Consider the following 72,089-nt stretch of genomic DNA (forward strand, 5'->3'; position numbering starts at 1 on the left):
TATTATATTCATAAATTAAATTCTTAAATACTAGTTTATTCGTTATTGTCATATTAACATTATTTTCATCCAGCTGAAATAATATTTTAATACGTCTTATAATATTTTCATGTGATAACATTATAAAAAGTACTTCTGTTCTTAGCTAAATATCTGCGTTAAACAGCCGAACAAAATTGGTGGTCATAGTTTACATAATTTTCTGTGCCACGTGCCTGAGTCTGCTTTTATTTGACTACCTTTGCCAAATCACTTTGGTTTCTTATAAGAATGTGATTGCTTATTACTATACATTAACAAACAAATAAATTAATATTTTAACTATTTTTATTTTAATTTTAATTTTTAATTTAAAATATTATAATATTATTATAAAGAATTGTTTAATTGTTTAATATTATTATAAAGAATTATAAAGAATTGGTTTATTATAAGAATGTGATTGCTTATTACTATAAAGAATTCTCCTGGACCAACTCTTTGAACCCGGCTCCTTCAACCAAGCATCAATAGTTCTGAAAGGCTTTGGACCACAATCTTTAACCAAAGACTTCACCATTATGTTACACTGTTTCGACACCACTCTCGGTTGGATATACTGCTTACACATGGGCCACTTTTGGAGCCACTCCTCCAACATAAGCATTCGATCTAGTCTGCTCTTTGCTGAGCCATTTTCTTTGAACCAAGTGTACTTCTTGCCGACAATTGGTATCTTCACCAAAAAGTTTCTATCAATGAAGTTGTTGAAACCTAAGATTTTGTTCCTTTGGCTTCCCCTCGTACTAGTACCTTTCCTCTCATCTTCATTTTTAACAGCATTAATCACCACAAAAACACTAGGCCAGATTCTGACATGCATTTTTTATGATTGACAGATCCTCCCATAAAGCAACCTTGTCATTTAAGTTGCAGGTTGTATAAAAATTGATCACAACACAATTGATCTTAAACAAAGTATGTTGATCGAATACTACTAAGAACCCCTTTCCTACTAAATGACTATCGTAGCAGAAAACATCTTTATGCCACATAATTAAAATACTCCCCACACCACATGCACCTTTATTATGAATCCACCCAACATTATTGTCCCCTCATAGAGAGAAACATCTGGCTTCCGAAAGAACAGAAGCTTTAATTTCTTGTAAGCATAACAAATATGAACCTTCCTTGATAATACTTTGTCTAATATAATTAGCTTTGATACCCCCAACCCTCTAATATTGAGATTGACAACCCTCTAATAGTTATTTAAAATTATATGTAAGCAAAAAAAAATGTGTTTGTTTCCATAGTTAATGATGAAGTTGTTTATTTGAATTTTCGTATTCATTTGGTATATGTCATTTTTCATTTTCAATCTCTTTAGCTAAGATGTTACATTTTCATGTATTTAACATTTAATCTATTTCATGCAGGAAAGTGATAGCCACATTCAACAAGCTAAACTATTAAAATAGGACGTGAGAAAGACCATTGTCTCACCTATTGGTCATAAAAAATTCTCTTTTAAATTGAACTTCATTGATTCAGTCCAACGTTTGGGTGTCTCTTACCATTTTGAGCACGAAATTGACAACGTTCTATGTCAAATTTATGACATTTCAACAAAGAATAATAATATCATAGCTCATAAGTGATTCAAGTGATCAACCTCCCTTTCCTGGGAATCTACCTACATTACTCCACCTATCTTTCTTGTGGTAACTTACTTTTAACACATAACTTTAAACATGTCTTCTCATTCTTCTAGTCCAAATGAAAGTAAAATCTCTTTTAAAACAATTAGCCAGAGACTTTCAATCACTATCATACAGAGAATTGCGACATGAGGCCCAACTAAAAGAAAGGGATGCTCATTTTGCTAAATTAGAAGAAGAGTTTAAACTTGTTAAAGAAAAGAATGAATACACCAAAAAAAAATAAAAAATCTTCACATACATCTAGCTCTAGGTTGAGTGATTCATATGGTGAGGAAAGCCTTAAAATGAATGAATATTATCAACCTCAACCTAGGAGAGTTAGAAGGGAAGAAAAAGAAAATAGTGAGGGATTATATCCATGTGAGGGAAAGTTAATGATGATCTGAAGAACCCTCAACAACCAATCTAGTGTGAACCAAGAGACACAAAGAGAGAACATTTTCCATACAAGATGTAAAGTTTTAGAAAATGTTTGTTCTCTCATTATGGATAGTGGCTCTTGCTGCAATTGTTGTACCACTAGGGTGGTTGAGAAGCTAAATCTACAATTAATACCTCATTCTAAACCTTACAAAATTCAATGGAAAAATGAAGATGGGGAATTAACTATAGATAAGCAAGTGAAAGTTAAATTTTCTGTGGGAAACTATAAAGACAAAGTTTTATGTGATGTAGTTCCCATGGAAGCTTGTCATATTTTGTTGGGTAGACCATGGCAAATTGATAAGAAAACTGTTCACAATGGTCTTACCAATGAGATCACGTTCACTCGTAAGGAAAATAAGTTTGTACTCTATCCCTTATCACCTTCACAAGTGATACAGGATCGAGTACAAATGAAAAAAAAAGATGAAAAAGAAGAAGTAGAAAACCAAGAAAAAGCCCTTAAGGAAAAAGAGGCGTGGGAGAAAAGTGTTCCTTCCCACAAGGTCATTCAAAAAGAAGAAAAATTTGAAAATAAATTTGAAAAGATACTTCTTTTTAAACAACCTTCAGGCCTCCTACTTTGTAAAGGAACACATAGAAAACTTCTTAAAGAGTCTCATGAAGGAGAACTCATGGGCCATTTTGGAGTTGATAAAACTCTAGAGCTTTTAAAAGGAAAACTCTTTTGGCCCCACGTGAGGAAAGATGTCCAAAGACATTGTAGTAGATGCATTTCTTGTTTAAAAGCTAAATCTAAGGCAATGTCTCATGGTCTCTATACTCCTTTACCTTTTGCAAGTGCTCCATGGGAAGACATAAGCATAAATTTTATATTAGGACTTCCTAGGACAACTGTTGTGTGTGTTTGAAATCATGTAAAGACAGAGGTTGTTCAGTCTTGAGATATTTGATATTTCAAAGAGGGTGAGTGAATCTTGTGGGTTGCAAGGTTACCTCTTTGTGTGTGTGTTGTAATCTGGTTTTGATTACTAGTGGAACTCAGAGGTTCTTCTAAGAACTGGATGTAGGTCTTATGTGAGTGAACCAGTATAAACCTATTGTGCAAATCAATTTTTCTCTCAAACTCTCTATAACTGTTTGATAATTTCATTTTTGCTACTGGTATAAACAACCGATTAAAACGCAATTTTAACCGATTAAAATTCTGATAATTGATTATGTTGGATTGTTTGATTGCTTTCCTTAATTGCTTATGTAGATTGTTTGATAAAGATTCATTCTAAATCAAGTCTTTGTGAAAATCTTTCATAAAACAATTCACCCCTCTCTTGTTTAGGCCATCAATTCTTACAATTGACATCAAGAGCTAGGTTCTTGAAAAATACTCAAGTTCCTATTTTTCTGAAAAAATGTTTCATATGGCTAACAAGTTTTCTTTTGGGGAAGGTGCCTCTTTGAATAAACCACCTCTGTTTTGTGGTCAAAATTGTCGAATTTGGTGCATAAGAATGAAGTTCTTTATTGAATCATTAGATAAGGATATTTGGAATGTTATTTCAAACAATGCCTACATGCATATGCCTGAAAATAACTCTGCATCATCTAAAAAAGAACACCTTGACTGTATAGCAAAGAAATCTGGGATACGCATGAGAAATATCACAAGAATCCAAGAAGTTCTTTGATGGACAAAGAAGAATCTTCTGCTAATTCATTCTCTTTAGAAACCAAGATGGAAATCTGTCTAATGGCCAAAGAAGAATCTGGATCAAACCAAGCAAGTACATCTTCTTCCAACAAATGTGAAAATTATTTTCAATTTCTTGATGCTTTCCAAGAAACCCATGAAGAAGCTAAAAGATTAATCCTTTTAAATAACCGATTGAAAAAGTGAAAACAACAGGTTGAAAGAAAAAATCACTATTCTGGAAAATGATTTGCATAATTCAAATACTGATTTTAAAAATCTTGAACTGATTTATCAAAACTCATATTGCAAATGTGATTCAAGTTTTTGTAAAAACTGTGAGTCCCTTCAAAAGAAATTTTTACATCTTGTGAAAATTGTTGATACAATTTTGAAAGGGAAATCAAATCTTGAAGATGTGTTAGCATCTCAAAAATGTGTTTTGGGGAAATCGGGTTTAGGCTTTAACCCTCAAAGCAAACAAAGTGGATGTTCAAAACCTTCTTCAACCTTCACCAAATATCAATCGGTTAAAAAGTCAAAACAACCAGTTGTTTGTTGTTTCTACTGCAAGAAAAAAGGGCCACTTTGTTAGGTTCTGTAAAATCAGGAAGTTTTTTGTTCCTGAAGGTATGCTGAAATGGGTTCCTAAGGATTCTAAGGTTCCTTGTGATATGAGTTGGATTGAACATAGACACTTTTAAACTCTTGAACACAACATTATATGAGAATGAAAACAACAATTCAAGGATCAAAGAGTGCTTAAACAATGAAAACGAAATTACATCAACAAAACAACAAGCTGAAAACAGAAATGGAATCAAGGAAGCTTAAGGAGTCATCAATGGAGACATAGCCTTCCAAAATGATGATCTAAACTCAATAAGAGTGTTATCTCCTTGTAAACATCCATGGAACAAGATTATTAAACACAATTGAATCAAAAACAAAAGGTACCGAACAGAAATTAGAGAACAACACAAGGAACACAAGAACAATCGGTGGAAAGGAGAAGAACACTAAAGAGATGCTAAACTACCGATTGAAAATGCAAAAGAAGATGAAAGGAATGAAACTTATGGAATGAAGCTCGGCTGGAATGGAGGAATTGGAATTGTTCACGCCACTTGGAGATGTTGTTCCAAGATAAGTGAAGGAAGTCGTCACTTGAAGCTTTCCATTAGCTCACAAGATGAGACCAAGCAAGGAGATTCAAATCTCACACAAATCTTTCTCCAAATGAGTAGAGTTTCTCTATATCAAATTTTCTATTCTGAATTTTACAAAGGCAAGCACCTTATTTATAGCCTAAGAGGTGCTGAAATGAGAAGCTAAATCAAATTCAAATTCCCCCCTAAATGACACTAAAATGGCGCCAACTAGAGCATGAGGAAGGTGTGACTTCCTTTCTAGTTTTGGCACCTCCTATATGACACCTACACCCTCCCACTAAGTCACATGGACAATGTGACTCTCTCTAATACATTCACACCTATTTATTTAATATCCACACCACCTACAACTATACAATAGAAATAAGAAGAGTCATTATTTGACACTCTTGTCCCAAAGCTCTTGCCACGCTCCTAGTGATTCTTTGGGCTTGGGCCCCTTCTTAGGCTTGGGCGTCATGGGCTTGGGCGTCATGGGCTTGGGCGTCCTCTACTTGGTTTCCATCACCTTGGAAACATATTAACACTCATGGACCCAAATTCGTAAGGGGACCAGATCTAGCCATCTGATTTTAAATTTTCCAGGGTTGCTTGGAGAGAAAACAACACCTATGGTATCTAGATAGTGGTTGTTCCAAGCATATGACTGGAGATGCATCCAAGTTCATCAGCATTTCTCTCAAACAAGATGGGCATGTAACTTATGGTGACAACGACAAGGGAAAGATCCTTGGTAAAGGTACCATAGGCAATGAAAATAGCTTGCTTATTCATGATGTGCTTTATGTTGAAGGTTTGAAGCACAACATGCTCAATATCAGTCAACTCTGTGACAGAGGATATTAAGTCACCTTTAGAACGAATTTGTGTGAGATTCAATTGCCAAATTCAAAAGATGTTTTGCTTATTGGTAAGAGGTCTAACAACATCTATTTGCTTGAATAAACTCCACATCAATAGGTTGTCTTCTAACAAAACATGAGGAATTATGGCTTTGGCATAGAAGAATTGCACACATTCATATGAATCATTTAAATAAACTTGTTCATGGCTTACCCAAACTCAAGTTCGAGAAGGAACATGTGTCTAAGGCTTGTCAAAAGGGGAAACAAACTAGAAAATCTTTTAATTTGAAAATTTGTTTCAACTTCAAAACCCCTTGAGCTTTTGCACATGGATCTTTTTGGTCCTTCTAGGACTATGAGTTTTGGAGGAAATCTGTATGCTCTTGTGGTTGTAGATGACTTTTCCAGGTTTACTTGGACTCTTTTCCTACACTCAAAGAAGGAAGCATATCTAGAATTCAAAAAACTAGCAAAAAGGGTGTAGAACACATGTTGCAACAACATTGGAGCTATCAGAAATGGTCATGGAGGAGAATTTCTGAATGAGAAGTTCATCAACTTTTGCAACAAGCTAGGAATCTTTCACAACTTTTCTGCACCAAGAACACCCCAACAAAATGGAGTGATGGAGAGGAAGAATAGATCTCTAGAAGAGCTTGCAAGGACTATTCTGAATGATTCTTCCCTGCCTAAGTGCTTCTGGGTTGACGCTGTGAGTATTGCTTGCTATGTGATGAACCGTGTGCTAATCAGGTCTATCTTGAGGAAAATCCCGTATGAACTAATGAATGGAAGGAAGCCAAACATAGGCCATCTGAAGGTCTTTGGATGTAAGTGCTACATTCTAAACAATGGGAAAGAAAGTCTAGGTAAATTTGATGCTAAATCAGACAAAGGTATCTTTCTTGGTTACTCTTTATCTAGCCAAGCTTATGACTGTTGAAGAATCTATACATGTTGTCTTTGATGAAACTAACAAGTCTGAATAAGGTTTAGCAAAGATCAACATAGAAGAAGATGAACAGAACATCTTCTTGAAGAATCTTGACAACAACACAGAAATTCAACCGGTTGATTCTACGAAACAACCGATTGAAAATCTGCAGCAGGATGATCTGCCAAAGGAATGGAGGATCCCAAGAGACCTATCTGTTCATAACATCATTGGCCAAATCAACAAAGATTTATCCATGAGAAGGAGTATGGAAAACTTTTGCAACCATACAACTTTTGTTTCCAAGATTGAACCAAAATCAATCTGTGATGCACTCAAGGATGAGCACTAGACAACAACAATGCATGAGGAACTCAACCAGTTTGTGAGAAATGATGTGTGGACCCTTGTCCCTAAAATAGCCCAGATGAATGTAATAGGTACAAAATGGGTTTTCAGGAACAAGTCGAATGACTCAGGCATCATCTCAAGGAATAAAGCCAGGCTCGTTGCCAAAGGGTACAACCAAGCTGAAGGAATTGACTATGATGAAACCTTCGCACCGGTAGCAACGTTAGAAGCTGTAAGACTTTTATTAGCTTTTGCTTGCATGAGTGGTTTCAAATTATTTCAGATGGACGTGAAAAGTGTTTTTCTCAATGGAGTTGTAAATGAAGATATTTATGTTTCACAACCACCTGAGTTTGAAGATCACAAGCATCATAATTATGTATACAAGCTAAAGAAAGCCCTGTATGGCCTCAAGTAAGCACCACAACAATGGTATGAAAGGTTAAGTCACTTTCTTTTATCCCATAAATATGAAAGAAGGAAGGTTGATAATACTTTATTCATTAAAAAGGCTGATTCTGATGTTATCTTAGTGCAAATATATGTGGATGATATTATATTTGGCTCTTCTAATGCAAAACTTTGTGAGGATTTTATCAAAGCAATGCAGGGAGAGTTTGAAATGTCAATGATGGGGGAACTTTCCTTGGACTACAAGTCAAGCAATCCAAAGAAGGTATCTTTGTATGTCAATCCAAGTACTGCAACGACATTCTTAAAAAGTTTGAGATGGAAGCCTGTAAAATTGCAACAACGCCTATGTCAACAAATTGCTACTTAGATGGTGATGAAGCTAGACCAGAAGTTGATCAAACCAAATACAAAGGATTAATAGGTTCTCTGCTATATCTTACAGTAAGCAGACCAGATATAATGTTTGTTGCCTGCCACTGTGCACGATTCCAATCTTGTCCTAAGGAATCACATCTCAAAGCTGCCAAGAGGATCCTGAAGTATCTGAAAGGCACAACATCCATGGGTTTATGGTATCCTTCGCATTATCCTATTCATTTAGTATGACACTCTGACTTTGATTTTGTAGGTTGCAAATTAGACAGGAAGTACGAGTGGAACATGCCACCTACTTGGATCTAGCCTCATATCATAACACAGTAAAAAGCAAGCATGTGTAGCTTTATAAACAGTTGAAGCTAAATATATAGCTGCAGGAAGCTGTTGTGCACAAGTCTTGTGGATCAAGCAACAACTTGAAGATAGTGCCATTAATTTGACAAAAAAATCAGGTTCAACACTCAAGGACAAAGCATATTAAAATTAGGCATCACTTTATCCGTGACCATATCAACAATGGTGATTGTGAAATCCAGTTTGTCTCAACAGAAAGTCAGCTTACAGACATCTTCACCAAGCCTCTATCCAAGGACAGGTTTTATTCTCGAAGGAAGGAATTAGTTATAATTCGTATGCATGCCTTGTCTTAAAGTTTGTTTTTAAATCTTCATTTTGTCTATTTGATGAGAAAAATAGGAGGAGAAGTTGGTTCTCTGTAATGTTCTTATTAACTGCTTTCATTATTGCTTTGAACATTGCTGCTATGAACTACTTTAACTGGTTTAAATTTGAATTTTGTTAATCTGCTAACTCTAATATACAAAATTGTAACCGGTTATTCCTGCAAAATAACTGATTGTTTATCTGTTTTGCACCTATGTATGTTTGTTGGTTTCTCATCTGATTTGGCTGATGTTCCTGTTTGGAAATCACCAAGAGATAACTGGTTTCTGGTGCTTATTTGATTTGGAATAGATTACCCTGTGTTTCTGTGTTTGCTCATGAATGTAGGTTGTACAGATTCTAAACAAAGAACATTCCTAAAAGCATCCCAAGGATTTGTCTCCATCAAATAGGGGGAGATTGTTGAACATGGGAGCTTTGATGTTTCAAATCCATATGAAGCCTGAAACTGTGCTACTTTTTGGTTTGGGTTTAGATTAGATTGTTTAGAATCTTTGTCAAGATCAGTTCTTAATCTTACAAAAAGCTTGATCAAACCGTTTAAAAAAAAAAAACAAAGTGTTTTTTCCAAGCAAAGGGAAAACAACTGATTGAATCATCGAGATAATCGGTTGTTTGTCACTTAGCTGGCTTGAGATTTTTGAAACTGCTTTTTGAATTAGTTATGCAACTGCCTAACTCATTCAACTGGTTAAATCGTGGTTTCAACCGGTTAAATGTGTGTTTTCATAACAAATTTTTGAAAACTTGTTTTAACTAATTCTGCTGATTAAAACTGCCTTAAACGGCTACATTTTAAGTGCTATAAATATAGCCTTTATTTCAAAGAAAAGTATACAATCAAATACAACAAGTATTGATACAAATTTGATATCAAAGAAAGAGATTTGGTTTTTGAAAGAAGTTTTTCAAAGTGCAAGATTGATGTTCAAGCTTTATTGTGGTAACAAGATCTAATCATAGGGTTTCCTGTATTGTACGAATTCAGGTGTTTTCTATCCTTGTGTAGATTCTTGTAGTAGTACTTCTTTTATCTGTTGTGTGTGTTTGAAATCCTATAAAGACAAAGGTTGTTCTGTCTTGAGGTGTTTGATATTTCAAGGAGGGTGAGTGAATCTTGTCGGTTGCAAGGTTACCTCTTTGTGTGTGTGTTCTAATTTGGTTTTAATTACTAGTGGAACTCAGAGGTTCTTCTGAGAACTGGATGTAGCTCTTGTGTGAGTGAACCAGTATAAACCTATTGTGTAAATCTCTCTTTCTTTCAAACTCTCTATAACTGTTTGATAATTTCACTTTTGTTGCTAGTATAAACAACCGATTAAAATGCAGTTTTAACCGGTTAAAATTATTATAACTGTTTTTGTTGGATTGTTTGATTTCTTTCCTTAAGTGCTTATCTAGATTGTTTATTAGAGATTCATTCTAAATCAAGTCTTTGCGAAAATCTTTCATAAAACAATTCACTCGCCTCTTGTTTAGCCATCAATTCTTACAGATGACGCTAACAATATCTCTAGGCTCTTCTTTAGAGAAGTGGTAAGACTTCATGGTTTACCTCAAAGCTTAGTTTTGGATAGAGATCCAAAATTTGTAGGCCATTTTTTGAGGACTCTTTTGAAAAAACTTGGAACTAAGTTGAAATTTTCAAATTCTTGTCATCCTCAAACGAATGGTCCAAGTGAAATTGTAAATATATCTCTTTCTACTATGCTTAGGGAAATCATGAGAGTCAACCACAAATCTAGGGATGAGTACCTTCCCCATATTGAATTTGCATATAATAGGGTAGTTCATAAAACTACTAATATTTCTCCATTTGAAGTTGTGTACGAATTCAATTCTCTTACTCCTTTGGATTTGTTACCTATATCTAATCCACGAGAATTTGTGCACAAGGAAGGAGTAACAAAGGCTGAATTTGTTAAGAAAATGCATAAGAGGATTAAAGAACAAATACATCAACAAACAGAGAAATACTTGAAACATAGCTATAAGGGGAGGAGAGAGATAATTCTTGAGGAAGGAGATTGGGTTTGGCTTCACCTTAGGAAGGATAGATTCCTTACTAAGAGGAAATCCAAACTTAGTCCCCGAGAAGATGGTCCTTTCCAAGTCCTCAAAAGAATCAATAATAATGCATATCAAATAGACCTGCCTGAAGAATATGGAGTACATACTACTTTCAATGTTATGGATTTAACCCCTTTTGTAGGTAGTGAAGATGAAGAGGCAGAAACATTGATTTTGAGGACAAATCAAATTCAAGAGGGAGGGGATGATGGAAGAGGCCCAAACAGAAGCCCAAGTGCAAGCCCAACAAATAGAAGATCAGGGCCAACTACTAGAGTTATGACAAAGAAGATTCAAGAGGACTGGGATACAACTATTGATGGCAGATAAACCTCCCAATATATGTTCAAAGATGCCCTAAACCTAGTCGTAGAGTAGAATTTATTTTCTTGTCAAAATAGAATAGGAATTTTACTTGTATTTTTTTTAATTGTAATTAGGGTTGGATTAGGCATCTAAAGACCAACCTAGGTTAAATTACGGTTTCAAGAAAACTCCTAATTAATCTAGGCCGGCCCATTAGATCTAAAATGAGCACATGTTACACACCATGTCACACCTTCCACGTGAGCTCATTTTAGGCGCCAAATTCAAACCCATTTCATTTAAAATTTCCCACCATTTTTCCTTGTTCAAATTCCGCTCTCTAATCCTATATAAGGACATGCTTGGTTCATGTATTTTGAAGATTAATGAATGAGTGAAATTGCTGCCAAAATATTGAGCCAATTCTCACTCTTGTCTTGCCTCTTTACGATAAACACTTTAGTCTTCAGCTCTCCACCTAGCTCAAGTGATTAGGCCTCACCTATCACTCTCCATACTTAGCATGCACCTCCAAGAAAACCACAAGCTCCATGTGAGCCTCCTTACACGCCTCCTCCATTGAAGCTTCCGCAAATCCTCTCCAAAATTCAATCAAAGAATTCAGTCATAAAGGCACAATCCATCAACAATCACAAAAGTTACTTAAAAAACTCAGTTAAAATAATCTCATCTCAAGAAATGAGGAACTCATTGCAAACTTTTCCTCTTCTTAATTAATCCATTATACCTCATTTCTCATGTTATCTATAAAAAAAAAGCTGCTTTAGACCAAACTTTATTCATCACAATAAAAAAGATGACATCATGTCATGAGTAAGCAAAATTGATATCATGAACCAATTGTTTTCAAAAACAAAAGTGAAAGACAAAACAGATAATATGGTGGACACTTGACTCTGGACTTTGTTATTTCTGATCTTTTCACAATAATGCTTTGATTCAGGCTCTTATATTGTTCTTTCGTAATAATGGCCAGTCAAAAATAAAACTTAATAAAACAAAAACAAACATCTGAGTGCAAACATAAACAAAATCTAAACAAACAACAAAAAGAAAAATTAAATAAAAAAAAAAAGCAGTAGCAACAATTTTCAGTCAAATAAAAGATAAATAGCTTTCATTTTCCCAGCAATAATATAATCTTACCAACTTCACAATCAACTTTTGGACTTGTCCAATATCATAAACTTGAGTGTAGTAGAATCCAAATCCTCTCCGGTTCATCTTTTCTAGAAGCCAATTTCTGAATCTTTAGTAAAATAAATCAGGGCAAAATCGTCTGAACCTATCATGAACAATCTACAAATCTTATGAGGTTGTATTTATGTGCTGTATAAGTTTATTTGTTTTTTCCTAATACTTTGTTTGGATTAGAGGGTGTGGAGGAGTGGAAAGTTGAGGGTGAAAAAGAGTGGAAGTGTGAAAAAAGTTGAGGTTGAAAACTGTGTTAGAAAAGCCTTCACTTAAGGGTGAGAACAATTGAAGTGTTCCCATATTCTCTTTTAATTTTTATTGATAAAAATATAAATAAAAAACTAATAATATATATTAGCTGTCTGAGAAAAAGAAAGTAAATTAAAAAAAGCCCATTGTTTTGTTGTCATTGGTTTTCTTTTGTTTTATGCACTTTTGATTGGTGGCATGTAAGTATGACGTGTCAGGTAGACATGAATTGTTCCTTTTCGACTCCTGCAATCAGAAATTATACTCTTCTGAAAAGTGAAAAAGTGACAAACATCAACTTCAACCAACGTAGCATCAACATCAACCAACTTGTGGAATTAAAAGTAAAAAGACATGACACGTGCCTCATTATAATTCGTGGCAACTCACACCAACACATAGAGCACAGACCTTTCTACTCGTGTTCCCTGCTTGGGAGCAATACTCTATAATAAAAATAAAAAAATTCCCAGTTTCCTTCTCAAGTAAAATTCTTGTCTATTTTAAGTCTCTCATTTGGTTTTTTTTTTTTTTCTCTAGACACACTTTTTATACTGTTGCTTTGATTTCAGAGTGGTATTCTGGGGTATTTTTTTTAGGAGATTCAATTTTTTTTCATGAAAATAATGGCCGTGATGATTTCTGTTCTATTGGCAAGTCCAACATCAACCAACATTATCACAATTTGGGGAACAGGTTATTCATTTCGTAATGTTCTCAGAATTTGATTATTGTGAATCTTCTTCTTCTGTCAGGGTCATAGGTGTGGTGTTTTTAATTGTGTTTAGTGTTATTACTCTTTTTTTATCCAAGTACTGGATTTCATGAATAATATGTGTTGGGATTGAGTGAGTTTTAAAATTAGATTAATAAGTAAAAAAATAATACATTCTCGGTTAATGTTTGTGTATTATCATTATTAATTGTTAACAAGAGAGTTACTTTTTTCAGCTTTTAGAATGGGTTCTTAATAGATTATTTTGATATAACCTAATTGTTATTTTTTTCATTTTCGTATCTGCCGTTCCGTTGAAGGATCTAAAAGTGGGTAGTAGTTAGTTTTGAATAGGTTGTAGATTTTCATATGCTTTCTCTATTTGTTTGGTGTAAGTTTTATCAGGTTTGGTGTTGATTTACATATATTCGTGTTCTCACCTATAATATATATATATATATATATATATATTTTGATCCTGCCTGTTGACCAGAACGTTGGAAACTGTCTCGTCAAAGGATCGACGTGTGCACCGCTTCAAACCTCCGTCCCTCTTCGAGATCCACCTCAAGAACCTGCAAAAGAACAGAGCGGCGCCGCTGCGGCCGATCGCGCTCCAACGCCCAAGTCAGTGACCGAACCACCAAATACTAAGAGCGAGAACGCTCAAGAAATCTCAAGGAACCGTGCCAATTCTCTCTCACAGTAAGCTCTATAACTCGCAAGCGTAAAGAGTGTAATCTGAACGTGCGTACCTCAGAAAGTTCGTTGAGAACTCTTATATACCTGGTCACTTTCTCTCTCCTGGCAGTTACAGACCTGGACACGTGGCTTGCATCCAGTCGTACACGTGCCATCATCTGGAGCCTCCTTGACTTGGGCGCTGCTTCTGACTCTCTTTTTGGCTAAGTTACTTATGCATGGTACTGCCCAGTGCATAGCTAACTTGGGAGCGATCTCTACTGGAATTGGCGAGTTAGGGTGCTCTCGTACACCTTCCCTGTGGTCTCGTCGGCCGCCTTCATAATCTGCACCACCTTCTTCTTCGACGATGTGCTTGCTCTGGCGATCTCCAATCACTTGGTCGCCTGAGTTTACATCTGGCGACTTCATCTTCAACTGGACGATCGCCTGGTATGCTAGAGATCGGAGCACGCCAACTTAATAACTGGCGATTACACGAATCCCCCGATTTCCTTCCCTTCTGCAACTCTGGCGCCTTGTCAACACGCCTACTCTGTGGCTTGGTGCCACGTCATCACTTCCGACTACCAGGGCGGTACACAAGCCCCCCAGTCTTAAGCGAAGACTTGTCCAGCGAAAAGACTGAAAGAGTCACGTCAACACCGATCTACGTGGCACTGACGCAGAATTCCAAGCGGTTGTACTTTCTGCTTCTCTGACGCTCCACCAAACCCCTCACCCATCGCTCGACACGTGGCTTCATCAACGGTTACCTTCAGTTACCGTTTGCGCTTCCCAAACCCATTTCGAAAAAACCCTTAAACCCATTTTCACTCTATTGTTCCATCACTTTTCTTCGTATTCTCAAACGCTCTAACTTTCTTCTGCAAAAAAGCTCTCAGCGTTCTTCAACATCCCGAACCACCACCATTCTTCATCGCCTTCCTGATCATAAAAAGGTACTTCCTTTCCCTCTTCTGCTAGTTTTTCCTGCATTTTAACCGATTCGCATCATCCTGTAACTGTCTGGTGCATACGTTGTGGGTTGTTTTTTCCATTTCTCCTTTCTCGTAACTTAGGGCTTCGTCAATCGTTGCAACGAACCTACGTTCGTTCGTTTTTCACCCTTTTCCCATGATCTAGTCAGCCTCTGCGAACCCGGATCATTTTTCCTTTTCTTCTTCCTTTGCAGCTTCGACAATGACTCGCTCAAAGATCACCCCGAATCCTCCTCCTTCATCACGAAACCCCTCCTCTCAAGGACTCAACCCACCCCGAGCACGCGGTGCTTCGTCTTCCCAGGCTGAGAGGCCTGCACCTTCCCGCCCCAACCCGGCCCAAGCTACTCCACCTGTCACCGGAGGAGCCTTCAGTTCCCCACCAGACTTCAAAAACTTGTATCCCTGGGCCAACTCGACCCTCTTGAGGGAAACGTCTTCTGTGAACACTGCTGGGGCAGTTTTGCGGTTGACTAAGGGGGATGAGCCTCACCAAACATTCCACAAGGAGCACGACGAGAAAATGACAGTGCTGCCTTGCCCCCCCGAGCTGCCAGTTTGTGCCGACGACAAGGCGAGCAATGACGGGCCCTTCTGCTTCGTCTACACAACTCTATTCAAGAAGGAGAAACTAAAGTTTCCTTTTACTCGTTTCGAGAGGGAGCTCCTCACCGAGCTCAACATCGCCGCCGCCCAGCTCCATCCCAACAGCTGGGCGTTTGTGCGAGCGTTCCAAGTGATGTGCGACCATCTGGGGTTGCCAGCATCTGTAGATGTTTTCTTATTCCTCTTCGAAGCCAAGCACCCAGGAGATCGCCTGTGGGTAAGCTTGAATGGGATTGCTGGGAGGTCGATCCTCTCCATCTTCCAGCAATCCTATAAAGACTGGAAGGGGAAGTTCGTCCAAGTGCGCCCCAACGACAAGGACGCTTCCCTACTCGACGGTTTCCCCTTGTACTGGGTGAACAAGGGGAACAAAGAGTCCAAGAGCTGCTTCAGGAGACCCAGAAGTCCTGATAGCATGGGCGCCTTGGACAAGGATCTCTGTTTCTTTTGGAAGAGTGTGGCAGACGCCAACATCACCTTCCTCACCACCATGCTCATCAACTTCGAGTTCTTCGAGGACCAACTCGAAATTCGTATAGGTCAGAACGCCTAAGTTCTTGCTTTAATACTGCTTCTGTTAATTGTTTCTGGGCGTCTTGTGCGTTGTGCACAAGACTTTGGTTTTATTTTTCATTTTTGCTCTATGCAGATAATATGTTGGGCCAGGGTAAGCTCGCTGAATTGAGGGTGCTCGCCCGAACCCACGGGTTGGCAACGGGCTCTCAAACAGTGCCAAACTCTGTGGTGGAGATCGCCGCTGCTCAAGGCAGATCGCCACCTAAGGGTGCAGCCCCCTCCGATGTCCAACCCGCCGCCCAAGGCAAAAAACTTGTCCTCAAAAGACCCAAGAGGAAAGCTCCCCAAGTAGTCCACGAGGAGGAGGAAGAAGACGACGAGGTCACCGAAGATGGCCTTGTTACGAAGAGGAAGAGGGTGGCACCTTCTTCACCACCTGCCCCACCTCCTCTTCCAACATCAACACCTCCATCCACGCCGGCTCCACCTCCAACACCGCCACCTCCGCCAGCTCCTGCCTCACCAGTCCAAGCAATCCCACTGGCAACTGCGCCACCTGCGGATGAGGCTCCCGAGCCAAATTTCATGGAGGACCCCCCGAGTGCCTCCACGCCATATGTATCAGCTGGAGGGGGTCCTCCTTCAAATGCCTCAGCCGCAGATGTTGCTCCAATCGGGGATGAGGTTGCCCATACCTCTCTGATTCTGATCACCGAATCCCCGACGTCGCCACCACGAGCATAAGCGCCTACTGAAGAACCAACTAAAGAAGGTGGCAACGAAAACCAACAACAGGCCCACCCGGTGCCTCTACAAGCAGCAAACCTCCCTCTTGAGGTCACGAGGATGTGGGAGCCTTTATCTGCCAAGCTGAAGACGATAGCAGAAGACATCCCCGCCATCATAACTAGAGCTGTAGAGAGCTCCACCAGGAAGATCCAGGATGACCTCTTCAACCTTAGAACTGAGAATAGCACCATGAGGGTTGAGGTGGAGAAGTTGTCCTTCAATCTGACACTCACGGAGATTGAACACTCCCGAGTAGAAGACGCAATGAGCACCGAGCTCAGGATGGCGCGCATGGAGGCCACTGAACTCCGCCATAACGTGCAGCAACTGGCTCAAGAAAAGATCGAACTAGAGAGCAAGATTGTGCCTTATCGCGTCAGGGTGGCTGACCTGGAGGCTCTCATAAAAACCGACGCCGCCAAGGTGAAGAAACTGGAGCAAAGGTCAGCCGACCGGGAGATCTTCCTTGGCAAGGTGGAGAAGGCGAGGGATGACGCCATGGCTGAGCTCGACGAAGCCAACAAGAAAAAAGGGGAGCTTGTTGCTGAACTGGGCAAGGTGCAAGCGGAATCCAAGAAGGTTGCTGAAGACCTTCTCCAGGCTCAAGAAACCAACGAACAACTCAAGAAGCAAGTCGAAGAGCTGGAGCAGCAGAATAAGGGGCTGAAGGAACAAACTGAAGAACTCAAGAAGCAGATTGAAGAACTCAATCTCAGTTCTGCCCAAATTCTGGCTGCTGGATTCGAAGCTGCACGGGAACAGTTCGCCTGCTTGTTCCCCGATCTGGACCTCAGCATGGTGTCTCTTAACAATGAGGTGGTGGATGGAAAAGTGGTTCCTGCTGAAGACTAATCAATTTACTCCATCCACTGCCTTTATACTTTCCTTTGGTGTATAACTTGTAATAAACTTTATATCTTCCCGTACATATGTTCTGAACTGATATTTACTTCTAATGACAAAGCCTGTGTATTTCCTCTTATGACTTCTTCAACTGCTTTAACTTTCCTTGCATAATTTGCTTCAAGAAATTAACTTAGCGATTTTGTAAGCGCGGGCATATACTTAACTGCTTAGAACCACTTTGACTTCAAATAATAATCACCTTAAAACTTGTAATCTCAAGGCAATTAACCTTAGCGCAAAATCATTCCTCAAGCAACAAACTTTAACTCAACTACTGGCTTAAACACTGCTTCACCCGATCTGCTTCATCAAAATGGGTCTTTTAACTTTCTCGCCACTGTTTGAACTTTTCCTGGTCGCCAAAGACTCTTGGCGATCAGCTTCTTTCTGGTTTCACCTTGGCCATTGTTCTTTTATCTGGGGGTAGAGGCGCCTTTCGGGTCCTCCTCTGTCTTCCTGAACTTCAGAACAAATGGCCGGGTGGCTAGGCGCTCTCTTCGAACCTACCTTAGCCACCTTCCAAACTTCGTCCACCCTTAACACCATACCTGAACTCGTTCGAGACGAGAAGGATTTTATCTTGCCTGAACTCGCTCGTAGGCGAGAAGGTCTTTTAACTCGCCTGAACTCGCTCATAGGCGAGAAGGTCTTTTAACTCGCCTGAACTCGCTCATAGGCGAGAAGGTCTTTTACTTGCCTCTACATTGCCCCAGGGGTTACATCTTCTCGCCCCCAGAAACACTGAGGACTTTTCGCCGGTGCCTCTACATTGCTCCAGGGGTTACATCTTCTCTCCCCCAGAAACACTGAGGACTTTTCACTGGTGCCTCTACATTGCCCCAGGGGTTACATCTTCTCGCCCCCAGAAACACTGAGGACTTTTCACTCTTCCTTGCCTGCACTCGCTCGACGACGAGGAGGTCTTTAACTCGCCTCAGGACGCGCGAGGGCGTTGAGGTCTTTTAACTGGTGCCTCCGATCGCCGAAAGACGATGAGGACTTTAACTTTAACTCGTGCCTCCAATCGCCGAAAGACGATGAGGACTTAGAACTTTTAACTCGTGCCTCCGATCGCCGAAAGACGATGAGGACTTAGAACTTTTAACTCGTGCCTCCGATCGCCGAAAAACGATGAGGACTTAAAACTTTTTAGAAAGCATGCAATATATCTTTAACTTGCCTTGAGTCACATATAAGTGACAAGGTCTTTCTTTAAAACTTTCTGAAAACAACAGGCACGCAATCTAAAACAACTTGTACTTTGAAAACTTCTCTTTATTGGGTGGCCTCATTAAAAACCCTCCTTAGGGAAAAAAGAGTGCCCCCTTCAAACTGTTTTAACAGTGACATTGTAATGTAACTTTGTGTTTATCTTTACTTACAAAGTTCTAAACTGTAATACAACTTCAGGTGCGTGGCGTTCCAGGTGCGAGGAATCGCCCCTCCTTCCAATGTCTCTAAGCGGTAGGCGCCGTTCCCGAGCGCCTCGGTTATTCTGAACGGTCCAGTCCACTTGGGCGACAGTTTATTCTCCATCTCGTACTGGTGGGCTTTCCTCATCACCAGGTCGCCTTCTCTAAACTGTCTCGGCATCACCTTCGAGTTATATCTTCGTTCAATCCTTCTCTTCACCGCTTCAGCCTTCAATCTCGCCTCTTCCCTGACCTCATCCAGTAGATCCAGGTTCAGCCTTCTCTCTTCATTCGAGTCTTCCTCTACATAGTTCTGGAATCTCGGCGAGCTCTCCTGGATCTCTACTGGAATCATTGCATCACACCCATAGACCAAGCTGAACGGGGTCTCATGGGTTCCTGACTGCTCGGTGGTGTGGTATGCCCAGACTATACGGGGTATCTCCTCAGCCCAGCTTCCTTTGGCTTTCTCTAGCCTTCTCTTCAAACCTCTCAACAACACTCGATTAGCTGACTCCACCTGGCCATTTGTCTGAGGGTGCTCGACGGATGCAAACACTTGTTGAATTCCCACCCTTGCGCAAAGCTTCTTCAACAAGTGGCTTGCGAACTGAGTCCCATTGTCCGACACCAGGCGCTTGGGCACTCCAAACCGGCACACAATGTTCTTCCACACGAAACCTTCGATCTTGTGTGCGGTGATCTGGGCCACTGGTTCTGCTTCGATCCACTTGGTGAAATACTCAATCGCCACCACCAAGTACTTCATCTGCCTGATCGCGAGCGGGAACGGTCCCAGGATGTCGATTCCCCAAGTATGAAACGGCCAAGGGCTGTAGATCGACTTCAACTCCTCGGGAGGCGCCTTGTGCCAATCGGCGTGCTGTTGGCATTGTTTGCAACATTGGGCATACTTCTTGCAGTCTTCTCTCATCGATGGCCAGTAGTAACCTGCACGGAGAGTCCTCGCGGCCAGAGCTCGACCCCTGACGTGGCTTCCGCTTATACCTTCGTGGAGCTCTGCCATGATTCTCGTGCACTTCTCGCCATGTACGCATTCCAGGAGTGGGTGAGTGAACCCAAACCTGTACAGATCGCCATCAATCAACGTGTACTTGCTAGAATTTTTCTTTACCTTCCTAGCCTCTGTCGGATCCAGTGGGAGAAGGCCATCTGCTAGGCACCGCTTGTACTGTGTTATCCAGGTGTCTGGCTCATGGATAGCGCAGACCTGCGTCATGTTTACCTTCTCTCCTCGACATGCTCTAATTCTCGGCGATCTCAAAGTTTCTTGCGTCAGGGACTTATGACTTCTCGCTGCTTTCTCCGACGACTTGCTTATCTGAAGAACCAGGTGATCTGCCACAAATGCTCTCGGCGTCTTCAGAGTTTTTTGGATTACTGTCCTCTGCCTACCCCCCTTGCCCGAACTGGCGAGCTTAGCTAGCAAGTCAGCTCGGGCATTCTGCTCTCTGGGCACATGCACTACTTCAAAGGAGGCAAAGGAACTCTTCAATTCCTGCACATACTCCAGGTAAGCCGCCATTTGTGGATCTTTAGCCTGGAACTCACCTGTTACTTGCCCTGTGACTAGCAACGAGTCACTCTTAGCCATTAGCACCCTGGCTCCCATCTCTTTGGCCAGCAAAATCCCGGCAATCAGCGCCTCATATTCTTCTTGATTGTTACTGGCTTTGAAGGAAAATCTCAAAGATTGTTCGATCAGCACGCCGTTGGGTCCTTCCAAAATGACTCCAGCACCGCTACCCTGCTGGTTCGACGATCCATCCACCGAGAGTACCCAACGGAAGTCATCCCCTTCTACTCGCGTCGCCTCAGACGAGAGCTCGACCACGAAATCTGCAAAGATTTGCCCCTTGATCGAGCCTCGGGGCTCATATTTAATGTCAAACTCTGATAGCTCCACTGCCCACTTCACCATCCTTCCCGCAACGTCGGGCTTCTTCAAAACTTTCTGGATGGGCAGGTCAGTCATCACAAGTATGGTGAAGCTATGGAAATAGTGGCGCAACCTCCTCGCCGAAAATACCACGGCCAGCGCAGCCTTTTCCAGGGCTTGATATCTCGTTTCGGGGCCCTGCAGCACCTTACTAACAAAATAAATAGGCTTCTGAGCCTGATCTTGATCCTGGGCGAGCACCGCACTCACCGCCTTCTCAGTTACAGCAAAATACAACCTGAGAGGGGTTCCCACTAGCGGTTTACACAGAACTGGCGGGCTCGCCAGATACTCCTTCAGCTTGACGAAGGCTTCCTCACACTCCTTCGTCCAAGCAAACTTGTTATTGCGCCTCAAGCACTGAAAGTAGGGATGTCCCTTCTCTCCGCTAGCTGACACGAAGCGAGATAGGGCTGCCATCCGACCTGTTAGCTGCTGGACTTCTTTCACCGTAGCTGGGCTCCTCATCGCCAAGATGGCGGCACACTTATTTGGGTTGGCTTCTATTCCTCTTTCAGTCAAGAGAAATCCCAGGAATTTTCCAGCCTCCACGCCAAAGATGCATTTCTCTGGATTAAGCTTTAACCTGAACTTGGCGATCGTCGTGAACAATTCTTCCAAGTCTGCAACGTGCTTGCTCTTCTCCGGCGAGGTCACGACCATGTCGTCGACGTACGCTTGCACGCTCCTTCCCAGCATCGGTGCAAGTACTCGATCCATCAGCCTCTAGTACGTGGCCCCCGCATTCTTCAGCCCAAACGGCATCACCTTGTAGCAATAGAACGATCTCTCCGTCATGAAGGTTGTCTTCTCTTCATCCATGGGATGCATCTTGATCTGATTATACCCCGAGAAGGAATCCAGGAAACTCAGCAACTTACACCCTGCAGCACTATCTACCAGGGCGTCTATGCTTGGTAAAGGATACGAATCCTTTGGGCAAGCCTTGTTCAGGTCAGTGAAATCGACGCACATGCGCCATTTCCCGTTACTCTTCTTCACCAGCACGACATTTGCCAGCCATTCAGGGTACTGGACTTCCCTGATGTGGCCTGCAGCGAGGAGTTTCTGTGTTTCGTCCCTGATCGCCTGCCTCCTCTCCTCGTTGAACTTTCTTCTTCTTTGTCGCACTGGTCTTACCAAGTTATCCATCGCCAGATGATGGCACAAGAAGTCGGGATCGATCCCGGGCATGTCCGAAGCGGACCACGCAAACGCATCCAGATGTCGTTCAATCACCTTGGCAATCTGGTCCTGGAGCTCAATCTCCAGGGATCTTCCCAGCTTGAAGATCTTTCCCCCGATTTCTCTCTCGAGCCACTGCTCGACGGGTTTTGGTCTGGTTTCTCTGGCGATCACCGCCCTGGCGATTCCCAGTTCTCTCGCTTCCTCAGGGCGATTCCTTGCCTCTTCCTCCTCCAGACCGGCATTCCCCTCCCCTAGCTCAGCATCCACCATCTCCACGTCCCTTCCTGCGGTCTCTTCTGTTACCGTCGATCTGGGCTTCACACCAGGAGGCGGGGTGGTCGTTACGTAGCTCACCGATCTCTTGTTTTTCAGGCTATTCGCATAGCACTTTTTTGCTTCCTTATGATCGGATTTGATGGTGACAACCACCCCCTCCATGGACGGCAACTTCACCTTCATGTGCCGGGTCGACGGTATGGCGCCTATCCTGTTGAGCGTGGGCCTTCCCAACAGGATGTTGTATGCTGAAGGAGCGTTTACAACGAGGTATTTGATTTTCTTCGTTCTTGAACCCGCCACATCTGTAAACGTTGTCCTCAATTCTATGTACCCCCTGACCTCCACCTGGTCACCAGCGAACCCATACAAACACCCTCCATAGGGCCTCAGCTGGTCAAGGGGCAGCTCCAACTGCGTGAAAGTCGGCCAGAACATCACGTCTGCCGAGCTTCCTTGGTCCACCAGCACCCTGTGGACCTTTCTTCCTGCTGTTATCAGCGAAATGACTATGGGATCGTTGTCATGAGGCACAACATCCCGGAGATCTTGCTTGGTGAATGTAATATCCACTTCCGGCGAGTGGTCTTCAAACATATCCACCGTCATCACAGACCTCGCGTACCTCTTCCTCTGTGATGCGGTGCATCCACCTCCTGAGAAACCCCCTGCAATGGTGTGGATTTCTCCGTGCGTAGGCATCTCGTGCTGCTGAGCTTCAGCACCTGCTGGTTGGGAGCTCGACGCACCTCCCGTCCTTCTGTACAGCAAATAATCATTTAGGAACCCGCTCTTTACCAGATCGTCGAGCTGGTATCCTAATGTTAAGCACGAGTCCACTGTATGGCCAAAGCCCTGGTGAAACTCACACCAGGTGTCTGGCTTTGGTCCCAGCACCTTGTCGCCCACCTTTTCTGGCGCCTTCAACCTAGCGGATATATTGGGAATGGCGATCAGATCCGCCAATCCCATGACAAACTTGTGCTTAGGCGGGCGATTGTATTCCCAGCGTGCTGGTTGCTGACGTCCTTGGCCCCTGCCCTTGTTCTTCCTTGGATCATAAGGATGGCGAGTCCTCTGATCCCTTTTGGCCGCCGCTGTCTCCAGCACCCTCTGGGGCTGGACCCTGGTCTGGGCACGTGGCCTAGTGGGGGCCACGCTTCCTCTCTTCTCGGCGACTTCGCTCTCGTCGGCGATGTGGGCCACTGCAAGTCGCCTGACCTCAGCAAACGTGGCGGGGTGTGCCCTGATCAACCCCTCGCAGAATGGTCCCGGCAGCACGCCTTTCTTAAATGCATAGACTAGCATTTCTTCATCCTTGGCCGGCGATCTGACCATCTGCGCCCCAAAACGATTCAGGTAGTCCCTGAGGGACTCTCCCTGATACTGCCTTATATCAAACAGGTCGTAAGACACCCTGGGCGGTGCCTTATTCACGATGTACTGCTCGACGAAAATCTTCGAGAACTGTTGAAAACTGGTTATGTGACCGTTAGGCAGGCTCACAAACCATTCCAGCGCCGTTCCCTGGAGCGTGCTCACAAACATCTTGCAATACACTGCGTCTGATCCCCCTGACAGCATCATCTGCGTATGGAACGTGGTGAGATGAGCTTCAGGATCCTCCACGCCGGTAAAAACAGCCTTCACAGGTACCACGCTCGTAGGGATAGGCGTGTCAGTAATCGCCTGATCGAAGGGCATGGGAAAAACACGAGGTGGCGACGACGGCGCGACCTCTTCAGCCACAGAACGCCCCTGCTGCTCCTGAAGAGCTTGACGCAGCTCCTCAGTCACCTTGCTAAGCTCGTCATTCCTGGCCCGAGAGGCGGCCAGGTCCTCGTGCATTCTCGCCTGTTCTATGCGCGAGGCTTCCACAGTTGCCTGCAACGAGCGCATAATCTCTACCATCTGCGCCATGGTCATGGCAGTGGCACCTTCAGCAGCGACGGGCGCAACTGGACTTGAACGGTTGCTTCTCATTTTTCTCATGAAACTTAGCAAATCACAGAATGCAGCGAACAACACTTACTTCAGCTACGATCGATTCAGCGATCAATCGAAAAAAAACTGTGCGAAACTCCGCAAGAAAACTCAAGAACACCGCAAACCTTCAAACAAACCTGCAACTCCACCAGAAACCACCGCTTTCCCCACGGATAACCAAACGAGCGAAAGAACTCAAACTCCACCGAACAAATCACGCGTAAACAGCAGAAAACCTCACTTCACCGATCAAAAATCCAAACGAACGGTATAAAAAGTGAATCACCGAACAAATCTCAAGCGAACAGCGAACGATGGTTGCACCAGCACACAACCACGCAGAAAACTACGAAAACCTCCAAGAACTCACGCTGTGGATGGGAGCAAGTTTTACACGGCCCCACGGTGGGCGCCTGATGATCCTGCCTGTTGACCAGAACGCTGGAAACTGCCTCGTCAAAGGATCGACGTGTGCACCGCTTCAAACCTCCGTCCCTCTTCGAGATCCACCTCAAGAACCTGCAAAAGAACAAAGCGGCGCCGCTGCGGCCGATCGCGCTCCAACGCCCAAGTCAGTGACCGAACCACCAAATACTAAGAGCGAGAACGCTCAAGAAATCTCAAAGAACCGTGCCAATTCTCTCTCACAGTAAGCTCTATAACTCGCAAGCGTAAAGAGTGTAATCTGAACGTGCGTACCTCAGAAAGTTCGTTGAGAACTCTTATATACCTGGTCACTTTCTCTCTCCTGGCAATTACAGACCTGGACACGTGGCTTGCATCCAGTCGTACACGTGCCATCATCTGGAGCCTCCTTGACTTGGGCGCTGCTTCTGACTCTCTTTTTGGCTAAGTTACTTATGCATGGTACTACCCAGTGCATAGCTAACTTGGGAGCGCGATCTCTACTAGAATTGGCGAGTTAGGGTGCTCTCGTACACCTTCCCTGTGGTCTCGCCGGCCGCCTTCATAATCTGCACCACCTTCATCTTCGGCGATGTGCTTGCTATGGCGATCTCCAATCACTTGGTCGCCTGAGTTTACATCTGGCGACTTCATCTTCAACTGGACGATCGCCTGGTATGCTGGAGATCGGAGCACGCCAACTTAATAACTGACGATTACACGAATCCCCCGATTTCCTTCCCTTCTGCAACTCTGGTGCCTTGTCAACACGCCTACTCTGTGGCTTGGTGCCACGTCATCACTTCCGACTACCAGGGCGGTACATATATATATATATATATATATATATATATATTGTTCAATACTTACAAAAAAAATAATTTAATTTATGTTGCAGCGGCCATTGAACATTTTAACTTCACTCTCCTGAATGGAAAACTCATTCACATTATGTTTTCTCATCGTGATCACAGTATTAGAAAAAGTGGATATACAAATGTGTTCATTAAGAATCTAGAGAAGTCGGTAGATAACAAGGCACTGATACTTTTTCTAAAGGGTATGGATTTGTCCAGTTTGAGATGAGTCTGCTCAGAATGCTATAAAAAAAATTAAATGACATGTTAATAAATCATAAGAAGGTCTATGTTGGGCTTTTTGTTTGAAGTTAGGAAAGGACTTCAACTAATGGATCATCGAAGTTCACTAATGTGTATGTGAAAAACTTTTATGAAACTTACACTGAGAAAGACCTTAAACAACTCTTTAATACCTATGATACTATAATTAGTGTTGTGGTCATGAAAGATGCAGATGGAATGTCCAAAGTTTTTGGTTTTGTGAATATTTGAAAGACCAGATTCAGCTGCAGTTGAAAGGTTAAATGGAACAATAATCAACAATGACAAGGTTTTATATGTGGGGAGAGCTCAAAGGAAGTTAGAAAGAGAGGCATAGTAAAGCTAAAAGTAAATTTGATCAACTTCAAAGTGCTAACTTGTATCTGAAAACTTTGATAGTAGCTTTAATGATGAAAAATTGAAAGAGAATTTTTGTGTGTTTGGAACAACATCTGGTAAGGTACACTTTGGTTCATTCTATATTGGTTTATTTTTTATAGAATGTCTAAAATTACTTCATCATTGTATTTATTTCATATTGTGCAGGTAATGGTTGATGCTCTTGAACATAGCAAGGGTTGTGGTTTTGTTGCTTTCTCTAATCTGGAAGAAGCTAGTAAAGCGGTAAGTCTTTATTTGTATTAGATTGACATAATAAATATTATATATTGTTTACTCTTTCTTCTATCTATTTATTTACAGATGAATGAATGGGAAGATAATTGGATAAAAGTCTCTCTATGTTGCAGTAGCTCAACGAAAAGAAGAAAGGAAGGCTAATCTACAAGTGATTTGGTGATTTTGTGTGTTGTTTTAAGAAAAAATTATACTTTAACAACTTAAAGAAGTTGTATAAAAAGCTGATGTGATAGTTTTAACAATAACAAAAATGTAATAAAGGATAAATTTATAAATAAATGATGTGAAAAATATTAAAATAATAGTATTAAGAGTTGTAGGATGGGTGTAGAAAAAGAGTGGGTTGTGAATTTATCATGTTCTTGTTTTAAATTGTGTATTAATTTTGTTGTAACTTTTTATAAATTTTTTATTGTATTCAGGCTCAGTTTTCTCATATGATTGTACTTGTTGAAATGAATGGGTATCATCCAATAGAATCATTTCATCCTCATATGTATTTTGGTTCAGGAACATCTAGTTTTGTTTCACCAATCGACTATGGTTTCTAACCCCATCTCTTGCCACCAGGCATGTGAGGTGTTGCTTCAAATTTCATCATGCCATATCATCTTCAAGAACAAAGGATGAATCTTATCGGAAAGGTTGGAAATAACCAGGTGCTTATGCATAGTAAAGTTGTGTTCTTCATCCATACACAAATATACCTCCTTTTAAATTTGAAATTTTTGAATCTAGATCTCTTCCAACCATGGAATTAGATACATGTCAAATGGTCAAAATGACATAATTGTTATAGTGTTCCACATCGTCTTTGTTCCTTTGAAAACATGTATCTTTGAGTATTCATCCCCTGATAGTGCACACATTAAAGAGTGTCTTGCTTTTGAGTTTAGAAAATGTCTTTGTTTCTGGTTGTTTGTCCACAACCCCTTTGGAATAGGCTCATTATCTCCATATACTTGCATGTAATTTCAATTCTCAACTAAATTCATCATATTTATATGATGATTTGAAGAACGCATTCATACATTGCTTGCAGTAATTAAAAAACTTACCCTTGAACAAGAGATGTTTGCTTATGAATTATCCTCCATTTTCCATAGCTGTTAGGATCGTTTTCTCTTGTCTTGCAAAGAACTAATCTTAAGAGAATAGATTTGATACCAACTGAAAAAAAAGTTATCTCTAGAAATGTAGGGCTTAAAAAAGCTAAAAGGTTGTCTCTTTAGATTTTCTCAATTCGTCCTATTAGATGCTTGAAGGGGGTTGTCTAATTATTTTCCAAAAGAGTTCACAAAAATCTTCGTAAAATGTTTTATTGATAACAAAGAGAAACAATGTACAAGTAAAAAAGAGACAATGAACACTTTTTTATTACCGATTTACATTTAACCTGGGCTATTTACAGTTCTCCAATACAACCTGCAAATAATTCCACTAAACAAATAATTGTTTATAAGTATTCTTCATTCCACTTATGGGTTACCCGAGTATATAAAGTCTCTCCAAGTTATTAGCTAAACTCTCATTGAGTTTAAATACAAGCATACAAATCCCTCCAAGCTAAGTACACAAAGTCTCTCCAAGCTATACAACGATAAATTGTTTTTTACAAAATTTCACACTCAAATAAGTAGATATTACAAACACTCTTTGTCTATCGAACAACTTCACACATGTGAAGGATATACAATATAAGCACTCTTGTTACAAGTCGTCTAGAAGACGATATCTCTGAAATACTAAAAGTTGTAAAAGAATGAAAGAATGTAAGCATATACACGTGGGATCATTTTTCATTAATTCATTGTCAAGTTTTCATGTGCATGACAAGCTTCTATTTATAGGCATTGTACCGCCCGGGTAGTCGGAAGTGATGACGTGGCAGCAGGCGTATTAAGCAGGGCTCATGGCTGGCAGAAGGGAGGGAAGTCGGGGGGGCTCGTGTAGTCGCCAGTCCTTAAGATTGGCGTGCTCCGATCTCTAGCAAACCCAAACCGGCGGTCACCGGGTTTGAGACCAAGTGATTAGAGATCGCCGAAAGAAGGACATCGCCGAAGGATCAGTGAAGCTTGTTCCAGGTTTTCGAAGCAGAGGATGAAGCCATCAGATAGTCATTTCCTAGCTAGCCAGAGGTTGAGGTCGGGGAACAGTTTATCTGAACATGCACGGTGAAGCAAGTGAAGTAGATCATGAAGGCGGCCGGCGAGACCACAAGGTAGGTGTGTATGAAGGCACCCGTGCTCGCCACACAGAAGAGATCACGCTCCAAGGCAGCTATGCGCTGAGTTTTTTCATGCATAAGTAACTTAGCCAAAAGCCTGAAGAGTAAGAAGTGGCGCCCAAGTCAAGGATGCTCCAGATGGTGACACGTGTACAGCTGGATGCGAGCCACGTGTCCAGATGTGTAACTGTCAGGAGAGAGAAAGTGCACAGGTATATAAGAGATTCTAACGAACTTCTAAGGTACGCGCGTTTTAGATTACTTCTTTTACGCTTGCGAGAACTAGAGTACGCTGAGAGAGAATCTTGCACGGTTCCAGAGAGTTCTTGAGTTTTCTCTTAGTATTTGGTGATTCAGTCGCTGACATGGGCGTCGGAGCGTGATCGGCCGCAGCGGCACCATTCTGCTTTTTTGCAGGTTCTTGAGGTGAATTAGAGCGAAGGACAGAAGCTAACACGGCGTAGAGTCGATCCAGATCTGACGAGGCAAGGTTCTTGCGTCCTGGTCAACAGGCAGGATCATCAGGCGCCCACCGTGGGGCCGTGTAAAACTTGTTCCCATCCACAGCGTGAGTTCTTGGAGTTTCTGCAATTTCTGTGTGGTTGCGTGCTGGTGCAACCATTTTCCGCCGTTCATTCAAGCTTTGTTCGGTAAATTCGCGCTTTCCACCGTTCGTTTGAGGTTCTTGTTCGGTCAGGAGAGGTTTTTCGTTGTTTGCGCGAGTTTTAATCGGTGGAATCGAAGTTTCGACGTTCGTTCGGATTTTCGACCGGTAAATCAGAGGTTTTGGTGGAGAAGCGGTGGTCTATGGTGAGGTTGCGAGTTTCTGCGAAGATTTTGTTGTTGAGGTTGTGTTCTTGAAGTTCTTTGGAGTTTGCGAAGTTCTGACCGATTGATTGCTGGATCGATCGTTGCTGAGGGAGGTTTTGTTCGTCGCTCATTGTGATCTGTCAAGTTTCATGAGAAAGATGAGAAACAACCGTTCAAGTCCAGTTGCGCTAGTTGCTGCTGAAGGCGCCATGACTATGGCTCAGATGGTGGAGATTATGCGTGCGCTGCAGGCGAATGTGGAAGCCTCGCGCATAGAGCAGGCAAGGATGCATGAGGACCTGGTCGCCTCTCAGGCCAGGAATGAAGAGCTCAGCAAAGTGACTGAGGAGTTGTGCCAAGCTCTTCAGGAGCAGAGAGGGCGCCCAGTCTCTGAAGAGGTCGCGCCGTCGTCGCCACCTCGTGTTTTCCCCATGCCATTTGCTCAGGCGATCACGGACACGCCTATCCCTGCGAGCGTGGTACCCGTGAAGGCTACTTTCACCGGCGTGGAGGATCCTGAAGCACATCTCACCACGTTCCACACGCAGATGATGCTCTCAGGAGGCTCGGATGCTGTGTATTGCAAGATGTTTGTGAGCACACTCCAGGGGACAGCACTGGAATGGTTTGTGAGCCTGCTTACAGGTCACATAACCAATTTCCAACAGTTTTCGAAGCTTTTCGTCGAGCAGTACATAGTGAACAAGGAGCCGCCAAGGGTGTCTTATGATCTGTTCGACATAAGGCAATACCAGGGAGAGTCCCTCAGGGACTACTTGAACCGTTTTGGGGCGCAGATGGTCCGCTCGCCGGCCAAGGACGAAGAGATGTTGGTCTACGCCTTCAAGAAGGGCGCGCTGCCGGGACCTTTCTGCGAGGCGTTGATCAGGGCTCACCCCGCCACGTTTGCAGAGGTTAGGCGACTCGCGGTGGCCCACATCGCCGATGAAAGTGAGGTCGCCGAGAAGAGAGGGAGCGTGGCCCCGGCTAGGCTACGTGCCCATACCAGGATCCAGCCACAGAGGGTGCTGGAGACAGCGGCGGCCAAGAGGGATCAAAGGACCCGCCATCCTTATGATCCAAGGAAAAACAAGGCCAGGGGCCCAGGGCGCCCCAGGGAGTACAATCGCCCGCCGAAGCATAAGTTTGTCATGGGGCTGGCGGACCTGATCGCCATCCCCAACATAGCAGCCAGGCTCAAGGCGCCCGAGAAGGTGGGCGACAAGGTGTTGGGACCAAAGCCAGACGCCTGGTGCGAATTCCACCAGGGGGAGCGTTGTGCCTCATGACATGTTTGGCATTAGGATACCAGCTCGACGACCTGGTCAAGAGCGGGTTCGTAAATGATTACTTGCTGGACAGGAGGGCAGGGGGAGCGTCGAGCTCCCAGCCAGCAGGTGGTGAGGCTCAGCAGCACGAAATGCCCACTCACGGAGAGATCCACACCATTGCAGGAGGTTTCTCGGGTGGTGGATGCACCGCGTCACAGAGGAAGAAGTATGCGAGGTCTGTGATGACGATGGACATGTTCGAGGACCACTCGCCAGACGTGGACATCACGTTCACAAGGGAAGATCTCAGGGACGTTGTGCCTCATGACAACGATCCAATAGTCATCTCGCTTGTTACGGCGGGAAGGAAGGTCCACAGGGTTCTGGTGGACCAAGGAAGCTCGGCAGATGTGATGTTCTGGCCGACTTTCACGCAGTTACAGTTGCCCCTTGACCAGCTGAGGCCCTATGGAGGGTGCTTGTATGGTTTCGCTGGCGATCAGGTGGAGGTCAGGGGGTATATAGAGTTAAGAACTACCTTCACGGATGAGGCGGGCTCGAGGACGGAGAAAATCAAGTACCTCGTCATGAATGCTCCCTCAGCATATAACATTTTGTTGGGAAGACCAACACTCAACAGAATAGGAGTTGTGCCTTCAACCAGGCACATGAAGGTGAAGTTGCCATCGATGGAAGGGGTGGTGATCACCATCAAATCTGACCAGAAGGAAGCGAAGAAATGCTATGAGAATAGCCTGAAAAACAAGAGGTCAGTAAGTTACATCACAACGACGCCGCCACCCGATGTGAGGCCCAAGCCAACAAAATGGCGAGTTGTCGGTGCAGCGATGGAGGTGGCCGTCGGGGGTGACGTCGCCATGATGGATGCTGAGGCTGAGGGAGAGAACGCCGAGCGAGAAGAAGAGGCGAGGAACCGCCCAGAGGAAGCGAGGGAGCTGGGAATCGCCAGGGCGGTGATCGCTAGGGAAGCTAAACCCAAACCCGTCGAGGAATGGCTCGAAAGGGAGATCGGGGGAAAGGTCTTCAAGTTGGGAAGATCCTTGGAGGCTGAGCTCCAAGACCAAATTGCCAAGGTGATAGAGCGGCATCTGGATGCTTTCGCATGGTCTGCTTCAGACATACCGGGAATCGACCCCGACTTCTTGTGCCACCATCTAGCAATGGACAACCAGGTCAGGCCAGTACGACAGAGAAGAAGGAAGTTCAACGAGGAGAGAAGGCAGGCGATCAGGGATGAAACACAGAAGCTCCTCGCTGCAGGCCATATCAGGGAAGTCCAGTACCCTGAGTGGCTGGCCAATGTCGTGCTGGTGAAGAAAAGCAATGAGAAGTGGCGCAAGTGCGTCGATTTCACTGATCTGAACTAGGCTTGCCCAAAGGATTCGTACCCTTTGCCAAGCATAGACGCCCTGGTCGACAGTGCTGTAGGGTGTAAGTTGTTGAGTTTCCTGGACGCCTTCTCGGGGTACAACCAGATAAAGATGCATCCCATGGATGAAGAGAAGACCGCCTTCATGACCGAGAGATCGTGCTACTGCTACAAGGTGATGCCCTTTGGGCTGAAGAACGCGGGGGCCACGTACCAAAGGTTGATGGATAGGGTACTTGCACCTATGCTGGGAAGGAATGTGCAAGCGTATGTAGATGACATGGTCGTGACCTCGCCGGAGAAGAGCAAGCACGTTGCGGACTTGGAGGAGTTGTTCACCACAATCGCTAAGTTCAGGTTGAAGCTGAACCCCGAGAAGTGCATTTTTGGCGTGGAGGAGGGAAAATTCTTGGGATTCCTCTTGACTGAAAGAGGAATAGAAGCCAATCCTGATAAGTGTGCTGCCATCCTGGCGATGAGGAGCCCGGCTACCGTGAAGGAAGTGCAGCAACTTACAGGTCGGATGGCCGCCCTGTCTCGTTTCGTGTCAGCTAGCGGAGAGAAGGGTCATCCGTATTTCCAGTGTTTAAGACGGAACAACAAGTTTGCTTGGACGAAGGAGTGTGAAGAGGCCTTCGTCAAGCTTAAAGAGTACCTAGCGAGCCCGCCGGTTTTGTGCAAACCGTTGGTGGGGACCCCTCTCAGGTTGTACTTTGCTGTGACTGAGAGGGCGGTGAGTGCGGTGCTCGCCCAAGACCACGGTCAGGCTCAGAAGCCTATTTATTTCGTCAGCAAGGTGCTGCAGGGCCCGGAAGTGAGATATCAGGCCTTGGAGAAAGCTGCACTGGCAGTGGTATTTTCGGCGAGAAGGTTGCGCCACTATTTCCACAGTTATACAATACTAATGATGACCGACTTGCCCATCCAGAAGGTTCTGAAGAAGCCCGACGTAGCTGGGAGGATGGTGAAGTGGGCGGTGGAGCTGTCGGAGTTCGATATCAAGTATGAGCCCCGAGGTCCGATCAAGGGGCAGATTTTCGCTGATTTCGTGGTCGAGCTCTCGTCAGAAGCAACGCGAGTTGAGGGGGATGATTTCCGTTGGGTGCTCTCGGTGGACGGATCGTCGAACCAGCAGGGTAGCGGTGCTGGAGTCATCTTGGAAGGGCCCAACGGCGTGCTGATTGAGCAGTCCCTGAGGTTTGCCTTCAAAGCCAGCAACAATCAAGCAGAGTATGAGGCGCTGATCGCCGGAATCTTGCTGGCCAAGGAGATGGGGGCCAGGGTGCTGATGGCCAAGAGTGACTCTTGGCCACGGGACAAGTAACAAGCGAGTTCCAGGCCAAGGATCCACAAATGGCGGCTTACCTGGAGTATGTACGGGAGTTGAAGAGTTCCTTTGTCTCCTTCGAAGTGGTCCATGTGCCCAGAGAGTAGAATGCCCGAGCTGACTTGCTAGCTAAGCTCGCCAGTTCAGGCAAGGGGAGTAGGCAGAGGACGGTGATCCAAGAAACTCTGAAGACGCCTAGAGCATTTGTGGCAGATCACCTGGTTCTTCAGATAAGTAAGTCGACGGAGAGAGCGGCGAGGAGTCACAAGTCTTTAACTCAGGAGACCTTGAGATCGCCGAGAATAAGAGCATGTCGGGGGGAGAAGGTGAACGTGGCACAGGTCTACGCTACCCATGAGCCAGACACTTGGGTAACACAGTACAAGCGATGTCTGGCAGATGGCCTTCTCCCACTGGATCCGACGGAGGCCAGAAAGATAAAGAAGAACTGCAGCAAGTTCACGATGATTGATGGCGAGTTGTATAGGTTTGGGTTCACACACCCACTCCTGGAATGTGTGCACGGAGAGAAATGTACAAGAATCATGGCCGAGCTCCATGAAGGGATTTGCGGAAGTCACGTCGGGGGTCGAGCTCTGGCCGCAAGAACCCTCCGTGCAGGTTACTACTGGCCAACAATGAGGGAGGACTGCAAGAAGTACGCACAGTGTTGCAAGCAATGCCAGCAGCACGCCGATTGGCACAAAGCGCCTCCCGAGGAGTTGAAGTCGATTTACAGCCCTTGGCCGTTTCATACATGGGGGATCGACATTCTGGGACCTTTTCCATTGGCGATCAGGCAGATGAAGTACTTGGTGGTGGCAATCGAATATTTCACCAAGTGGATTGAAGTAGAACCAGTGGCTCAGATCACCGCACACAAGATCGAGAGGTTTGTGTGGAAGAATATCGTGTGCTGGTTTGGTGTGCCTAAGCGCCTGGTGTCAGATAACGGGACTCAGTTTGCAAGTCACCTGTTGAAGAAGCTGTGCGAGGGGGTGGGAATTCAACAAGTATTTGCATTCGTCGAGCACCCTCAGACAAATGGCCAAGTAGAGTCAGCCAACCGGGTATTGCTGAGGGGTTTGAAGAGAAGGCTGGAGAAAGCCAAGGGATCGTGGGCTGAGGAGGTACCCCGTATAGTTTGGGCGTACCACACCACCGAGCAGTCAGGAACCCATGAGACCCCGTTCAGCCTGGTCTATGGATGCGACGCAATGATTCCAGTGGAAATCCAGGAGAGCTCGCCGAGATTCCAGAATTTTGTAGCGGAAGACTCGAACGAGGAAAGAAGGCTGAATCTGGATTTGCTGGATGAGGTCAGGGAGGAGGCGAGAGTAAAGGCTGAAGCAGTGAAAAGAAGGATTGAACGAAGGTATAACTCGAAGGTAATGCCAAGGCAGTTTAAAGAAGGCGACCTGGTGATGAGGAAGGCCCACCAGTACGAGATGGAGAACAAGTTGTCGCCCAAGTGGACGGGACCGTTCAGAATAACCGAGGCGCTCGGGAACGGCGCCTACCGCTTAGAAACATTAGAAGGAGGGGCGATTCCTCGCACTTGGAATGCCACGCACCTCAAGTTATATTACAGTTAAAAGCTTTGTAAGTAAAAACAAACACGAAGAGTTTGCAAGTGGACGGGACCGTTCAGAATAACCGAGGCGCTCGGGAACGGCGCCTACCGCTTAGAAACATTAGAAGGAGGGGCGATTCCTCGCACTTGGAATGCCACGCACCTCAAGTTATATTACAGTTAAAAGCTTTGTAAGTAAAAACAAACACGAAGAGTTTGCAAGCTTTCTGTTAAAACAGTTTGAAGGGGGCACTCTTTTTTCCCTAAGGAGGGTTTTTGATGAGGCCACCCAATAAAGAAGAGTTTTCGAAGTTTAAAGTGTTTTAGATTGCATGCTTGTTGTTGTTACGAAAGTTTTGAAAAAAGACCTTGTCACTCGAATGTGATTTAAGGCGAGTTTGAAGTTATGTTGCATGCTTTCTAAAAAGTTTTAAGTCCCCATCGCTTTTCGACGATTGGCAGCATCAGTTAAAGTTAAAAGTCCCCATCGCTTTTCGGCGATTGGCGGCATCCGTTGAGTTGAAAGTCCTCATCGTCTTTCGGCGATCGGAGGCACTAGCAGCGTTTAAAGACCTCAACGCCCTCGCGCGTCTTGAGGCGAGAAAGAGATAAAGACCTCCTCGCCGTCGAGCGAGTGCAGGCGAGAAGGAAAAAAAGTCCTCAGTGCCTCCATGGGAGAGAAGATGTAGCCTCTGGGGCAATGTAGAGGCACCAGTAAAAAGTCCTCAGTGCCTCCAGGGGAGAGAAGATGTAGCCTCTAGGGCAATGTAGAGGCACCAGTAAAAAGTCCTCAGTGCTTCCAGGGGAGAGAAGATGTAGCCCCTGGGGCAATGTAGAGGCACGAGTTAAAGACCTTCTCGTCGTCGAGCGAGTTCAGGCGAGTTAAAGACCTTCTCGCCGTCGAGCGAGTTCAGGCGAGTTAAAGACCTTCTCGCCGTCGAGCGAGTTCAGGCAAGATAAAATCCTTCTCGTCTCGAACGAGTTCAGGTACGGTGTAGAGGGTGGAAGAAGTTTGAAGGATGGCTAAGACAAGTTCGAAGAGAACGCCTAGCTGTCCGGCTTATTGTTCTGTAGCTCAGGGAGGTAGAGAAGGATCCGAAAGACGCCTCTACCCCCAGATGAGGGAACTATAGCCAAGTTGCGAAGGCAAAAGGGGGCTTACATCGCCGGGACCCTTTGGCGATTAGAAGAGATTCAGGCGACGACAAGAGTAAGGACCCATTTTTGATGGAGCAGATCAGGTGAACTATGTCTTAAACTATCAGTTGGGTTGAAACTCGTTGTTTAGTAAGTGGTTTCGCGCTGAAGTTCATTACCTTAAAGTTCACAAGTTATTAAAATGCTATCGTTCGAAAGTTGATAGCTTGATCGAGTTCGAAGCAGTAAGTAAGCGGTTACGCCCGCAGAATCGCTAAGTTAAGTTCGTTTAAGCGATTTTACAAAAAGAAGCAAAGCAAACAGAGAGATCAAGTGAAGAAGCAGAAAATTCATGATAAAAGTGGTATCAGTTCAAGTACATAAGAATAGAGGAAAAATATTACAAGTAAGGATTGTGAAAAAGGTATCAGGGAATAAGCAGTGGAGGGAGATGACTAATCTTCAGAAGGCACGATCTTCCCATCCACCACTTCATTGTTTAGTGACCCATGGAGAGGTCGAGATCAGGGTATTGGCAGGCGACTTGCTCCATGGCGGCGTCAAATCCAGCGGCGAGGACTTGGGTGGAGCTCAGTTCGAGCTCTTCGTTTTGCTTTTTGAGCCCCTCGGTTTGCTGTTCTAGCTCGTTAGCTCGTTTCTTCAGTTCTTCAGTTTTCTCACGAGCTTGAACGAGGTCTTCAACAACCTTCTTGTTTTCCTCCCGCGCCTGGGCCAGCTCGGCAGCGATCTTTGCATTCTCCTCTTTGGCTTTGGCGAGCTCAGCCACGGCGTCATCCCTCTCTTTTTCAACTTTTCCTAAGAGTACTTCCCGATCAACCGACCTTTTCTCAAGATTCTCTACCTTGGCTGCATCTGCTTTGATTGATGCCTCCAGGTCAGCCACCTTGAGACGGTAGGGAACCAGTTTACTCTCCAGCTCGATCTTCTCTTGAGCAAGGAGGTGCAGTTTCTGGCGTAGATCGGAAGTCTCCTTGCTTGCGACCCGCAGCTCGGCGCTCATGGCATCCTCCACCCTTGAGTGGTTGATCTCTGCCATCATGAGGTTGCAAGATAACTTCTCCGCCTCGATTCTTATCAGGCGATTCTCCTCTGCGAGTATGGAGATATCATCCTGAAGTTTTTTGGTGGAGCTCTCCACGGATTTTGTTATGATGGAAGGGAGATCCTCTGCCATCATTTTAAGTTTAGCCGTGAAGGGCCCCCAGATTCCTCTGACCGCGAGGGGAAGGCTTGCAGCCGCTGTTGGTGGAGGTGCTGGAGGAGCCTGGTGCTGATTCTCGCCACCACCCTCTTGAATTGGTTGTTGAGGTTGGGCTTCTTGGCGTGGTGGTGACGTGGGGGACTCGGTAATGATTATTGGCGAGTTATGAGCGCCTTCATCCCCACCTGGCGCAGCTTCGGCGATTGAGGCAGTAGAAGGAGGACCCTCTCCAGCGGATACGAATGGCGTGGAGGCGCTCGGAGGGTTCTCCATGAAGTTGGGCTCGTTGGCCTCAACCGCAGGAAGTGCAGCCGCCAAGGGTACTGCTTGGACTGGCGGTGTTGGAGCAGGTGGAGAAGGTGGTGTTGGTGTTGGTGTTGATGCTGGTAGAGCAGGTGGAGCAGGTGGAGCAGGTGGAGCAGGTGGTGAAGAAGGTGCCGCCCTCCTCCTTTTGGTAATAAGGCCATCCTCAGTCGCCTCATCGTCCTCTTCTTCATCTTCTTGGACCTCCTGAGGAGTTTTCCTCTTTGGCTTCCTCAAGATGAGTTTCTTTCGTTGAGGAGCGGGCAATGCTTCTGGAGGAGCTGGGCCTTGAGGGGGCGATCTGCCCTGAGCAGCGGGGATCTCCACCACTGAGTTAGGCACAGTTTGGGAACCCGACGCCAATCCGTGGGTTCAGGCGAGCGCCCTCAATTCAGCTAACTTGCCTTTGCCCAGCATGAGATCTGCATAATGCAAAAATATACAAGTAAGCGCAAAGGCAAGGGTGAAATGTGTGAGTACGTGTGCAAATGAGACAGACAAATGGCGCAGGAAATAAAAACCAAGTCTAATGCGCAACAAACAGGACGCCTAATAATAGATAACAGAGATGCAGCACAGGGCAAAAACCTAAATGTTGAGGTAAGTACTAACCTATGTGAGCCTCGAGTTGGTCCTCGAAGAACTCGAAGGAGATTATTGAAGAGGTGGGAAAGGTGATGTTAGCGGCTGCCACGCTTTTCCAGAAGAGGCATAGGTCCTTGTCCAACTCGCCCATGTTGTTGGGGCTTCTTGGCCTTCTGAAGCTTTCCTTGGAGTCCTTATTTCCCTTGTTCACCCAGTACAAAGGAAAGCCGTCGAGCAGCGAAGAGTCTCGATCATCTTGGCGCACTTGGACGAATTTTCCCTTCCAATCTTTGTAAGATTGTTGGAAGATAGAGAGGATCGACCTCCCAGCAATTCCGTTTAGGCTCACCCAAAGGCGATCTCCAGGATTCTTGGCCTCAAACAGGAAAAGGAAGACATCTACCGAGGCGGGTAGTCCCAAATGCGCGCACATAATTTGGAACGCCCGCAGAAATGCCCAGCTGTTGGGATGGAGCTGGGCGGCGGTGATGTTGAGCTCGGTCAATAGTTCCCGTTCAAAACGGGTGAAGGGAAGTCTGAGTTTCACCTTCTTGAAGAGAGTGGTATAAAGGAAGCAAAACAGCTCGTCGTTGTTCCCCTTGTCATCCGCGCAGATTGGCACGTCGGGGGGGCAAGGCAGCACCACCAGCTTGTCGTCGTGCTCCTTGTGGAACGAAAGATTGGGTTGGTCCCCTTTCTTCAACCTTAGCACCGCCAGCGCAAAGTTTACTGAAGAAGTCTCCTTCAGCAAAGTCGGGGTGGCCCATGGGTAGAGTTTCTTGAAGTCTGGAGTGGGAATGGAGGCTCCTCCGGCGACTGGTGGAGTTGCCTGAGCAAGGTCGGGACGAGAGGTTGCAGGCCTCTCGGCCAGGGAAGAGGGAGCACCAGATGCTCGCGGTAGGTTTTGCGCTTGGGATGGAGGGTTTTGTGACGAAGGAGGAGGATTCGCGGTGATCTTTGAACGAGCCATCGCGGGAACTGCAAAGGAAAAAGGAAGGGCAAAATGAGCGAAGGTTGCAGAGGTCGACTCGATTGTGAACGAAGGATGAAAAACGAACGAACGAAAGTTCGTTGTGATGGAAGACGAAGCCCTAAGTTACGAAAAGGGAGGAGAGGAAGAAACAACCCACAGCGTATGCACCAGACAGTTAATGGATGATGCGAATCGGTTAAAATGCAGCAAATATCAACAGAGGAAGTAAGAGAGGTACCTTTCGATGATCAGATAAGCGATTGAAGGGAGTTGGGGATTGAGGGAGTCGAAGAGCGTCGTGGGTTTGCAGAGAAGACTCAGAGCGTTTCGAAGGCAGAAAGATGATGAAACAGTAAAAATGAGAAGGGTTTAAGGGTTTTTCAAACGATTTTGGAAGCCCAAACGACAACTAAAGATAACCGTTGATGAAGCCACGTGTCGCGCGATTGGAAAGGTGTTTGGTGGAGCGTCAGAAAAGCAGAAGGTACGAACGTTTGGAATTCTGCGCCAGCGCCACGTAGATCGGTAGTGAAGTGACCACTTAGTCTTTTCGCTGGACAAGTCTTCGCTTAAGACTGGGGGGCTTGTGTACCGCCCGGGTAGTCGGAAGTGATGACGTGGCAGCAGGCATGTTAAGCAGGGCTCATGGCTGGCAGAAGGGAGGGAAGTCGGGGGGCTCGTGTAGTCGCCAGTCCTTAAGATTGGCGTGCTCCGATCTCTAGCAAACCCAAACCGGCGGTCACCGGGTTTGAGACCAAGTGATTAGAGATCGCCGAAAGAAGGACATCGCCGAAGGATCAGTGAAGCTTGTTACAGGTTTTCGAAGCAGAGGATGAAGCCATCAGATAGTCATTTCCTAGCTAGCCAGAGGTTGAGGTCGGGGAACAATTTATCTAAACATGCACGGTGAAGCAAGTGAAGTAGATCATGAAGGTGGCCGGCGAGACCACAAGGTAGGTGTGTATGAAGGCACCCGTGCTCGCCACACAGAAGAGATCACGCTCCAAGGCAGCTATGCGCTGAGTTGTTTCATGCATAAGTAACTTAGCCAAAAGCCTGAAGAGTAAGAAGTGGCGCCCAAGTCAAGGATGCTCCAGATGGTAACACGTGTACAGCTGGATGCGAGCCACGTGTCCAGATGTGTAACTGTCAGGAGAGAGAAAGTGCACAGGTATATAAGAGATTCTAACGAACTTCTAAGGTACGCGCGTTTTAGATTACTTCTTTTATGCTTGCGAGAACTAGAGTACGCTGAGAGAGAATCTTGCACGGTTCCAGAGAGTTCTTGATTTTTCTCTTAGTATTTGGTGATTCAGTCGCTGACTTGGGCGTCGGAGTGTGATCGGCCGCAGCGGCACCGTTCTGCTTTTTTGCAAGTTCTTGAGGTGAATCAGAGCGAAGGACAGAAGCTAACACGGCGCAGAGTCGATCCAGATCTGACGAGGCAAGGTTCTTGCGTCCTGGTCAACAGGCAGGATCAGGCATCACTAATATATAAGTTGTGATCCATTGATTATGCATTGTTCTTGGTGTCAATTTTTTTTTTTTTTTGCATTGATGATTGACTTGAGGTTGCCACTTCACTATAATACTCATTTTGTTGTGGAAAATGACACTTTATTTGAACAACTATGTTCATCATACTAATCACACTAAAATAAGCATACATAGCTCACGGAGTAGGCGATATATGTTTTAAGATCTTCTTTTCAGTATGTTAGATTTTTATTTCAAATGTGTAAACAATTTTCTCAAACGTCCAATGTTCCATTGGATTCATCTACCGAGATCATTGTTATCTAAATTTTAATGGGTTTATCGCTTCTTCATAAGTCTTATAACTCTTCTTTTGCAAGTTGTATAGTCTTTGATCGTCTAATATTTTTTCATAAGATGTTTAAGAAAATAGTAAACTATGTTTATTTTTTAGTTGAAGTAACTTAAATTGATTCATACTTGACAAACTTGTTAGATATAAGAAAATTTCATATCATTTGTTATCATCAAAATCTTAGATGACTTGTTGGCAAACATGTAGATTTGCATCTAGTTATTTATGGCTTAACATTTTGTGTCTTGGTGTTCGTATTAATGGGAGAGAAAAACATTGTCATACTTTTAACTTTGTGAAGTAACACACTCCTAAGAAAGTCTTTACTACATATTCTCTTTGCAATAGTTAATTCTTATGTTTCACCCTTGTTTATCTCTAGCTAAAATTGGTGGTAAATAATATTTGTAGTTCTTAGTATAAAAGTCATATTAAGTAGGTGTTCCGTCCGGTTGACCGGGACGTCTTCGTGCACGACCTCAACAGTCAGCTGGGGACTCCTTCCCGCTGGTTGCCCGTGGATTCCTGCAAAAAAGAGGACAAAGAGGCGTCCTAGCGGCCGTGTGCACTCCGACGCTCAAGTCAGCCAGCAAGAAACACCAAAAAACTGTCCACCCACGTATCTGAGCACCGCGTGTGGCACTCTGAAGGTGGTAAAAGAAATGTGTATATGTGTGTGTGTTGTCTCCTTCAGGCAAAAATATTCTCCAGTCACTTGTACGTAACCTTAAAGCACGGGCAAGCAACCAAAGAGTTTCTCCTCAATTTGCCAAAGGTCCCAACCCTTTTTCCGACATTCTCAGCGCTATTTAAACTGTCCCCAGCATTTAAAGCGCCTTTAATCTCAAACGTAACGCACTCATTAAAGCGCTTAATTACGAAACGTAGCGCATTTAAGACGTTGAAACGCTTGGGAGCCATAATAGTACCTGAATGCTCGAAAGGGAAACTGTATTGAATATCTTTAATTACCTGGCACCTGAGTAGAGGGTGTTTCTATTCCGGCATGGCTGTCGTACACGTGGAGGGCCTCACGACGCCATGACCCCATCTGGGGACGTTTCTACGTGTGGGTCCTCCTGCTTGGGAGTGCTACTGCGCTAGGGGTGGCTTTTTGGGTGCCAACTCATGCCCCCAAGTATCTAGCCACTTACTCTGAGAGCGTATCTGCCTTCCTCTCACACCCTGCACCCGGTTATCCTGGGCGTGACCTTCCTCTTGGGTCGTATCTGTGCCGAAGGCGTCTCTGGGGCGGCAGGGGTACTTCGCGAGTCAGGCTGCCCTTCACTGGTACTATCACTATGGCCTTGAAGCCACCTTTTCTTTCTCTTTATCACTTTCCCGAGATATCGGGACCTGAGGCTTTCCCACGGCGTCGCTCCCTCCATGGTCTTTCCTACCCATGGGTATCGGGGAACCACACCGTGGTTGCCTTGCTTTTACACTGTTTGATCTGGCTACGCCCTGGTTGGGCGACGCCTCCACCCGGGCGACGCCTTGCCTTGGCGACGCCTTGTCCTGCCTTGGCGACGCTTCCTCTTGGCGTCTCTACACCTGGGCGACACCTTGAGTTGACTTTGGCTTTCCAGTTGTTGACTTTGACCTTGACTTAGTCAACACCCTGATATGGGACGGTACAGTAGGGATAGTCAAAAGTGACTTCTTTAATCTTATTTGCTAAAGAGGGGTGTAACATCTCTAATTTTAAAATTTATTTAAACCTCACTTCAAAAATAAGAGTTAGAAAACCTTATGCTTTAACTCCTATGATTAAATTTATATTTTAAAAATATATTGTATTTTATCTAGATAAAGTTTGAATATTGGAAAACAAATTAAGTAACTTTTAAGAAAACATTGTGATTAAGTAAAATAATAATAAAATAAATAAATAAATAAGAAGAAGAAAATGATACAAAAAATATTACAACATGAATTATAAAAAATAGTCAATTATTAAAAAAATATAAATAATAAAAAAATTATTTAAAGGAACCTTCTAATATAAGAACTAAGAAAGAATAAAAAATATAAGAAGATAAGAAGTGATAAGATTACATTTAATGAATATAATCCTGACGTAAAATAAAATAAAATTTAGCATATAAATAGATGGGTGAAAAAGAAGGTGAGAGTAAAAAAAATTACTCCAATCATAAAGGTAAGAGAGAAATGAGGTTAAACTAATTTTACAATAAACTTAATAAATTTATCTGTATTTTATTAATTAATTTATTTATTTTGAATTATATTTCTGTTATATTTATATCATTTAATTTAATATTCAGTTACACATTGGTACTATTTATATTTGTTAGTTAATTTTACACAACGGCCGTGTTTCTTAATTTATAATTATCTTATGTAATATTTAGTAACATATTTTTTATTTATTTATATTTGTGTTATTTAATTCATCTTAAATTACACATTCATCTTATTTATTAATTTAAAATTATGTTATTTGATCTTTAATTACACACGGTTCTTAATTGTTTATATTTATATCATCTAATTTATCTCTAGAACTTGTATGTCACTTAAAATTCAAAATAATTGGGTCAAATCTTAATCTTTTAATTCTAATGTCTTAATCGTGACAACTTTATAGTGACCGAGCTTTTAGGAATAATCATTACAAACATCCTTAGATAGCTACTGTTTTGCTTTTCAAGACACACCACTTAAGGATTAACGTTTGGAATATGTTTTCTCAATAAATTCATCACTTTTAAAATGTCCAGAAAAAACCTTTTTATAAGGTAATAAAGATTGCTAAAACAATTTACAACTTTTCCATTTAATGAAAACAGTTATGTCAACTAAAATCGGATTGGTAATTATAAAAGAAACTATTAAAAGTATTTAATTGATTCTATAAAATAACTAATTTTAGAAAAAACAAAAACATTTAATATTAAAGTATTAAGGTCAATGATAAAAGTATTTGATTTTTAAATCATTAAAAAGATTTAGTATTTTTCAGTCGGTTGATACGATAAATCAACCTGTTAAAATACATTACTAAAATCACAAGGTTTTATTGTAAGTAATTTTAACCGATTAAAAATATAAATTAACTAATTTAAAAACATAACAAGTATAAAATGTTTTTTTGGAGATGTCTTGAATCATAATGCATAGTAAAAAAAGATACAACAAAATCTACCAAAACACACACATGCATAACTTTGTAGTCTTCATGGTTGAGCTTTGAGCACATCAAATCAACCTTATCTAACATATCATCAGGTAACATTAAAGAAGAGATATATTTTTCTTATGTTCATTCTATAATATAAGCATGAACTTCTTTCTTTCTCCTCTCTTATCTCAAGCTTATTACAAATAAAGAGAATTTTCTTTTTTGGGAAAGTAGCTTAATATCTTTAGTCTAAGATAAAAAGTTGAACTAAAAAATCTCTCTTGTGAAAACCATCCTTATTGAAAAAAATAAAAAGTTAAACTCAAAGTTTCACAACTTGAGAGAAAAATATAAAGTTTCTAGTTCAAGATTAATCACAAAGAAAAAAGTAAAATGACTCTCTTTAGTCTAGGATATACGATTTAGAGAACAGACTTTCTAAAGAGCACTAATCTAAAAAGTAGATAACTTACTCATGTAGAATGAGACTTTAAGAAAAGTTATAAACTTAAGAGAGGAGGGGAACAAAAGACTAAATCTACTAATAGGATTCTTTGGAAAACCCTATGAAAAAAGGGATTAGGCTTTGAAGAAGAAAGGGATAAATCACATGCATCTCACAAGCACATTCCACAAAAAATACGTCTAAGCTTTTCACAAATAACAAAAAACAAATTCCAAGTCAATTTGGGTACCTGAGAAAGACATAATTCATGTTGTTGATGTTCTTAACGGGAGGGAGAAAGTCTTATGGTACTTGGAAAGGGGTGCTTGTGCAACATGATAGGCAAAAGTCTACACTATTAAACCTAAAACATAGGAAAAAGTGTGACATTAGGCAAAAACCAAAAGAGAAAGATTATAGGTAATGGGAGGATAGGTCTAAAATATACTTTAATGTACATAACTAATTATGTGATAGTTAATATACTTCTTTATTTAATAAAGACGTGTGTAGTCAAAGATGATCAAACACTAATTTTATCTCAAGATGTGAGGTAATTTGTACAAAATAGATTTTTGTGAGCTATCAAATTATAATCTCTTACTTAGTATCATTCTAGGAAAAAGCCTAGGAAAAGAATTAAGATATGACGCAACATGTTTGGTCATGCAAGCTTGAGATTAATCTCAAAGCATCCTCGAGACCAACACATGTTGATATACAATAGAAATGACCAAAATTGTACTTACAATCTAGACCATCGGAATGATTGCAAAAGACTTTTAATTGAAAATGGTTATACCAATTGCTTCCTCACAACAAATCATTTAAATTTTCTTAATCATAAATATTTTATCAATACAATGACAATAACACAACCGAGCCCTTTCAAAACCCTAACAACAAAATTGAAGAAATCATTCACTTTGAAACATACGTGCAACGAGCTTGAATCTTCAGTTTACAAAAGGTTTCGACATCACCTTCATTTCTTTAGTTAAACAAATTTTGTCTTGAACCAAAATTTACCTTCTATGATACTTGACGTAATTTGGTATGCACACCATGTTACTAAAACAACAAAGAGTAACAAAATTAGAATATAAGCGACACATTAAGCTAGTTCATGGTAGACTTGCGTATAAGTTTGTTGAAATAAAATCACTTTTTGATGTTCGAAAGATGATCCACTGTTTGGTTTAAGGAAAAATAACTTTGACAAGTTCTTTTCTGATAAAATATAAACAAGTAAGTTTGTACTGTTTATCTACACACAAAAAATTACGCAAACCATTTACAAAGAACATGATTCATGATTTGCAATACTCTAATTATTATGACGAGCAAAATAGAATTTGGGTGCATTTTCTTGACTTGTCACAAGAGATTCATTACTACATTACTAAGAAAATTATCATTAATAATTTATTTTTTATTTTTAATCTCATTTGACATTGTTGTTTTTATTATCTTTTTAACCATTTTTTAATCTTTATATCTCTTTTAGGGGTGGCAATGCGAACTCACTCACCCCATATTGGCTCATCCCCCTTACGTAACGCAGACTGAATCTATTGACCCATCCCACATAAAAGATACTTGCGGAGATGCGGGTCAGTCCATATAAGAAAATTTAAATTTCATAAAAAATAAAAAAAATATAAATGCATTTGTTGATGAGAACCAAAAGTTGGAAGAGATAATGTTGAATTTTTTATTATGATGTTTATTTTTGCACTCTATCAAATTTCTATAGAAATAGATATTTAGAAGATAAAAATTTCAAAATAATATTTTTAGAACAACTATTTTACCTTTTGAAATTTAGAACAATTATTTAACTTTTGAAATTCAATTTATAAAATTGATGGGGTTGAAATTCGATTTATCAAATTGATGGGTTTAAAATTTTTTTGAAAGCTTAGAGGAAAAACACCCTAATTATTATGCGAGATAGCAGGATCACTTGTGTCGTCCTATACCTAATTCTTGCGAATTACAGAACATATTTAAAAGGATCAGCGAATAAAAATAGTGAGTCTATCCAATTTCTTCCGCAGCCAGCCAAATCTCTTAATTCTTAATAAATGATAATTGTCTTTTGTAAATAATGTTTATTTTTTAATATTGATCTAACTAACAATAATTTTTTTAATAAACATTTCAAATATAATTAATTTTAGATCCAAATACGCTCAATTAACCTTTAAAATTACAGTTATTTTGAGTAAAACTCTTAATAATTTTGTTCAATAACTAATTGTATATTATTTCTTAATATATATATATATATATATATATATCATTCCATATATTATATAACTAAGCTAATAAATCAATTTAATTATATATTCACTTCAAATATAATTTAATTTTACTACACAAAAATTTCACAATGATATCAAAATAATTTTAATGGATATATAATTAAAATTATTTTTTTAATATAACTTTAGATTTAATATTTATATTTAATCCTTTATTATTTAATGATTATAAAATATTTTTTAAACATGTCATTAGACCAAATTAAAATTATTAGAATAAATTTTAACAATTTATTTAAAAATTCAAAGAAAATAAATTTTAACAATTCATTTAATTTTTTTTAATTTTTAGAAGAAGAAAATTTGGCCATAATTCAATTATTGAAAATCAAATTCCCACTAATTTTTCAGCCCAAGGATGTGAGAAAGATGGGCAGAGTTTGACTGCTCGGACCGACGATATTTAAATTCGTGTTTTTCAAGTAATAACGTTACTGAAAAGTTCTAGCATTGTATTTCCTAGGCAGCATAAAAAAAACCCAAACTCCCCCTGTTTCTGTTATTTGAATAACAAAGAAGAAGGGAAAAGAGAGAAACATGAAAAGAAGAGCCAGATTGCTTCTTAGTCTCTCTATTTCTCTGCTCTCACGGGTAAAGTACAACCCTTATAGAGTGATGAAGGGAAAAGTTACCATCCTAGCATTTTTTTTCTTCATTTGATTCTTCACTAGGCTGTCTGCAACGACCAACCACTGCCATTATATTTAATTATTTTCTTTAAAATTTACATTATTTTTTTTATAAATGAAACTTTAAATTATTTTAATTAACTAAAATATGTACAAAATTAATAATTATTTATCCATTTTTTATACACAAGGATAAATTTGTAATCTAACGATTTATAATATTAAAAATAATTTAAAATACTCTTATAACCATCACATCACTTATGTATTTCAATAAACTTTCCTCAGACATCCACTCTAACATACCCCAATCCAAACAACATAAACTTTTTTCTCAAATCTTCACACTTCCACACTCTCACACCCTCAACTTCCAAAATCCAAACATAGCATTAGCGAAATCAACACCACCCACTTCTTTATTTCGAAGTAGCATCACATTCTCAACTTCCTCCTCCATAAACCCTCCTATTGAAGAAGCAAAGACTTCATCGTCCACGTCCAGAAGGAATTCACTTATTTTAGAACAGTTCAAGCAGATAAAACTCAAGGGTCCCCTAAAGACTCATAGGGTACCCCTCAAGTGGGTTCAACTTCAGTTCCATTAATTTAAGGTGCTTAACCATGCTCTTTTCTATGAATTGAGAACTTATCCTTACTTGCCTATTAGTTCATGTTCCTTCCAAGATATTCTTCTTCGCTATATGTTCATGGTCTTCTTCGGTATTGAGTAGGGGTGTATATTTGTAAAAGGTGTTGTGACCTCTTGGATAGTTGAGTGAGAAATGTTATTAAAAAATTAGTTGTTGACCTATTTATAAGCTATGTTGGGCCTCCGCTCCAATGGACTTGGATTAGTATGAATGGATGATTAACTTTTAGTCTCACACCAAGTACGTTTTAATTAGGGATTAATCTCATTCTTAATCAATTATTGTATCGCTTCAAGAGATATGTTCTGCAACATTTCTAAGATCGTTATGAAATCTTTTCGGCTATCAAGATTATCTTGGTCGTTGGTCTAGTCCCCCAGGCTCAAAAAGTCTTTTTCTAGAGTCCTTTTTACAAGAAAAATTCTTTGTGTGTTCCTTGGAGTGTGTTGAGATGGTCTCAACTAGGTCTCACTCCCTAGCTCCCCAAGCTTGAGGGGTTTCCTCATAGAGTTTGAAAGGTTCTTACTAAGGGTTGGTTGTGGACTTGAAGCGACATCCCTTGTGATATGTGTTCAAAACAGTCGTGTCCATTGGATGTGGATAGATTTGATGATTGGAAATGATGTTTCTTTTAGGTTACCTTACTTTCCATATTCTAAAAATAAGGGTGGATTTGTGTTGGGACCACCCATGCTTTACTATTCATCTGAGTAGTGACTTTGCACAGAGAGTTTGTTTTTTTCCAAGTTAGTGATGTATTCTTCTTCGAATGCGTCGACCTCTTCGGGTGGGTACTTATTGGAGGATTTTGATGAGCCTTTTGTTTCTATAGTGAGTGTTAGTTTTGCTTATGGATCTGAGACATGTTAGGTTGATATTCCTGGTGGAGCAACAAATCTGGTTGTGGAGCAGGCGAGAGTGATCTTCTACTTCCATTGGGTTATGACTGGGTAGATATACGCTTGACCGAGAAATTTTCTAAGTATTGATGGTCGTCTATGATAGGGTATTTGGCAACTAGTGTGTCGATGCTTAAGAAGGATGCGAAGGTGGGCATAATTTTGTTGGAGCAGTACAGTGTAGTTGACAATGCATGTCATGGTCAAAAAGAAATTGTATACGAGTTATTTTATATGTACACATGTCTCTTCACGGATCTTCATGTTCGTTTTCCTTTTGATGAGTTCACAATGGGTCTCCTCTAGGTCTTAAATGTTGCTTCTACCTAATTACATCCAAATTCATGGGCTTGACTACAAGTTTTTCGCTTGTTGTGTGAGTTGTTTAAACTAAAGCCATCATCCCAAGTTTGTCTTCATTATTATAGTGTCTGGCCAACTGATTCCGATTGATTAGTTGTCACTTGTTGGCCAACCAGGAAACGTGTCTTCTAGCATCCTATACGTCCTCGTATAAAAATTCAAGGGGAGATTTTTTATAGACCTAGTGGAGCCTCTAGGTAGTCACTTTTTTTATAATGAGGCAAAATTGAAGTTACCCACCTGACAAATCCTCGCCATTTACCTTTCTCCCGACAATGGTTGGATTTTACTGGTATGTATAGTCTTGATTTATTTGGTTACGGTCTATGTTAACTTTGCCAAATGTTTGTGTTTTCTAGGCGTTATGGCTCACATCGCTCCTGATTTCAAGCAAGTCCTAAAACAACTTCGGCAACAATGTGGAAAAGCCGGTGACAAGGCTTCAAATGAGGGTTGCGGTTGTCATTCCTTCAACGGGTCCGGTTGTCGACCTGTTGCCTCCTTCTACCGACAAGAAAAAACATAAGAGGAGGGACAAACCCTCTAAGTCGTCGCAAAATTGATCTCGGCCATCGTCATCTGATGTTGGGACAAGTGTTGCCCCTTGCTTCTTAGGGGAAACGTGCAATTTTTTAAGGGCGTTAATATTACCTGACCTTTGGTGAGAAGGAAGTCACCTTGGTTGTCGGTTTATACCTCGTTGAAACATCCTTGGTTGAAATGTTTATGGCTACTGAAATAATTTTATGAAGTGTCTTGTTAAAACTTTCTCGGCAAAAAACTTTCCTTAGGGAAAAGAGGTTGAGTGAGGAAAAAGTGCATGTAGAACATCATTAGAAGCTAAGTTTAAATAAGTTAACTGAAATAAAACTTCAAGTGTGTTGCGTTCCAAGTTCTTGGGATAGGGTCGCCCTAAAGGTACTTGAGTCGATAGGCTTTGTTTTTCGCTTTGCCCTGGATTCAGAATGGTCCTTCCTAGTTTGCTAATAACTTACCTTTTGTCTTCCTTGCTTTGCTCCTCATTCTCCAAACGAGATATACTTGGTAAAACTTTCTTGGTTTTACTTTGGAGTTGTATCTTCTGGAGGCTCCAATCTTGTAGGCCTCATCTCTTATATGAGTTTTGTCTCTGAATTTGTTGAGTCAATCCAAGTTCATGGTGAGACTTTGATTGTTCATGTTTAAGTCGAATAGTTATTTTCTTAGTGAGGGCTCACCAATTTCATTTGGAATCATTGCATCAGTGTCATAAGTGAGGTTGTATGGAGTCTCGAGCGTTGTCGACAAGGGTGCGCATCTGTATGTCTATAAGACCTCTAGCAGTTCTTTGGTCCACTTTCCCTTGGCCACTCCTAAATGTGTTTATGAGTTCATTTATAATGACTTTGTTAGCAATTTTGGTTTGAGGATATTCAACTATGAGTTATCGTCCATAATCAGTGACGATCGTCTGGGAATACCATATTGACATATGATGCTTTTCCATATGAAATTCTTGACATATTTAGCCGACATGGTAGCTAAGGGCTCAAATTCAATCCATTTTTGAAGTAGAAAATAACCAATAGAGATTTGAGAAAACAGAAAATAGTTTAATTTAATTCATTTTCATCACATCAACACTGGAACTGTTATCTACTTTTACTGTTCTGTTCCTCCCATGTTTATTATTTCCTTTAGAAAAAAGTGGATTAAATATGTCAACTTGTACAGTTGCTAAGACGGGATAGAGAGTTGCTTGGTTCAAATTCAAAACATCCGCAAGCCATCGTTCTTTGTGCTACGGAGGAGAAAGCTGAAAAGGTGACCCAATTTCTACTATGTACTATCACCCACCATCTCTTCTATTTAGTTCTGCAAAGTACCTACCTTCCTGACTGATCATGTTCCTTTCAAAATTTATTGGCATTTCAATGCTTCAATGCTGCTAAATATATCATTCTGTTTCGTTATCAACTAACAAGTTAGCGATTTCAACATTGATGATTAATAAATATATTTATACTTTTTTAATTTTAAGGAAAATATATGAATAGTGATTGATATTGGTTCCAATCCCATCAAATCTAAAAGAAGAAAAAAAATAAACTATCTTGAGAAATTGGAAAATGGGTTTTGTAATGTTAAGAACACCATCAAAAGTACCCAGTATTCATTAGAGCACATAGTTACTGCCCGTTAAAGTACCGAGTATTCCACATGGATTTTCATTATCATTATCATTTTCTCATACTCATCAAAGTAGTGTGGAAGAAGGCAACTCTTTGTACACATGAGTAAGTGCAATAGATTATCAAAAGGCTGTTTCTTCCTGTAACTTCATACATTCTTGCAGCACTCCATATTTAATTTGAAAACACCTTTTTTTCTTTTTAGTAAAAAAATAAATTAACTTTTAAAATATCAGACACCTTTTTCACCTTCTTTCTTCTTTCATTTTACCCCATCCAAAGATCTCCACTCTTTTCTTGCAATGATTTCTAGTGTCTTTCATTTTTTCTTATTTTTTAAAAAAATATTTCGGATTACATAATTCAGAAAATATTTTTAAATGTTCTTTTTGGATTTAAAAAATTCGAAAGCAATTTAAAAAAATATATTCCAGATTACATAATCTAGAATTTAATTTTGGATCCAGAAATAGCGTTCAGATTATGTAATCTGGAAATATTTTTTAAAAAATGGTATTTCGGATTATGTAATCCATAAGCTAATAATGAATCTAGAAAAATGCTTTCAGATTATATAATATGTAAGCTAATCACGAATCTAGAAAAATACTTTCGAATTATGTAATCCAGAATATAAATTACACTTTAACTATTGTACATAAGGTCATTTTTGGAATATAAAAACTTATAGTTTGACACAAGAACATATAGAGGTGCATAAAGAAGTGGCCTTATCAAAACACTAGATGGAGTAGTTTATTTCTATGCTTGTCAAATTATGATTTTTTTTTTCTACTAAATAAACCATGGTCACAACAATGCTAATGAAGAGAAGGTAGATAAACTTTCAAAACTGGTTGAGTATGGGAAAAATTGGAAAACATTGATGAAAAATGACTAGAAGAGAGATTTGAGGATGGAACTTGAGCGATGTTTATTGTTAGACGACGATTACTATTACTTTAGAGAGATTTATACTCAACCTGCAATAGAGGACATAAATGATAAAAAGATATTCTTCATTCATTACTTAATTTTGTAGTAGAGAGTGATATATATACTCTGAACATGACTGTGTACTTTTTGGCCCATTAAAAATCTATAATACTTATAAACTACAAGAAAATTGGATTTATGTACCAAAAAAATTTGTAGCTAACAACAAAAATATATAGGCAAACATTACCCACAGATTACCCACTAAAGAAAATTCGTAGGTAATATGGATGTAGGTAATTTATCTATGGATGATGGGTTACCTACCAACTATAATTTGTAGATAATATCCATCAACTCCAGTTCGTAGATAATACCTACCAACTACAGTCCGTAGGAAATACCCACCAGTCCGTAGGTTTAGGGTTTAGGGTTTAGTATTTATGATTATAACCATCTATTGCAGGAAGAACTTTGGGCTAGTGGTTTGTTGTGGTGGTAAAGCCAAGGTATTACTCTTAGGTGCAATGCAATTGTCTTTTTAGGTAAGCAATTATGTTTTCGTGTGGTGCAGTTGTCTTTTTAGGTAAGCATTTATGTTTTCGTGTGCTGTAGTTGAAAATGGTGTTGAGATGTTACTGGATATTGGGATCTGGAAAGTTTCCTACGAATGTAGATATCCAGAAGTATGCAGTTTGTATTGTGGATTTTCGCATCCGGAATGAGATAATAGGCTTGTTGATCTTGGCGTCAAGAAGACATTCTTATTTGTCTAAATAAGCATGCGAATGGCCATATTTGAAAGTGACATTTTAGTTCCAGACTAGCATATCCGGAACATTCTGATTTGGGTTGCAGATATGGATATCTAGAAGGTCAAGGTTCCTGACATGTGTTTTTTTGTATGCAGCAGTGCCAATGGATACCGTGGATTCATATATGGGAATTTCAGGGCAAATTGATGTGTGGGATAGATTAGATGATGTGGATCTGGAACAGTCAACATCTTATAACACGTTAGATAATGAACTTTAAGCACATTAGTGTAGTAGGCGTTTGCTACAAAGGAGGTAAGGTAAAATATGTTTTATTTTAAGTGTGTGAATTGTAGTTTATGAATGATATATAAATTTGGCATATGTTACTTTAGGTATTTCGTAATCGAGATGAGTTGTTAGAGTGGGCGAGAAGTGTTGGCTATAGTTATAGATTTTTTATTGGTATATTAAGGTTGGATATATGGACGGGACAACGAGGAAGGATGGCGTGCGTATTATTAGGTTGTGAGAGATGAGGTAAATACAAACAATATAAAAAAGACGTAGATATCAGTCGAAGTGGAACTAGGAAATGTGACTATCCTTTCATATTGTGAGTTGAACCGGTAAAAGGTGGTGAAAAGTGAACGATTGAATTAATTTGTGGTTCTCACAAACATGATTTGGTAGAGACTTTGGTGGGTCATCCATATGCTGGAAGGTTAAGTGTTGATGAAAAGGCTATGGTTGAGGATGTGACTTAGACTTTAGTGAAGCCAAGAAATATTTTACTAACCATGAAATAGAGAAATGAGAAGAATGTGATGACGATAAAGTAAGTTTATAATGCAATGAGTGTTCATCGAAGATCACAACAAGGTCACAAAACAGAAATGCAACAATTGATGTTGTTATTGGAGCGAGACATGTATATGCATTGGTGTAGGTTTGAAGAGGTGTCAAATGTCGTGCAAGATATATTTTAGACACACCCATATTCAGTAAAACTATTGAACTCCTTTAACATTGTCATATTGATGGATAGTACATACAAAATGAACAACTATAGGATGTCGTTACTTGAGGTTGTTGGAATTACATCAATTGGTTTGACCTTTTTCATTGCATTTTGTTTACTAGCAGATGAAAAGGAAAATAATTTTGTGTGGGCCTTTGACAAACTTAAAGGGTTGGTTTTTAGAGTTGATGCATATCCTATGGTGCTGGTATGTGATGCAAGCTTGGGGTTCTGTTGTGGATTGTGATATAGTTGATGCCTTTGAAGATCGTGTCAAAGTTGGTGGGAAAATTCAAACAAAACCTATTCAAAGTTGGTGCCTAAAGCTAGCCACAAGGCAAGTGTGACATGATATGATCCGTGTGCTTATTTAGGTTTAGGTAATCGGCTTAGGGTTTAATGTGGGCTGCAATTAAGTCCAATTATACCTTATATAGATTTTAGAAACATAACACCCTAACCCTAATTTACTTAAAGGAAAAATACAAGCAAAATTCCTACTCTCCTTTTAAGCAAGAATATTAAAATCCTACTTTAGAAATTTACACTAGGTTATGGCATCTTTGAACATGTATAAGAGAGTGTCTCTGCCATCAGTACCAAAGTCCCAATATTCTTGTATCCTTCTTGACATAGCTCTAGTGGTTGGTCTTGAGCTCAGGCCTCTGCCATCAATCCATTCCTTTGCTAGATTAGTTCCCTGTAGGCATACATTATTGATGTTGTCGATGTTAAGGTTGATGGCCATTGTGGATACCGTGTTGTTGCTGCCGAATTGGGTATGGGAGAGGAATCATGGGTTGTTGTTCGAATGAATTTGTTAAAAGAACTTAGTGAATGTAGGTAAGAATATGTTTGGTGGTGATGAACGATATGAATATTTGAAGAAGTCACTTCTTGTTAAATGCATGTCAATGGTGCTAGTCAATGACACCCTTTCATTTACACTTTGCATTTGCTTTAGTGATTTAACTTCATTCGCATTTTGTACCTGTAGGTAGGAACAAATAAGTGGATGACAATTCCAGACATGTAATATGTTATTGCTAATCATTATAATATGATTTTTGTGTCATTGTCTTTGATACAATCATCCACTATTTTTCATTTGAGAACCCAAGCACCAAGTAATTTGACTCACCATCGAATAATTGCAATTGGACACGTGTATGGAAATCATTTTGTTCAAGTATGGCATAACTCAAAACTCACTGACCAACTTAAAAGATATGTAACTTATGGGAAAGGCCACAAAAGTGGGTGGGTATTTGAATGGAGATACATGTGGGTGTTTCTCGTAGGCTCCAAGGGATGTGGGAAAATAACTGATTTAGAATTCCCAATAAGTGGGAGATAAATGGTGTACATTGTGAGGTCTTTTAAGTTGTGATTGCATGGATTAGACGATAGAACACATTAGAAAGTGTAAGATCATGTTTTTTTAAAGTATAGATGAGGTTTGCGTAGTTATTTTATTTGGATTGGTGAAGGGGTATGGGATAAGTCAGAGGAAGGTGTGAGGTACAACTCAAAGGGTGGTATGTAATTTGTCTATTGGGAAGAAGAAGGGGAATATAGGATCTCATTATTGTGGAAGGTGGGTTTAGGCAAAGGTGTGATGGTTGTTGCGGTGGTTGGTTGTGGAAGGGTTAAAGTTAGGAGAAACACAAGATGGATGTGCACATAGGTTGGCAAGTCCAACTTGTAATGTAGTACTTGAAAAAGCCCATAGTAATGTCGAGCTAGCTTGTGGATTGAACGATGAGCTATTGTGTTTTACTAGTATAACTTAAGTTTAAAACACACCCAATCTTGCACTTAAAAATACAAAAAAATGACTACTGTCAATAGAGAAATGACTACTTTTACATGAGGTGCGCTAATATAGAAATTTACATTAGAATTTTATTTATAGAAGTGTGATTGTGCTTAGAGGTAGATTAGATACATTATTTATTAAATTTGCATTACATTGGAAATCAAATAAAACAATATAAAATAGATATGGAGAAGTTACATGGTAGCTCATTAAAAATATTGCCAAAAGATTTGTTAAATGTGCTTAAAGAGTATTAACCATAAATGAATTGAAGTGACTATTTTAATAATTTGTTTGTTCTCTTCATTCTTTCTTTCTTGATAAAGTTTGTGAGCATCAGAAACAATCATTTGGCAATAAAGAGACAAATGACATGAATACAAAACTATATGAAAGCAGAGTTCACTTATTTAGATTAGTGTTTGGAACCCATGATATGTATGAAATCTGTTAAATAGTTTTGCTTCCTTTACTTTGGTATGTATTGCTAAATCCTTGTTTTAGGAAGGAAGAAGTTATGTCTTTTGTAGATCGATTGTAAGCAGTATGTCTTTATGGGGATATTATGCAATAGGAGCATCCACTTCTTACATTAGAATAAAAAGACTCTTTGGAGGAGTAAATGTGTCACGCAAAGGTTATGTACGTTTTGTTGTTGTTATTGTGTTCGTTGTATTCTAAGGTGTTGTGCTTTTTATAAAGGGGATCTAAAAAAAAGTTTCTATACTTTTGGAGGCTAATGTTTGGTGATCTAATTATATCTATATGTATTTTGGTGTTTCATGTGATGTTATGTTATGGCTATTGCCAAGGGCGAGCTTCTTTGACTGTTTTTGGGGTAAGAAATTGTTGATAGTTTTGTTGGGAGTTTGGGATAGGTTGGGGAGTGAAATCTTATCTTATTTTTCTTTTTATTTATTTCTTGTTGAAAATTTGGAATATGTTGGATTACCCTTTAAGTTATCTATATTTATTTATTATTTTTTTATGATAAAAAAACAAAACTATACGAAAGATTTTTTTTTTTTTTGAACAATTAGTAAATAATGAATTAGTTAGCTATGTCGGCTTAGAATTAAAACATTCACCCCACTTCTTTCCCTATTTAATTGATCAAGATGTAAAATAAAATATACAATGTGAAAAAGCATTAAACTTGGCCAATAATTATCAAGTAAGAGTGTCCTCAAACTTAGCCTAAGATGCACTTTCTTAATACAAAGAATATATATTATAACGATTAAATCAATTACACGAAAATGAGTTGATGGTGTAAACTGTAGTTCTCATGCCAATCCTTTATAAAATGTTCAATATTTTCTAACATTATTAATATTAAGAATACAAGATCATGAATCACTTTATAACATTTAGGAAATCATTAATTGTCCACGGGGTATAATGAAGATGTATATAATGTGATGTTTTGCAAAATATAACGATAAGAAATGTAAGATTTTTTTGTGTGAGATAGCACAATGCATAAGATAAAACTAATAGATGTATCAAATGCTGCAAAATAAAATATGTTAAAGATGCACATCAAAATATAGAATTACAAAGGGTGAGTAATGAAAACTTAAACTTGAATCTGCCAAGAAATAATAAGTTGGGTAGAAAATGAAAACTCTTTGATATTTTAAGGTATAAAAATGTTTTAGATTAATTTCATGATAAGCATCAAACGAACTCTTAGAAGAATGAAACCTTGTGCCAAGTTATAAAATGAGATGTTCAAATAGAGCTCTAACCTATAGAAAATTAATAATAATAATAATAATAATAATAATAATAATAATAATAATAATAATAATAATAATAATAATAATAATAATAATAATAATAATAATAATAATAATAATAATAATAATAATAATAATAATAATAATAATAATAATAATAATAATAATAATAATAATAATAATAATAATAATAATAATAATAATAATAATAATAATAATAATAATAATAATAATAATAATAATAATAATAATAATAATAATAATAATAATAATAATAATAATAATAATAATAATAATAATAATAATAATAATAATAATAATAATAATAATAATAATAATAATAATAATAATAATAATAATAATAATAATAATAATAATAATAATAATAATAATAATAATAATAATAATAATAATAATAATAATAATAATAATAATAATAATAATAATAATAATAATAATAATAATAATAATAATAATAATAATAATAATAATAATAATAATAATAATAATAATAATAATAATAATAATAATAATAATAATAATAATAATAATAATAATAATAATAATAATAATAATAATAATAATAATAATAATAATAATAATAATAATAATAATAATAATAATAATAATAATAATAATAATAATAATAATAATAATAATAATAATAATAATAATAATAATAATAATAATAATAATAATAATAATAATAATAATAATAATAATAATAATAATAATAATAATAATAATAATAATAATAATAATAATAATAATAATAATAATAATAATAATAATAATAATAATAATAATAATAATAATAATAATAATAATAATAATAATAATAATAATAATAATAATAATAATAATAATAATAATAATAATAATAATAATAATAATAATAATAATAATAATAATAATAATAATAATAATAATAATAATAATAATAATAATAATAATAATAATAATAATAATAATAATAATAATAATAATAATAATAATAATAATAATAATAATAATAATAATAATAATAATAATAATAATAATAATAATAATAATAATAATAATAATAATAATAATAATAATAATAATAATAATAATAATAATAATAATAATAATAATAATAATAATAATAATAATAATAATAATAATAATAATAATAATAATAATAATAATAATAATAATAATAATAATAATAATAATAATAATAATAATAATAATAATAATAATAATAATAATAATAATAATAATAATAATAATAATAATAATAATAATAATAATAATAATAATAATAATAATAATAATAATAATAATAATAATAATAATAATAATAATAATAATAATAATAATAATAATAATAATAATAATAATAATAATAATAATAATAATAATAATAATAATAATAATAATAATAATAATAATAATAATAATAATAATAATAATAATAATAATAATAATAATAATAATAATAATAATAATAATAATAATAATAATAATAATAATAATAATAATAATAATAATAATAATAATAATAATAATAATAATAATAATAATAATAATAATAATAATAATAATAATAATAATAATAATAATAATAATAATAGAGTAAGTAGTAATTTCTGAAAGAGATGAATTTAAATGAAATGTTTGTCGAATGAATGTCTAACGTCTAGAAAACTATACAAAAGAATAATAATAATATATTATTATTATTATTATAAAAGAATAAGTACTAGTTGTATGAATGGAAATATTATTATATAGATTTTTGAACCTCAAAGATAAAAACAAAAAATTATACTTAAGTTGTTAAACTATTGTATGTTGAATTGATATAGAATATATAATTAAATGATAATTAAATTTTTATTCTTATGAAAACTGTTAGTATAGTTAATCAAAAATATTTTCAAATATAATTCGTTAGATTACATAATATTGTAAAATCTTTAATGTAATATAACCTTTACCTTTCTAGCCTTTCGTTTATTTGTAAGTTCTTTATCTTTGTTTACGCAAAAAACTTAAAGATTAGAAAAAAAAAAGAAAATGGCCCATGCAGATCTCGAACAAGGTTAAGTTCAGAAATGTTTTTTTTTTTGTGAATTTGATGAATTAAAAATTAAACAGCGACAAGATTATAAATATCATTAAAGAAAAAACACAATTTTTTTAAGGCTTGCACGAAGAATAAGTATAGATAATTTTCGAGTATCTATAATTAGTGTTTTAAAAATACAAGTAAATAATGAGTCTTGTATTTTTTTAAGGATAAAAAATTATATATCTAACACTTAAATTTTGTGTAACGTCAGGAAGATGATTAACAAATTACTCAAATTATGTAAGGTTTATTTATAACAATTCAATTCAATTAATTTTTATGTATTTCTCATTTCTAATCTTTATTAAGTTTTTATTTACTGTAACCTCGTGAGTAAAAAAACAGAATTTACGTTATTCGTATTTTTTTATTATCATTTTATTCATTTAAATTTCTAATTTTTTATTTATTTATTTTATATAAAAAGTTTTCATGTTAGGTATCACTATGCACTTGACATCTCAGCTAGGCTGACACCTCAAGTAACAACAATCATCTGTCATCACATGAAAAAAAATATTATTAAAAAAAGAAAATACAAAAATATGGAGGACTAGACCAAAACCCATATGTTAACAAAAACGATACATAGGTAGATTATACTTATTCATAAAGAATTCTAAGAACAGACTAGCTGGGAGTCTATTATACCAATAAAATGATTCTCTATGAATAAATCCTAAATTAGCCAACTTATCAGCACACGCATTCCCTTCACGAAAAATATGAGTAACCCTAAACCTGATTGTCCCACAAAAATTAAGACAAGTATTCCATCGATTCCGAAGTATTCACGGAACATTAGTCCTAGCAGTAAACGCAGCACAAACCAAGACATAATCACATTCAAGCCATACATTAGTAAGTCCCATTTTTTGAGCTTCCTCCATAGCATGTATAACTCCATAAAACTCAACAACCAAAGCAGTCTGAACTTCAAGAAACGCTGAAAAAGCACCAATAAATTCTCCCATACTCCCACAAAAAATACCTCCACAGGTAGCAAGACCAAGATACCCCCTAGCAGCCCCATCAGTATTAATTTTAACCCAGCCTGGTGAAGGAAATTCCCATCTAATAGGAAGAGGACGAAGAACTTTACCACAACGAGTCTTAATACCGAAAAACTTAATCACGTTGAAGTCCAACATATCATTCTTCATTGAAGCTTTAGACGAATTTCCCACTAGACAAGTTAAATCTTTAATTATCGAAATAGCCTTAGAAACCTCAATCTTATCCTGAAATCTAGCATAATTCCTCATACACCATATCATCCACATAGAAAAGGTTATCACCGCAAGCTTAATCAATTTAACCAAAGGACTACGATCACTCTTAATAAAAGAAAGTAGATCATCCTTATTAGAGAAATGAGAAGTAAGAAAATTTTTTCGAACCCAACTCCAAATATGCAATGCGTTAGAACATTCAAAAAATAGATGTTGAATAGATTCCTCATGCTTTTCACAAAGCGTACACATAGAACATATATGCAAACCCTTATTCTGAATATGTTGATCTGTAGGAAGTCGCCCATGAAATTTTTTCCAAAGTACTAGAGTTTTGGAAGGCAGAATAAATGAAGACCAAATGAATTTACCCCAACCACCTGGAACTCCTGGTTCCAAGAAAAAAGTCCTAGCCGATTTAAGAGTGAAACGACCAGACTCATTTAGAATCCAATTAGGAATATCCTGTTCCTCTCTAACCATGATATGATTAAAAAAATGAGGCATCTCCTGTAAAGATAAGGGAATATTCCAATCACAACCTGTCCAAAATTGAGAGAATGTATCCGTAATGCTAACACCATCAGATAACCCTGCAATATTTGCTAATGAAGTAGTAGAACACCATTTATCATTCCAGAAATTAATAAAAGAACATGTAGCAACAGTCCAAGAAGTATAGTCAAGTATGGTAGAATAAAATTGCTTAATTCCAAGCCAGAGAGAGGAAGATCTATAAACCGTTCTAAACTCATATTTTGATTTAAGAACCCTGGCTTTCAAGAGTAAAGACCAAGGTTTGTTGCTATAAGCAAAGTTCCAAGCAAGCTTAAGAAGATATGCATTATTTTCATGATGAAGATTAATAATATTCAAGCCTCCATCTTCATGAGGTGAACAAATTTTCCCCCAATTAACGGTAGCAATACCTTTTTTCAGAATATCAACAGTCCAAATAAAATTCCGACACCACTGCTCAACTTGCTTAATAAGTGAAACAGGCCACTTATACATATTAAAACTATAAGCTAGAAATCCAGTAATCACCGTATTGACTAGCTGAATTCGACCCATCATGCTAAGAGATTTACCTTTCCAAGATGCTAGCTTCAATTTAACTTTATCTGCCAAAGGTTGAAGAAACCGACACTTTGGAGCACCAACAAAGATAGGCACTCCTAAATAATTGAAAGGCAAACAACCATGACTACAGGAAATAATATTTTGAATTTTGGTGACAAAAATCTTGGAGGATTATCCATGGTGAAGAAACTACTTTTAGAGTTATTAATATATTAACCACAAAAATCACCATATGTTTTAAGAAAATTACTCAAATTTCTAAGAGACTTAATATCCCCCCTACAAAAAATAAATATGTCATCAACATACAAAATATGAGACGGAGTGAGATAACCTTGCGGACTGACCATATTTAAAATCTTCTTATCATTCACAAGCTTAGAGATACCTCTACTAAGAACTTCCTCTGCAAGACAGAAAAGTAAAGGAGATAATGGATCACCTTGTCTTACCCCTCGACTGCAGGGAAAAAACCCACCAAACTACTACTTATTCTGATAGAAAGCATAGCTGAACGGAGAATTGTACCACTTATTTAAACTTCTAATTTGACCCAAATTGAAATCTCAAATATAAATATTGATTTTAAACACTTTAAAATTTTAGAAAGTTAATTTTGAGCATTCAAGTAATTATTTAAAAAACAATAGTTAAAATAATTAAAATCATATAAGCTTTATCTATAAATATAATAAAAATAAGTGTCCATTATAATTGTTCCGTCCGGTTGACTGGGACGTCTTCGTGCGCGACCTCAACCGTCAGCTAGGGACTCCTTCCCACTGGTTACCTGTGGATTCCTGCAAAAAAGAGGACAAAGGGGCGCCCTAGCGGCCGTTTGCACTCCGACGCTCAAGTCAGCCAGCAAGAAACACCAAAACTGTGCACCTCCGTCTCTGAGCACCGCGTATGGCACTCTGAAGGTGGTAAAAAGAACTGTGTATTGTGTGTGTGTTTTCTCCCTCAGACAAAGATCTTTCCCAGTCCCTTGTCCGTAACCTCAAGGCTCGAGCAAGCAACTAGAGAGTTTCTGGTCAATTTGCCAAAAGTTCGAACCCCCTTTCCAACATTCTCAGCGCTATTTAAACTACCCAAGCATTTAAAGCGCCTTAAAGCGCTTTTAATCATAAAACGTAACGCACTCAATTAGCGCGTCTAATTAGAAAACGTAGCGCATTTAAGACGTTGAAACGCTTGGGAGCCATTATAGTACCTGAACGCTCGAAACGGAAACTGTATTGAATGACTTTAATTACCTGGCACCTGACTAAAGGGTGTTTCTATTCTGACCTGGCTGTCGTACATGTGGAGGGCCTCACGACGCCATGACCCCATCTGGGGGTGTTTCTGCCCATCTGGGGACGTTTCTACGTGTGAGTCCTCCGGCCTGGGAGTGCTACTACGCTAGGGGTGACTTTTTGGGCGCCAACTCATGCCCCCAATCATCTAGTCACTCACTTTGAGAGCGTATCTGCCTTCCTCTTGTACCCTGCACCCGGCTACCCTGGGCGTGACCTTCCTCTTGAGTCGTATCTGTCCCAAAGGCGTCTCTGGGGCGGCAGGGGTACTTCGCGAGTCAGGCTGCCCTACACTGGTGTTGTTACTATGGCCTTGAAGCCACCTTTCTCTCCTCTTTATTACTGTTCCCTGGTTATCCAGGGTTTGGGGCCTTCCCACGGCGTCGCCCCCTCCATGGTGTTTCCTACCCATGGGTATCGGGGAGCAGCGCTGTGGTCACCTTGCCCTTGTGCCATTTCATCTTGACGACACCCAGTTGGGCGGCGCCTTATCTCGGCGATGCCCTGCTAGGCGACGCCTTACCTGGGCGACGTTTTACGTTGACTTTGACCTTTACGTTGACTTTGACCTTGACTTCGTCAACGCCCGGGTACGGGACGGTACACAAGCCCCCCAGTCTTAAGCTGATGACTTGTCTTCAGCGAAAAGACTAAGGCTTCGCCCACACCACCCACGTGGCACCCAGTGACGTGTCATTCTTGCTGACGTAGCAACCTTGAAACCATTGACGTGACGCTCTCTGAACCCTTGGGGTGCTCTTAATGGTTGATTGGACATCCTCTGAAACGGGGAAAGCAACGCTTTTTGGGGCCACGCTTAATCGTGTGCCACGTGGTTCATCACGCGGTCATCCTTAAGAACCTCTTGCGCTCCCCTTGAGCGCTTTATCCTGTAACACATGGCATCAATATTTCAAACTGCGACCCCACACACCATGTCGTCGACGGGAAGGTCGTGTCTATGGACTTGGATAACTGAATCGCTGTCTCTCACCAGCCACTTTTACCTTTCAAGCTTTTACTCCTTTTACACTTTACCTTTGTTTTTTACTCTCTCTGTCAAACTTGTAATTCTTTGAACTGTCCGCACGCTTGTTACAACTCTGGGTTTTTGTATGATTATTTTCGTGTCCTCGCGCTATAGAATTCTGCCAGTGTGATTTTATTCTCATTCTTTGCCTTCGCGTGGTTCAGTTATTTTGCTCGTATTATACCCGCTTCTTTCACTTCGTTGGGCGGCTTTGTATGCTCGGGAAAGGTCACGCGCCAGTGCCCACAATCATGGAGTGGCTCACCTAGTGGAGCCGTATCGTCCACGGGGTATCTCTAACACCCAAACGGTCCTTTCCTTGACCCTTAACACCCGACGCCCTCGCCTAAGGAGAGGCCTGCTACAGCAGCGCCGTGTCGTCCTCGGGTGTCTGAAACGCCGAGTGTTTTGGAGGGGGGGTCGTTCCCTCCATGGTCTTTCCTTCCCATAGGTATCGGGGAACGCCCTGTCAGTGATTCGCTGGCGTTTTGGCGGTCTCATCTCCCTCCACAGTCTTTCCTACCTGTGGGTATCGGGGAGGTGACGCCAGTAACTAACTTTGCCCTCTTCGACTTCGTCTCCCTCCACAGTCTTTCCTACCTGTGGGTATCGGGGAGGCAACCTCGCTGATATTTTGGTGGGCGACGCCCGCGACGTCTCACGCTGGCGTCGCCCTTTATGTCTTTCCAGGCGACGCCTCGGGCGTCTCATGGGCGTCGCCTTGGGCATCGTCTTTACCTTGACATTGACTTTGACCTTGGCCTTGGTCGACGCTTGGGGACAGCGAAGAGCTCAAGGTTCTCCCCGTGCCTTCCACGTGGCGCTTCTTGTATGGCTGATGGGACGTTCAGTCATTCGACTTGATCCACGTGGCGCTCCTTGTATGGCTGATGGGACGTTCAGTCATTCGATTTGATCCTCGTGGTGCTCCTACTGTGCCCCTGATCCACTTTCGACGGCGCATCGTACCACTGGGTATTTTGTCGATACGACGTGTTCTGAGTTTAACCAGGGATGCCAGGGCCATCCTTCCATCTGCTGCCACGTGGCTCGATCGTGCGGTGCATCCATTCGCGTCGTTCAATGCTCTAACTGCCATACTTCTACTTGCGTCGTTTGGCGCTCTAACCGCTTTATTTAACTCTTCAAGCTCTGAAGCTGTTCTCATCATTTCTGCACTCTTCGTACCCTACTTACACTCTCTCTTCTTGCACCCTTTCTCTTCTCACGAAGGGTTCTTCTAGCGTTCGCTCCCATCGCTCGACTCTTGCGTTACCGGCGGGCCATACGCCTTTGACAATCCCTGATCTTGTTAAAGAATGTCTTCTCATGCTACTTCCCCCAGGGTCAATCCCAAAGACCTGTACCCTTGGGCTTCGAGTGAGCTTCTCGACGAATGCTCATGCTTACTCGCCACCAGGGCCATAAGGGAATACAAAGGGGATTCATGTTCCTATGATCACCGTGCCTTCGCGAGGAGGCATGATGACGACATTGCTGTGCTCCCTTGCACTCTAGGGGAGCCAGTATGTGGAGACGAACGGGCCAACGAAGGGGTCCCCTTCTTCTACTTTTACCAAGTGGTTTTCAAGACCATCGGCGTGCGCCTGCCCTTCTCCTGGTTCGAGAAGGAACTGCTGACGGAGATCAGTGCCGCTCCGGCCCAGTTATACCCCAACAGCTGGGCCTTTGTCAAGGCCTTTGACATCCTCTTCGGGTTTCTGGGTTGTGCACCCTCGGTTGACCTCTTTCTTCACTTCTTTGAGGTGAAGAGGCAAAGGCACAACCTCTGGGTAACTCTCAGCAACGTTCCTGGGAGAGTTCTCCTAACCCCCTTCCAAAACTCATTCACCGGGTGGAAAGGCCGGTTCTTCAAGATTTGCTGCACTGACCTCGTTCCCACCGCTCTGGATGGTTTTCCTCTGTACTGGGTGAGAGAGGCGAGGGCCCTCAAAACCAAACCCTTCAAGAAGCTGGCTCCAAGTGATCAAATAGCTTGCCGGATTCTTGTTGAGGCGGGAAGTTTTGACTCCGCCACCTTGATCAGCTTGGAATTCAACGCTGGAACTCTCGAAAAGTACATATGTAAGAGTCACTGCCCTAGAAACTTCGGCCTTTATAGCTTTCTAACTGTGCATGTCTTGCTTCATGGTGCCTCTGACACATTTATCTCCCTTGGTGCAGGTTCGAAAATAAACCAAGAGAGGAGGACACGACTCACCCGAGCTCTGCGGGCTGGGATAAGGGCTTCGTCTTCCTCAAGTGCTGACTCCGATGGCCACTGAAAAGTGGGTCTTTTGTGATTTGCATGAGTTGTAATATTTGCCCTAACCGCGTTACGCCCATTTGTATCGAACATTGCTTGTAACATCAACTTTTCTATACCATACTTGATTTTTTGCAACACCGCTTTACTTTGCATACGTTTTGTATATTGTGCGCTTTTCTTTCTTCACGTTCCTTAACAGCGCCTGTACTCAGGCGACACTTTCTTTCTTGGCGACGCCTTTCTTCTTGGCGACGCCTTCTCTCTTGGCGACATCTTCTCTTGGCGACGCCTTCACCTAGGCGACGCCTTGACTTGGCGACGCCTCACACTACTTCAAACGGAGAAAAGTAAAGGTTGAAAACCAAGGCACGACTTTTTCTCAAACTTGTTTTTTTCTTTTATTCGGGTGACCTCATTAAAAAACCCTCGAGAGGGAAAAAGAGTGTCCCCTTCAACTAAACTGTTACATGGCTGCTTACATAAGTCAACTAAAATAAAATTTCAAGTTGGCTGCATTCCAGCTGCGTGGGATGGGACCCCCCTCCAAGGTCTCTAGGTTGTATGAACCGTTGCCCTTAGCCTCGGTAACTCTGAAGGGTCCGGTCCACTTGGGAGACAACTTATTCTCCAACTCGTATGGGTGAGCCTTCCTCATAACCAGGTCGCCAATCTGAAACTGCCGCGGCTTTTATTCTGGCTTCTTCCCTGGCCTCATCTAGTAGATCCAGGTTTACTCGCCTTTCTTCATTGGATTCCTCCACCACAAAGTTCTGAAAACGTGGTGAGCTTTCATGTATTTCTACCGGAATCATCGCGTCCGACCCGTACACCAAACTGAAAGGCGTCTCCATAGTAGAGGATTGGGGCGTGGTGTGGTATGCCCATACGATCCTTGGTACCTCTTCCACGTCCCTTTGGCTTTCTCTAACCTTTTCTTTAACCCCCTCAGCAGAACTCTGTTTGCTGACTCCACTTGTCCGTTGGTCTGGGGGTGTTCAACCGATGCGAACACTTGTTTGATTCCTACCTCAGCGCACAGATTTCTCAACTGCTGACTGGCAAACTGGGTCCCGTTATCGGATATCAAGCGCCTAGGTACGCCAAAGCGGCACACAATGTTCTTCCACACAAAATGTTGTACCTTGTGCGCAGTGATCTTTGCTACGGGCTCTGCCTCTATCCATTTGGTGAAGTATTCGATGGCGACGATCAAATACTTCATCTGCCTGATTGCCAGTGGGAATGGGCCCAGGATGTCGATTCCCCATGTATGGAAAGGCCACGGGCTGTATATGGATCGCAACTCTTCTGGCGGCGCCTTGTGCCAGTCGGCGTGCTTTTGGCATTGCCTGCACCGCTGGGCGTGTCGTGCGCAGTCCTCTTTTACTGTTGGCCAGAAGAAACCTGCGCGTATTACCTTGGAGGCTGGGGACCTTCCCCCTACGTGGCTCCCGCAGATGCCTTCGTGTAGCTCCGCCATTATCCTGGTGCACTCGTCGCCACTTACGCACGTTAGGATAGGGTGAGTGAAACCGTGCCTGAACAACACCCCATCCACCAGAGTATATCTTGCGGCATTTCTTTTGACCTTTTTACCCTCTTCAGGCTCCACTGGGAGAGCCCCATCCGCCAGGTATCGCTTGTAGGGCGTCATCCAGGTGTCTCCCTCGGTCAAAACGCATACCTGCATTTGCTCTCCCTCGGGCACATCCGCGTACGTGCTGATGCGGGGCACCTTCTGCGTATCTTGGGTCAAAGAGCAATGACTCCTCGGCCTTCCCCTTGTTGTATAAATCTGGAGGACATCCACCCTGTTGTCTTCCACGAATCTACGCGGAGCTTTGAGAGTCTCTTGGATCACTGTCCTCTGTCTACCCCCTTTGCCTGAGCTGGCCAGCTTTGCAAGCAGGTCAGCTCTGACATTCTGCTCCCTCGGGACATGTATCAGCTCAAGAGCGTTGAATGCTCCCTTCAACAACTGGACGTATTTCAGATACGCCGCCATCTGTGGGTCCTTCGCCTGGAACTCACCCGACACCTGCCCCGTAATTAGCTGGGAGTCGCTTTTCACCAGGAGGTTTTGCGCGCCCATCTCCTTGGCCAGGAGCATTCCTGCTATCAGGGCTTCGTATTCTGCCTGATTGTTACTTGCCTTGAAGGCGAACCGCAGGGCCTGCTCAATCAGTATGTCGTTGGGTCCCTCCAAGACTATTCCCGCTCCGCTCCCTTGTTGGTTGGAAGAGCCATCAACCGAGAGCCCACTTCCACCTCTTGCTCACCTCCGGGTGAAAGTTCTGCTATAAAATTTGTGTATACCTGCCCTTTGATGGATCCTCTAGGCTCATACTGGATGTCGAATTCTGACAGTTCCACCGCCCAACGCACCATTCTTCCCGCCACGTCAGGCTTCTGCAGAACCTTCTGTATAGGGAGGTTTGTCATCACCACCACCGTGAAGCTGTGGAAGTAATGACGGAGCCTCCTGGCAGAAAACACTACCGCCAGCGCTGCCTTCTCCAGCGCTTGGTATCTCGTTTCAGCTCCTTGTAATGCCTTGCTCACGAAATAGATGGGCTTTTGACTCTGGTCCTGCTCCTGGACTAACACAGAGCTGATAGCCCGCTCTGTTACAGTAAAATATAACCGGAGGGGCACGCCCGTTACCGGTTTGCAGAGGACCGGTGGCGTCGCTAGGTACTCCTTTAGCTTAATGAAAGCCGCTTTGCATTCGTCAGTCCATGCAAAGCGACTGTTTCTCTTGAGGCACTGGAAATATGGATGCCCCTTCTCTCCCCCGGCGGAAACAAACCTTGAAAGCGCTGCCATCTGCCCTGTCAGCTATTGTACTTCCTTTACCGACGTCGGGCTTCGCATGGCGATAATCGCTGCGCATTTGTCGGGGTTCGCCTCTATCCCCCTCTCTGTGAGCATAAAACCCAAGAACTTACCGGCCTCTACCCCGAAAACACACTTCTCAGGATTTAACTTGAGGCGGTACTTGGATATCGTGACGAACAACTCCTCCAGATCCGCCATGTGCTGCGCCCTATCCTACGATGCCACCACCATGTCGTCTACATAGGCGTACACATTCCTCCCGAGCATGGGCGCCAGGACCTTGTCCATTAACCTCTGGTACGTGGCGCCCGCGTTTTTCAGCCCAAAAGGCATCACCTTATAGCAATAACTGCAGGTCTCAGTCATGAATGCAGTTTTGTTCTCATCTCTTGGGTGCATCTTGATCTGGTTGTACCCTTAGAAGGCGTCCAGGAAACTCAGCACCTTGTTGCCGGACGCACTGTCTACCAAAGCGTCGATGCTAGGCAGCGGGTACGAGTCCTTTGGGCACGCCTTATTCAAGTCTGCGAAGTCCACGCACATCCTCCACTTTCCATTCGCCTTTTTCACCAAGACGACATTGGCAAGCTACTCAGGGTATTGGATCTCTCTGATGTGGCCAGCCCTCAACAGCTTCTGCGTTTCGTCCTTCACCACCTGCTGTCGCTCCTCATTGAACTTTCTCCTTCTTTGGCGCACGGGGCGGACCGTGGTGTCCATGCTGAGGTGGTGACACAGGAAATCGGGGTCGATGCCGGGCATATCTGACAGGTAACCAGTGGGAAGGAGTCCCTAGCTGACGGTTGAGGTCGCGCACGAAGACGTTCCAATCAACCGGACGGAACATTTGGCGCCCACCGTGGGGCCGAAGAGGCTCCTTCGCCCCTCAGCTAGGGGGACAAACTCCCCTTAGACCTCGACTGGGGGGCTTGTTCCCGTATGCCAATACAGTCCCACATCGTTCAGGAATCGAGGCCAAGGGCAGTTTATATACTCCCTCCTCCCTTCACCCTTCGAGGCGCCTTTTAAGGACAAAACCGTGACGGAGCACCGACCTCTAAAGCGGACAATACCTCGAATGCGGTGATTGACCCTAGCGATGCTGTCCAACGACTTGAGGTCGGAACATGAGTGGTTGGTTATGCCATTTGGCTTAACTAATGCTCCAAGTACTTTCATGCGCCTCATGCATCATGTTTTAAGACCATTCATTGGCAAGTTTGTTGTTGTTTATTTTGATGATATCCTCATTTATAGCTTGTCTTTGTGTGACCATAGGATGCATGTTAGACAAGTCTTGGAAACCCTTAGGAAAGAACATTTGTATGCTAACCTTGCTAAATGTATGTTTGCACTTGATCATATAGAATTTCTAGGGTTTGTTGTGAGTAAACAAGGGGTGCATGTAGATCAATCTAAGGTAGTGGCCATTCAAAATTGGCCAACACCTACCAATGTGAATGATGTCCGAAGTTTCCATGGTCTTGCTTCTTTTTATAGAAAATTTGTACCCAACTTCGGTACCATAACTGCACCTCTTAATGATATAGTGAAAAAGGATGTGGTTTTTAAATGGGGAGAAGCACAACAAAATGCTTTTGATGTTTTAAAAGAAAAATTGACTAATGCTCCCATTTTAGCCCTTCCTAATTTTGCTAAAACATTTGAGATTGAATGTGATGCTTCAAGTATAGGCATTGGGGTTGTTCTCCTTCAAGAGGGCCACCCCATAGCTTATTTTAGTGAGAAATTGAAAGGAAGTCATCTAAACTATTCCACTTATGATAAGGAATTGTATGCCCTTGTTAGAGCTTTGTTCACTTGGCAACATTATCTTTTTCCTAAAGAATTTGTGATTCATAGTGATCATGAATCTCTTAAATATTTGAAAAGCCAAAACAAACTTAACAAGAGGCATGTTAAGTGGGTGGAATTCCTTGAGCAATTTCCTTATGTGATCAAGCATAAGCAAGGCAAAAATAATGTTGTGGCCGATGCACTTTCTAGACGCTATGCCTTGCTAAATCTTTTGGGTTCTCAATTTCTTGGCTTTTATCACATTAAGGATCTTTATCATAATGACTTTGA

General features: G+C 40.9%; 1 pseudogene; it reads left to right on the forward strand.

The window, feature by feature from the left end:
* Positions 1 to 13,024: 13,024 nt before the first annotated feature.
* On the forward strand, positions 13,025 to 55,603 carry LOC150023241 (polyadenylate-binding protein 3-like; annotated as a pseudogene).
* The last annotated feature ends 16,486 nt before the right edge of the window (positions 55,604 to 72,089 follow it).

This window comes from Phaseolus vulgaris, chromosome 11 (genome assembly GCF_051622355.1).
Source record: "Phaseolus vulgaris cultivar YP4 chromosome 11, ASM5162235v1, whole genome shotgun sequence".
Classification (NCBI taxonomy): domain Eukaryota; kingdom Viridiplantae; phylum Streptophyta; class Magnoliopsida; order Fabales; family Fabaceae; genus Phaseolus; species Phaseolus vulgaris.